Consider the following 72,089-nt stretch of genomic DNA (forward strand, 5'->3'; position numbering starts at 1 on the left):
TGCAAGGCTTTTCTTTAGCTGCTTGTAAGCTGTCTGCATGAGCTGCTTGCAACCTGCCTGTTTAATAAGAAGCTGCTGCAAATCATTTCATTGAGCTGCTTGCAACCTGCTTGCATCAGCTGCTTGTAGATAAATTTCAACAGAGTACTAAATGGATAATCTTCTTCAGGAAGATTATCTATAACGGAGTAATAAATGAACATCCACAATATAATTATTTTCATAACACAGATGATGTTTTGTGTGAATGAACCTTGTGCCTTATACATTTTCTAATATCATCTTCTCTGTTCCTTTAGATATCTCGTTTAATTAATACTTCATTTATTGTAGTAGTATTGGTAAATTTGGAAAAATAATAATTAAATGACTTCTTAATTTCTAAAACGTAAAATATATTGTAACAAATTTAATTTGCCAAAACGACTAATATTGTAACCCTACTTATATTTTGATATTTCCCCTTTAATGAATAAGTTTTGTGAGTCTCCTCTACGTTGGATGGGCAGTCAAAATCAATTTCCGATTAACAAATTTGACATTTTAAGAGCTATTTAAATAGAAAACGGAAACAAATGTTTGAATTATTGCCAACTAGCTTGGTACGTATTGTTAGAATAGCTATTTAAATAGAAGAATATAGCAAAACTTTCTCTATAAAAAAAAGAGCTTATACCATTATATATAAAGGTCCTCATAACAAATAGTATTAAAGTTGGTTCATTTTGTATATTTTTCTCTTTTGAAGAAGATACTAATGTACATGCTTTTTATATAATTCCCCCCATCCGTTATTATTATTAAGAGAAAATTACACGTAAGTACAACTCACGCACTTATATCGTAATCCTTTGTATGATTTTAATTCTTACAATCTCTATTTAAAAGATAATAGGCCCAAGTACAAAATACTTGATTCTCCGGATCTTCTATGGCGAATTTTGTGTGATTTTTAGTTCTTTGTACACATCTATCTTAAATCGATCATATAAATTCCTATCGCAACTACAAAAATGCAAACTGGCATGCAACTCCAGAAAATCTAAATTCTCTTTTTTCCCAAATTCTAAAGAGTACAAGCAAAAATGAAACTATGATAGAATTTGCTGCTAAGGTTCGTGATTTGAATTAGAAATTAACAAAGAAATCGATTTTATCATGATTATTCGAGAAAACGTAAAACTTTCATTTTCAGTTTTAATTGCACATGCGCAGTACATGTATAATGATGTATATCTTTGTATAAACTTATATATGAAATATATTATAATGTATACCAGTATTTCACCAGGAAAAAAAAAAGAAAGAAAGGAAAAACCAATGTTAACAGGAAAGACGGAGGATACGAACTAAAAGCGAAAAGAAAAATCTATACAAAATGTACCCAAAACAAAAGCAAAAGGAAACTGAGCAAAAATTATAAAAACCAAAAACATGCGACAAAACTACAAGCACTATAGTGAAAAAGGAACTTACTTCAAAAGAAGGTCCATTGCATTAAAGTCGAAAAGAATCCGCAATAAAAAAAAAATCAATGTTGTATAACAGTGTTGCACATCCAATATACAATATATTATAACTTATTATCAAGCCCGCCACTCTAGATTAAAGTTACGACAAGCCTTTTCAATTATTATTTTTTTAACCTCACCTAGTCATTTTAGAGTAAGATTTTTCAGATTTGAGAATGGAGTTTAAAGAAGAACGATTTTTTTTTTTTTAAAGTTGCTCAAGTTTGAAAAAAGTTGGCCAAGTCTGTGTCACTTTCTTGCGTCGGGAGAAAGGGAGATCAAACAAGAATGGGGCCGATATGCGAAGGATCAAATCATACAGATAGCATATCTTAAGAGGCGGAAGAAAACGAACCTTGGCGACTCAGAGATCGCGGGGTCCGCACCCGTGCCGAAGGGATTGAGCTTGAAGGCTTTCACGGACAGATAGCAAGACTAGATTCGAAACTAGATTTGGGTAAAGCCAGGTATTCAGTGTCTGGTTCGATAGAACCAGGAAGAAGAAGGTTTGGCAAGTGCAGTTTAAACCATATCATAAAATATTTATATTGTTAAATCATCTCATTAAGGATAAAAATAAAAATAAAAAATAAAAAATTTTAATGTAAAAAAATATCATTGTTGTTTTTAGAACAGATGAAAAAAAAGTAAATAACATAAATTGAGAATTTGAGACCGAGAGAGCGTTTCTCTTGCACGTGCTTTCTCGATTTGTAAGGTCAGCACTAGCTGCCTTAAGATAAAACCAAAGGACCAAACAAGAGGGACCCTTAAAAACAAACAAAATGATAAAACAATTTGCAGTTAATAAGATTATATGAAGATTCAACCATTTAAACAGCTTTTTCATTAAATAAGGACGAAATAATATGACCTTAAATATATTGTCTTACAATGCTACTTTCAATTATGATGTGCAAATCCCTTTCTCAAAAAGTTGAAATATTCATAATATGTTCTTAATTCTTACTATTGGAATTTGTCAATTTTGTGAAGAAATTAATAAACATTTTTAAAATTACACATGCTTCTAAAATCACGAATGGAGTCTTGGAGCAATGATAAAATTATTTTTATGTAGGTCATGAGTCCGAACTGTGTAATCATTCACTGGTACTTGCATCATGATAGACTGTTTACATCATAACTCCTTAGGGCGCAACTCTTTTCAGAAACCTTATTTGTATATTATTCAGAAAAGAAACTTACTCTCCTCCTCTCATGTCTTTTATGTGGCTCCCTTTCAAGACGAAGATTCGTTACACGGACAACTTTATTTCCAATGTCAGTCCCTTATATTCATTTTAAATCTTCCATTTCCTCATTTAATAAACTATTCCCCGAATAATGCCCTTTTTAATTACATTTTAATATTTGAGCTGAAACTTTAAAAAGTATATTTTAAGTTGAAATGCAAAGAAAAAATGAAAGTTAAAGTTATATTAGGGCATAAATTTACTTGAATTTTTTTGCTTTAAAAACTCAAAATTTATTAGGGAAAATCACTATTTTCACTTAAAATACACGTCTAAATCAGTATCTTAACTTCAAGTTTAAATCTTATATTTCAGTATTTTTAAATACTCATAGCCAAATAGCAAATAATAACAGCAAATTTAGTATAATGTCGTAAGTGAAGTCTGAAATGAATAGTAAGTATACAACTTTAATCTTATCTTGTAGAAATAAAGAAACTATTTTCGATAAAATCAAAGCGCAGGAAGCACTAGAAAAAACAACTTGCAGTAGAAAACATAGCCAAACAATTATTTGCAAATAAGAATTTCGGCTTTTTTTTACAAGTGCTGCACTAGAAAAAACAACTTGCTCCTAATATCAGTCCTCTTTACATACAATTTAAATCTTTCATGTCTCCGTTTCGTAATTTATTTTTCAAATAATATCTTTCTCCCCTAACTAAACCCTCAAACGCTTCTTCTCTTTCAATTTCGCCACCCACCCACCCCCTTGACCACCATGAATCTCTCAACCCTTAGGTTGGACCCTACCCCAATCACTTCTACGGCAGCTACTCACCGGAGTGGGGTCCTGGGTTTCAGTGGGACCTACAATTGTAGGCTGCTTCAGGTCCACCAAAGGAAGAGAACTTCTTATTCCTCCTTTGTTGTTTGCTCCGCGAAGCCGGTTGCTCCGCCGTCGGCGGCGGTGGTGGAGTCGAAGGAGTCGGAACTGAGTCGGATTGAGTCGCTGAGTCAGGTGTCGGGCGTGTTGGGTTGCCAGTGGGGCGATGAAGGGAAAGGAAAGCTCGTTGATATTTTGGCCAAGCATTTCGATATTGTTGCTCGCTGTCAGGTATTCACTAATATCCTAAACATTTCCTTTAAACTAATTTCTTGTCGTGTTTTTTTAACAGTAATGGCTTTGGTTTTATTGAATTTCTAGCGAGATATTTAATTTTAGTTAACTCGAAAAATGAGATAGGTAATTCATTTGTCGTCTGAGTAGTGGCGAAATCAGGGATTTCCTGAAAATTGTAAGAGAAATGTACATTCTTAGTTGCTCTAAAAAATGATAGCCTATAAAATGTACTATCTTTTTGTATATATGTGAATTATATACATATAATATACATATATTATACACTTTTTGGCTAGCGAATGCAATTAGTTTTTACCGACCAGCCAATTTTGTATTTTGCCTAAATTTTAAATCAAACTATGGTAATATTTAGCTAAGTCATACAAACACTTGTAATAAAACTAACAATTGTATATATCAAAACTGACATATAGAAGTCAACAAAAGAAGTGGGAGGAGAATCATGGCGGTATAAATCTAGATTGTGATTGCCTAGGGCTCCAAGAACAAAGCTTTCCCTTTTTTTCCCTCATCCGGGAGTGGGGGCAGGCAGTAAAGCACTAATGGTCGATAAATATTTCTCTTCTACTCTCAGCCCTTCAATGTTGATTTCTGGTAGGGTGGAGCCAATGCTGGGCACACTATTTACAATTCAGAGGGAAAGAAGTTTGCTCTGCACCTTGTTCCTTCGGGTATTCTGAATGAGGAAACTCTATGTGTTATTGGTAATGGAGTTGTGGTGCATCTACCAGGATTATTTAAAGAAATTGATGGCCTTGAATCTAATGGAGTTTCTTGTCAAGGAAGGATCTTGGTATCTGATCGTGCTCACTTATTATTTGATTTTCACCAAGAAGTAGATGGGCTTAGAGAAGCTGAACTAGCTAAATCCTTTATTGGCACCACCAAGAGAGGCATTGGGCCTTGCTATTCAAGCAAGGTCATCCGAAATGGCATAAGAGTAAGTGATTTAAGGCATATGGATACTTTCCCCCAGAAGCTTGATCTTTTACTATCCGATGCAGCTTCAAGGTTCAAAGGTTTTAGTTATGGCCCTGACATGCTGAGGGAAGAAGTGGAACGCTATAAGATATTTGCTGAGAGGTTGGAACCCTTCATCACAGATACTGTACACTTCATGAATGATGCTATATCTCAGAAAAAGAAGATTTTGGTTGAAGGCGGTCAGGCAACTATGTTGGATATAGATTTTGGAACGTACCCTTTTGTGACATCCTCCAGTCCATCAGCCGGTGGAATCTGCACAGGTCTTGGCATTGCTCCCCGAGTGGTTGGTGATCTCATCGGTGTGGTAAGGGAACTTGCCCTTTTCTCTATGCTACCAAAGAATGAAAATCCTGATGTTCAGTTTTGCCAGAAAGTCTTGCTAATATTGTGAGATAAAAAGAAATTAAGTTTTCTCCAAAAACGTTATTGAGTGTAGATCTAACATGCGAAGCAAGAGACTAAAATTCTGTGCTTCAGATTTAACCTACAGTGAACTTTGGAACCAGTTCACCATGCTATTGCAATTTGATGATGAAGACAGTTTGTTTTAACTGATATATTGCTTGCAGGTTAAGACATACACTACTAGAGTTGGTTCTGGTCCTTTCCCAACAGAAATCTTGGGTAAAGGTGGTGACCTCCTTCGATTTGCCGGGCAAGAGTTTGGCACGACCACTGGTCGCCCCCGTCGTTGTGGCTGGCTAGACATAGTTGCACTAAGATTTTGCTGTCAGATAAATGGATTTGCTTCTTTAAATCTAACAAAGCTTGACGTGTTGTCAGATCTTTCAGAAATTCAGTTGGGTGTTTCCTACAGACAGCCAGATGGTACACCAGTTGAATCATTTCCTTCTGATCTTCGTCTTCTTGACCAAATCAAGGTGAGATTGTTTTCTTTTATTCTGCACCAGCCTTTTAGCATAAACATGGTATCCAGTTTTTATAAGATGTCAGAGGTCTTAATAATTTATTTTTGGTGTGCTGAAGATTTAAACTACATATAGGCTCATTGGAATATACCAGCTCTTTTGCTCTATTTTGTTGTCTTTTGAAGTCAAGATTATTTATTTAAAGTTTAACCTGAACGTTGTAGGAAAACAGATTGACATATTTATGAATGAGGAAGAAACAAATACCAATGACGGCTTTTTTTGCCCTTTCTATGATGATATAAATTTTGTTTTACTCTTAGGATATATTTCTTACCCAATTAGGCGAAGAAAGTTTCTTTGACTCTACCGAGAAAAAGAAGAACTTAAGGCTTCTAGATTTTTTCTATTTAAGCCCCTTTTGCCTTGTAATCCTCTCCATTTTATCATGATTTGTTGACTATCTTTGCTATTTATATGCATGTAATGGAATCTTCTCTGTTCTGGCATCCTTTACAAGCATAAGCACGGTTTCTTTGCATTTCACTTTCACTCATCCTGTATCTTTTGTTAATATCTTCACTCTAAATCTCATTCAACCAGGTTGAGTACGAAGTCTTGCCTGGGTGGCAGACTGATATTTCTTCCATCAGGAAGTATTCAGAATTACCTAAGGCTGCACGCGAGTATGTAGAAAGGATAGAAGAACTTGTTGGAGTGCCTATCCATTACATTGGTGTTGGGCCTGGTCGTGACGCCCTCATCAACAAGTGATCTCAGGGAATGTGGTCATATTGCCCTGATCCTATTCTTCAAAGTGCTAGTAGAATTAAAGCCCTTTGTGTGGCTAAACTCTTGGTAACACAGTTATCAATTTGATAAAATGACCTCAGTGATGTATTTTTCATCTCCAAAGCCAGATTTCAACCTCCTCCCCCCTGGTGCTCCTGAAGCGATATGCGGCTAAAAATATTCCCTGCTTGCCTTGGGTTCATATCTCCTCTGATAAGAAGCTTTGGCCGCGTCACTATCTTGGCTTCTGTCTCAATTTGGTGAAATAACTAGTGCTTTGGATGATCCTCTGCTATTTAAGTTTTCAGTTTACTCTCCTCTTGTTCCAGCATGTAACTTATCGAAGTGAAATTTACACTTTCCCTACTATTTCTCTTTCATCGTAGTGATTTGGGGACATATTCTCTTGTTCACTTGCCAGAGATTGTAGAAGGGTAAGGGGATGATTGTGATGATATTTTAGCCATATTAAACTGTCTCCATTCTAACTTTTGTTGTCTGATTCTTGTACGTAACATTAATCCTAATTGTTTCAGAGCCAATGACCTCATGTTTTGAAGCAAATTTATGTGCAATACTACCATGACTTAAATAGTAAAAGCAGATAGAAACATGGCAAAATACTAAGTTGGCACCTAGGGTTGTACATTGGTTGGGTTGGTTCGAATTTTTCAATTATCAAACCAAACCAATGGTGTCTGGTTTTTAAATTTATAAACCAAACCAACAAAGTCGGGTTTTTCAATTTCGGGTTTTTGGGTTTTTTTTCCGGTAAAGTCTTCATAGCATAAAATATGTAACTTATGCTCCAAATATTTCTTAAGTCCTAGTAAAATGCAACTATATAATGTATTTTTCAAGAAACTAACACAATAATATGAGATAAGTCATAACATTATTCTAAAATATTCAATAGCAAAGATAAAATAATAAAATTACATAAAACAAATATTGCTAATTAATAAGCCATAATGAAAATTAACAAATCTATAAATATTATATAGATCATACTAAAATAAGTATAGCTAATAAGTACTAATATTAATTACATAACTAAGTACTAAAGAAAAAGATAAACTAAGTTATGCATTTTCATTATAAACCAATGTATAACTAAAATAATTATCCAACACTATCGTCATTCCTAGTATTGAATTGAATTTCGTTTGTTAGCATTGGTATTGATTTGAACTTTATTTGAGTTACTACATTTATGGGCTTTAAAATTTATTTATTATTCAAGAATGTTAAGTCTAAACTTGAAATAATATATTAAAAGATAAAACTGCCAAAAAGTTTAAGAAATATTTATAAATTACATTACAATAAATATTTATATGTATAAAATATTTTTTAAAATTATATAAATGTACTATCGGGTTAGTTTGGTTTCGGTTTGACTTTTTTTAGTTAAAACCAAACTAAACCAATTATGGTCGGGTTTTATTTTCTAATACCAAATTAAATCAAACCAAATCACATCGGGGTTTTTTCCGGTTTAACTCGGATTATCGATTTGGTGCGGTTTATCGGTTTTCTTTGTACACCCCTAATTGGCACCTTAACTATGGACCAAATCCTTGTTATACACTTTCCATGGGCAAAAATAATATTACACACTCAACCTTTCAAAAGTATGTCTAATACGCACCACTTCATTGTTTGACTACTTTTTCTCAACAAGTGTATACTACGTGCCAATAAAATTTCAACACGTCATCAGATAAAGAAAAGAAAAAAAAACAAGAAAAACACCTAAAACGATACTTCATCTTAGATGTCAGCTAGTGGTTAATGTTGTGTTTATACTATGCTTTCGTTTTTCATAGCATCGGACCTTAATTACTGGTTATTATTATTATTTCTATGGTTTATGTTGACGGTACTGATATATTGTCTCTTTTCTTATCGTCTTTTCCGTCTTCATGAGCCGAGGGTCTATCTGAAATAGCCCCTCTGGTTATCGGGGTAGGGGTAAGGTAAGCGTACACACTATCCTTCATAGACCCCACTTGTGTAATTTCATTGGATCGTTATTGTTTTGATAGTTATGGTTATTCCTCCCAACATGTATACTCTCTTCTCAAACACCCCCTCAAAAGTGTGTCTAATACACACCACTTTAGTATTTGATTATTTTTTCTCATCAATTAAAAAAAAGAAAAGAAAAACACCTAAAAATGATACTTCATCTTAGACGTCGGAAAATCTTGTCAAAGCAAAGCCGGAAACCTTGCATTTTCAATGATAAACACCCAAAAAAAACTTCCGTTTTCACCCAAAAACAACAAATTTTCATTCCATTTTCAAAATTCTTGGCTGCTACCAAAAATATTAATAACCATTCACCATTTTTTAGCAAAGGATCTCAGACTCCTCCTGACCCAAATCCACCACCAACATAAACAATATTTTTATATTCAAACAAAAAAGGAGAAGAAAAGAACAAGTATAAGTCCCTCGTAATTTGGATTATATACTCCAAGCTTGTAAATTTTTGCCTAATTTCAAGAATCCATTTGAGTTCCAAATAAATAGCATAAATCCCAGCTAAATAGTTCTAAGTGTAAGGTGGGAGTATCTCTAATCTAAAATATCAGTTGCACTTAAATAAAAAAAAGTAAAATAAAATACTTCAATAGAGGAAAGTGGCGTGTGGTGGTTGTTACGGCCAAACACACTCACGCAAGTATACGTGGTCGTCAAGTAATAAAGTAGTGAATAAAGTATCGTTCCCACGAAGACTTATGATTAACTTTGACTAATTCAAACTCGAATAGCTTATTGATTCAAGATATTTCTAACAAAATATATAATTTTCTAACTTACTACCTACGGACGATCAAATAATGAATCGCTAAGAATTCAACACAACACTTAGTTTTGTTCAACAATCAATAGGATATAATATTCCAGGGTCACGGGTCATCTAACATTCATGTTGCATTCGTATTTTAAAATAGCTAATTGATTTATCTGAATTGTTGATTCACAGGGTTAATTTCACTCGTAAGAATCTGTCGAGTTCTTACTCGCATGCTCAAGTTAACTTAATACCTATATGTCTATGGAATTAAGTTTAACAAGAACTCATTTACAATTCCTGTATTTTAACCGAGTAAGGCAATTAGGTATATGTCTATCCTAATCGCGAATCCTTTCCCCGATGCCCGGGTTTTGAAAACTTACTCTATTTACTTCTATATGCAATCTAGGGTTCCCACTTTCGAGTTCAACTCTAGATTCGTAGATAGTATTTCACTGTTAATTACTCAGCAAAATAATTAGAAACAGAATTAAATAAACAACCCAATATGATAAACCCAACGTCGTCAAATTAAACGCCAAACATCAACATTCATGTATACCCATGACCCTAGAATAATAGGGTTCTTAGCCACTCATATTCATGCAATCATCCCAAATTTCATAAGATTGCATAAAAATCAATAAAAGAAAGAAAGGATAAAACTCCAGACGAATTCCGTGGTCTTTGAACTTGGTTATAGCCTTTTTTCTTCTCTTCCCCCCGTCTCTCCTCTGCAAGAGGCGTTTTAAAGCTTATATATTGCGTCCAAAAGTTGTAATCTAGAGTTATCCTAACTCTAGTCCAAATCGGCTTCAGGGGTTGATGCTAAGACGGATGCGACGCATCCACCTCGTCCTCCATTTCTTAACTTTGCATGTGAGGGTAGACGCGACGCATCCAGCCTTCTCTTCTACTTCCCAGTTTCGCACGCGATGGCGAACGCTATGGCCCAACTTCACTGCTAAGGTTGCACGCAGGATGATGTTTTCCTAGGTTGGATGCGACGCATCCAACCCTTCTTCCTCTGGCTAAACCACCTTTTCTTCATATTTTGCACTCCGAACACCTTAAATCGTCACATATAACTTAATTAGTCATCAAACCAATAATTACACCATGTTGGGAGTTTTAAAGATTAAATAACATCAAGAAGTGGTTAAAACATGGGTAAAGTAACATCAACACATATCGAAATATGCCAAACATCACTACCCCACACTTAAACCTTTGTTCGTCCTCGAACAAACCATCACTATAGTAAACAAAATAAAATTAAGCTCTTATCATTCAAAGCACACTACATCTATGACCATGGTTATTTGCTACAATTAGGCTCTAGACTATGCATCAACACACTTCCCTTTTCTTATGCCCTTCTTTAAACATATTCGAACAAAGACAACATGCTCACAACAATCCTAACCTCAAAAACCGACTCAATGTCACAATGCACTCATGGCTTGAACAACCAACATCATAGAGAAGTCTAATAACGTTACCTATCCCTCGTGAAACCATGTGCCCTCACAACAAAAGCAGAGAGAGTAAAATCAATCCACACATTCGAATCTCATGCTCACAAAGAAAATTGCTCACTCTCACAAAAGAAGTCACATGCATGTAATTGGTACCATAGGCTTGCCCTTAATGTAAATCTCTACTAATGTAAGTTCGCTCGATCTAAAATCAATTAGGACTTTTTCATGGTTGTAATGTGGGCTAAGGGACGGGTAGGATATATTTAAGGAATAGTGACTCACCCTCCTAAGCACTTTAACACATCATCAAATAACTTAAGCGCGAATTCTTCAACACCCTTTCAATTTCACCAATAATATCACTCTAAACAATATTTCCTCTTTCTTTAAGCACTACTTTAATTCATACCCACTAGCAAGAACAAGACAACAATTTATTCATTTATATTTTTCTTTCTTTTTTTTCCAGATTTTTCTTCTCTTTTTTTTTTCTTTCAATTTCGCTAGTGGTGTATTATTTTACAACATAAGTGCACCCTTCTTTCTTTCATTGGTTCCACTCAAAAGTCACCCCACACTTAGTCCCTTCTTACTTCTTTTAGCGCTCATCTAACAATTAAAGTGCTTTAAGAGGTAAAAGGATCAAAACAATGTCAATTAAGAATAAAAAGGGTATAGGCTTGTAATGTGGGTACCAAATAAAAGGTCTACAGGCTCAAAAGGGTTAACTAGGGATAGATTTTATTTGTGATAAGCAATAAGCTCAAAAAGATCAAAGAAAGCCTAAAATCATTTTTCAAACCGAGCATCACCTAAAATTTCGCTTCAACTCACATACCGGGCAAGTTCTAGACACAAGTACACTACATGGACTACACAAAAACCTTACCACACATGGCACATGACTCATTAAGGACGGTCACATTCCGACTCTCAAACAATGCAAGTATTCACGGAGCAACGAGATATTAAGCATTAAGCGCAAAGTGAACACAAGTCAAGAAAATGAGAAATAGGCGCCACAAAACATGCTATCCATTTTAACAAGGCATCATCAATAATTTCAGAGTGAGAAGGGAAGATATTACATATGTAAAAGCCTAAATATGCCATTATCAACCAAGTCAAGGTCACCTAGGTTCATCATTCTTCCTCCTTTTATTCCCTACATTCCTACTCTACTCTAAAAAGAAAACAAAATTACCCGGTTCAAACTACATCCCATGGAAAAGAACCGAGGCACAAAGAAAAACCACAGGGGATTATTACTATCTACAAAGATACTATATATATATATATATATATAATTTTTTTTTTTTTGATAATGATAAACTGATAGTTACTCCATATAGATGAATTTACTGCTATTTTATGCCATTAATCCAGTGAATATTTTAGTACATTCATCCATACATCAAAACATGAATCACCCCCACCCCACACTTAGGACTGTGCGTTGTCCCCAACGCACATAAACAAGGTAAAGTAGGGTGAGAAGAACTCCCTCAAGTCAAGGTGGAGGGCTCATCCGCAGTCTGTGGAGGAGCATCTGCATCCATAGCATTCCTATCATCAACAACTGGTGCTGATTCTGTATCAGGTGTTACAGCGACTTCAGTAGGCCTGTTGAGTGGAGCCTCAGTGACTATGGGAGGAACAGGAGTGGATGGTCCGGCAGTGGATGATGCAATCAGCTGGGAGATGTCTGTACCTGCACATTGAACCAGAGCTCTGAGGAGTAATGATATCTCCTTCATCATCGTGGCCTGCTCGGTCTGAACTCGGCTTAGATCCGCACGAGTCTGTCTCAACTCATCCCTGGTGGCACTCAACTCGACACGAGTCGCTATCAGCTCAGCCCTGTTCTCTTGCATATCTGCTTGCATTTGCTCAAATAATTGTTGAATGGTGAGCTTAAAAGACCTTCCCTTGTTCGGCTCTAGAACATGAGTGACATCATATGGTCCTGGAGCTTTAGCCTCAATGTCGTCATTCTCCTTGTCCCATAGTACTCCCATCTCTGTTAAAAAAGCCGTTAGGGTATTAGCAAAGAACAGCCTCCACTTGTAATTCATCCTGGTTCGCTGCATTTGATCATGCATGATGGCTCCGAAGTTGAGTGGTATCCCCTCTAATAAAGCATATAATACGAGTGCGCGGTAACGAGGGACATCAGTTTTATGTTGGCATGGCATCAGGCGGTTACATATGAAATTTAGAGCCACACGTGCTAACGCACTCATGAATTCCTTGGCTATAGAGTGGTACTCCATACTCCCATGCTTCCATTCTGCATCCTTCCTGGTAGGGCATAGGACAGACTTAATGTGTGCATAATCTGGTGTTTTGCATATGGAGTCAAACCTATCTGTAAGTGTGTGTGGCACCCTTAAGAAGTTATTCAGAGCTTCAGCTGACACATTAATATCTACCCCTCTTACTCGCACAATGTTTCCCCTGGCGTGACGCCAATTGGCGTAGAGCTCTCTAACAATGGTGAGGTTGGCTTTGCCGTGACCTTTCAAGATGGGTCCCCATTTTTGCACCTCTCGAATTGACTTTAGAAACTCTGAGTACTTTGTCTTAAGTGGTCCGATGTTTATCGGCTTTTCCGGAATATACTTCTTTGAAACCAGTATCTTCTTATAGGCTCGGAATGCCTTCTCATTAACAAAGTATTTCTCCCAATCAACTCGGTCTATGGGTTCACCCTCGTCTTCATCACTCATGTTGACATGTAGGTGGTCATTGTCCGAATCGGAATCGGATTCAGATTCTGTAGTAATCTTCTCCTTCCCTTTATCAGTCGGATCACTCATTTTCGAAGCTTTTCTTTGGTATGTCACAGGCTCTCTTATCTCTATTCCTTTGCTTGGTGTAATACCCTTCTTCACTGTCCTCCTGACTAATGTTTCCTCCTCCTCTTGCTCTGAATCATCACTTAACTGCCTAGGCAGCAGTTCCATTTCCTTCTCCGTCCGCTTCCTTTTTTCTGTGGATTTGGACCGCCCGCTGCCCTTCCGGTAGGCTTTTTGGGCGGTTGCTTGTTACCATCTTTGTCTTGTTGCTTGGATGGTTTACTCACTGCTGTCATTTTACGAATCTAAGTACCTGCAATGCAAAGAATTCAACAATTAGCAGATGAAACAGCGAAGTTCAGCTTGAAAGCAATTGCAACAGCTTGCAGACTTCAAATTATTCGTAAAGTCATGCCATTCACTACTTCATGGAATTGTAGCTCATGACTTTCAGCAAGTATGTGATAACTCTCTTCAAAAATTCAATTTCACATAGCCCCTCACTCGACCCCACACTTATTCTCAAGCATACACCAATGTTGCTCGGTTACTCAGACTTCACCGACGCCTAAATTTTCCTCAGGGACAATTCGTCGAACATGTGGTATGCAACAAGTGTGCCTAGTTCATTCTATCAGTTGAGCAATGCAACTACCCTCCCAAAGTTTGACGAGATGAAGGGAATTATAGTTTATCATCTCGCAACCATTACAACGACCAAGAACGACAGCCCTAAAAAATTTTGAAATTGCAAAACCTACTTGTTGCTACCATTGAGGGAGGGAAGAGAGAAGAATTAGGAGAGAAGCCAACGGAAGAACGAAGAGGATGATGCGTACCTGTCGCGTTTGTATGCGTTACAATTTCGATTAAAGAAATCTGTTCTGCGTTCGTAGGCGTCGCAAAAAGAGACGAGTGGATGCGTCGCAAGAAGAGTTTTTAACGAATTCGTTATCTTAAGATGTGTTAAAATATATAGTACTTACCTGTGCGTGCGAGCTTTGACGCGACGCATCCCCTTGTCTTCCTTCAAAAAAAATTTCGGACGCGACACGGACGCGATAGGCAGACTTCACTGCCTTGAGCAATTGGCCCGTCAAAAATTTTTTGCTGAGGGGGATGCGACGCATCCGCCTCGTTTTCTCATATCTGGGGAACTTTTTTTTTTATTTTTTTTTTATTTTTAAGATCTATGTCCTACAAAAAAAAAATAATAATAAAAATAAACTAACTAACTTGGGTGGCCTCCCAAGAAGCGCCTGATTTAACGTCGCGGCACGACGCAACATGTTCTTCATGCCTCCACTAAATCCATTGTGGTCTTGTGACGTGCAATGTCACCACCCCAATAGTGTTTTACTCTTTGGCCATTTACCAAGAATGTCGTATTGGACCCCTTATCACACAATTCTATCGCACCATGAGGTTTCACACTAACCACTTCAAACGGACCCGACCATCGAGATTTAAGCTTTCCTGGAAAAAGCTTTAGCCTTGAATTAAACAGTAGAATTTCTTAACCTGGTTCAAACTCACGATGTTGGATATGCTTATCATGCCATCTTTTGGTCTTCTCTTTATACAATTTGGCATTTTCATACGCATGCAATCGAAACTCATCAAGCTCGTTGAGTTGTAGCAATCTCTTCTCACCGGCCAAGTCCATCTCCATATTTAGCTTTTTAATCGCCCAATATGCTTTGTGTTCAAGCTCGACGGGCAGATGGCAGGCCTTCCCATAAACCAACCTGTACGGAGAAGTGCCTATTGGGGTCTTGTACGCAGTGCGATATGCCCATAATGCATCATCCAGCTTCCCGGCCCAGTCCTTTCTATTCATACTTACTGTCTTTTCCAAAATCTGCTTGACCTCTCTGTTGGAAACTTCTACTTGACCACTCGTTTGGGGATGATAGGCAGTGGAAACTTTGTGCTTGACTCCGTATTTTGCAAGAATATTATTCAGCAGTTTGTTACAAAAGTGAGTTCCCCCGTCGCTTATCAACACTCTTGGAGTCCCAAAACGTGTGAAGATGTGCTTCTTTACAAAGCCTACCACAACCTTTGCGTCGTTAGTAGGAAGAGCAATGGCCTCTACCCACTTAGAAACATAGTCGACCGCCACCAAGATGTATCTGTGCCCGTTAGAATATGGGAATGGTCCCATAAAATCAATCCCCCAAACATCAAAAAGTTCTACCGCCAGAATATTTTGCAAGGGCATCTCGTGCTTCCTCGTGATAGTTCCAGTTCTTTGGCATCTATCACAATTTTTAACGAAGGCATGTGCATCCTTAAACAATTTTGGCCAATAAAAACCTGATTGTAGCACTTTTTGGGCGGTTCTATCCCCGCCGTGATGACCTCCATATGGTGACGCATGGCAGTCATGTAGTATAGCCTTCATCTCTTCCTCAGGAACACACCTTCTCACCAACTGATCTGCACACTGCCTATATAGGAATGGCTCATCCCACACGTAGAACCTTACATCATGTAGGAATCTTGTTCTATTGTCAGCTGTCCATTCTAGTGGCGTCACCCCACTTGCGATAAAATTCACATAATCTGCATACCATGGGGCTTCACCTGAGGTGACTGCTAATATTTGCTCATCCGGAAATGTTTCTTTAATTGACCCTCCTTCAGCAAAGGGGAAGAAATTTTCTAATCTTTAATGAAACGACGATAAAAACCTGCATGACCCAAGAAACTGCGAATGCCTTTGATGGATGTCGGCGGGGGCAATTTTTTAATCGTCTCCACCTTTGCTTTATCCACCTGTAGACCATCTTTTGAAACCTTGTGCCCCAAAACTATACCTTCACGTACCATGAAATGGCACTTTTCCCAGTTTAGCACCAAGTTCGTCTCTTCACACCTAGCTAGCACTTTATCAAGGTTCATCAAACAACTATCAAAAGAACATCCAAACACAGAAAAATCGTCCATGAATACTTCTACAAATCTTTCAACCATGTCAGTGAAAATAGCCATCATACACCTTTGAAAAGTCGCAGGTGCATTACAAAGACCGAAGGGCATTCTCTTGAATGCATACGTGCCATAAGGGCATGTAAATGTAGTTTTCTCTTGGTCTTCTGGGGCTATAGCAATCTGATTATACCCCGAATAACCGTCCAGGAAACAGTAGTATTCCTGACCAGCTAATCTATCAAGCATTTGGTCAATAAAAGGAAGGGGAAAGTGGTCTTTCCGGGTGGCATTGTTCAGTTTTCTGTAATCTATGCAAATTCTCCATCCAGTGACAGTTCTTGTAGGAATTAAGTCATTATTTTCATTAACTACTACGGTTATCCCCCTTTCTTCGGCACACATTGAACGGGGCTTACCCATTTACTATCAGATATTGGAAATACAATACCTGCATCAAGCCACTTAATCACTTCTTTTCTTACCACTTCTTTCATGATTGGATTTAGTCGGCGTTGGTGTTCTACACTTGGCTTGTGTCCGTCCTCCATGAGGATTTTGTGCATGCAGAAAGCTGGACTAATGCCTTTAATGTCAGACATTGTCCACCCAATTGCTCGCTTGTGCTCACGTAGCACCCTTAATAGCTTTTCTTCCTGTAATTTAGACAAGTGAGCAGAAATAATAACAGGTAAAGTGTCAGAACTTCCCAAATAAGCATATTGAAGGTGAGGGGGTAGGGGTTTAAGTTCCAAATTTGGAGCTTTTTCAATTGACGGCTTTGGTGGGGGGCCACTTGGCCTATTCAGGGGCTCAAACGGGATTATTCCTTGCATGTAACCACATGATGTATCTAGGATATGCATCATCTCCTCAACCTCATCATCCATCTCCAAGCTATCAAACATCATGATTCCTTTTTCTAAACAGTCGTCTAGATATACACTCGTGTCAAGAAGTTTCTCATCCACCTCCACCACAGATATCATAGAGAGCTCCTCATAGTGGCGGGGAAGTTGGATTGCTTTGTAGACATTGAAGACTGCTTCCTCGTTGTCCACTCTCATAATCATTTTCCCTTCTCTCACTTTAATTATTGCATCGCCAGTAGCCAAGAGAGGTCGTCCCAATATGATTGGAACTTGTTCATCAGCCTCGAAGTCTAGAATAATGAAGTCAGCTGGGAAGATGAATTTTCCAATTTGCAGCAGCACATCTTCAATCACTCCTTCGGGATAGGCTATGGACCTATCAGCTAATTGCAACATCACGGTGGTTGGTCTCGGAGCTCCCAGACCTAATTGCTTAAACAAGGATAAAGGCATCAGATTTATACTTGTACCCAAATCACACAGAGCACGTCCCACGTCAATATTACCGATTTGTACTGGAATGGTGAAGCTGCCAGGATCCTTAAGCTTTTGGGGAAGCTTGTTTTGGACCCTTGATGTGCACTCCTCAGTAAGTGCAACCGTCTCGAACTCAGTCAATTTCCTCTTATGAGCCACTATGTCTTTTATGTACTTAGCGTACTTTGGAATTTCACGAAGTACATCCACTAATGGAATATTTAATTGAACCTGACTCAACATGGAGAGAAATTTGTTGAACATGCGATCGTCATTCCTTTTCTGCAATCTTTGGGGGAAAGGTGGTGGTGGCCTTGTAACCTCCATTCGCTCTGAACTTGCATCATCTTCCTTTGACTCTTGTGTTGCCTTAGGTGTCAACTCCCCCAGGTATAGGTTTTTCTTTTATCTTCCTTGGCACTTCCTCTAGTTCCCTCCCGTTTCTAAGTGTAACTGCATTAACTTGAGGGTTCTTCTCTGTATCACTGGGAAGTGAGCCTGTAGGTCTAGTATTTTGGTTTGCTGCTAACTGCCCCATTTGCCTCTCAAGATTTCTGAAATCGGTCCTGAGCTGTTGATTGTCTAGCAACAACTTTTTCAGCAAGTCATTCGTACTTTCTTCCATTTGTTGGGGTGGCTTCTGAGGTTGAGTAAAATTCCCTTGAGGCCTATACTGATTCTGTTGACTTCCGCCCCATGAGAAGTTAGGATGATTCCTCCAGTTTGGGTTGTAAGTGTTCCCATATTGCGCATGTTGATTCATAGGACCTCTGTTTTGTTGCCCCACATAGTATATAGATTCAGGATTCGTGGGGCACATGTCAATCATATGACTGTCTCCGCATAGTTCGCAACAAATAGACATCTGTTGTACATGTTGCATTTGTTGTGTTGTCATTCTATTCATCTGATTTGCCAATTTTGCTATATCGGCTCTCATGGCGGAAAAGTCATCAAGCTCAATCAAACCGGCGGCCTTCTGTTTAATTCCCCTTCGTGAATCCCCCTCTCCTTGCCAATTATGGTCATTAGCAGTGAAATTATTTAGCAAGAGTTGTATTTCACTATACGGTCTTGCCATGCAACTACCCCCACAAGCTGAGTCAAGATTCATCTTTGATGCTTCATCTAACCCATCAACAAAAGTGTGACCCAATACCTCATCAGTTTGACAATGATGCGGGCAGTCTCTGAGTAGCTTCTTGTATCTTTCCCAAGCTTGACGAAGTGTCTCGCCATCCCGTTGTTGGAACCCAAGAATTTGGCTCCTCAGCGACTTTGTCTTCTTAGTTGGGAAAAACTTGATCAGGAATTTCCTTGCTAGATCATCCCAAGTGTGGATAGAGTTCGCGGGCTCCTTTTGCAACCATTCTTTAGCTTCCCCCAACAGTGAAAAAGGGAATAGTGTCAGCCTGACATAGTCCTTGGAGACGTTCGGATAATTGTAAGTATCCGTGATTTCCAAGAAGTTCTGAATATGCCTCTGCGGGTCCTCATGAGATAGACCCACATATTGTCCTGTGGACTGAATCAGCTGTACCATGTACTGTTTGAGTTCAAAATGCCCAGTGATATCAGGCTTCACAATAGCCTGAGTCATATTCGCAAGATTGGGCCTTGCGGCTTCAATTACCGGACGCTCTTCATTGCCTGCCATATCTATTGGCTGTGGTTGGACTGCGATGTCCAACTCTCTTTCTATTCTCGTTCTAGCTTCGTGTTCCCTTCTCACTCTATGTAGTGTTCGTTCGATTTCTGGATCAAGAGGAATGAGGTTGTTTGCACTTCTACTCCTCTGCATTCGAGAGAAGACCCTGCGTTGACACAAACCAGGCAAACTGAAAATTAAAACTTGAAAACAAATATCTAATAAAAGCTTAACTTAGTCACGTAGCTAATTTCTAAGTCCCCGGCAATGGCGCCAAAAACTTGTTACGGCCAAACACACTCACGCAAGTATACGTGGTCGTCAAGTAATAAAGTAGTGAATAAAGTATCGTTCCCACGAAGACTTATGATTAACTTTGACTAATTCAAACTCGAATAGCTTATTGATTCAAGATATTTCTAACAAAATATATAATTTTCTAACTTACTACCTACGGACGATCAGATAATGAATCGCTAAGAATTCAACACAACACTTAAATAGTTTTGTTCAACAATCAATAGGATATAATATTCGTATTTTAAAATAGCTAATTGATTTATCTGAATTGTTAATTCACAGGGTTAATTTCACTCGTAAGAATCTGTCGAGTTCTTACTCGCATGCTCAAGTTAACTTAATACCTATATGTCTATGGAATTAAGTTTAACAAGAACTCATTTACAATTCCTGTATTTTAACCGAGTAAGGCAATTAGGTATATGTCTATCCTAATCGCGAATCCTTTCCCCGATGCCCGGGTTTTGAAAACTTACTCTATTTACTTCTATATGCAATCTAGGGTTCCCACTTTCGAGTTCAACTCTAGATTCGTAGATAGTATTTCACTGTTAATTACTCAGCAAAATAATTAGAAACAGAATTAAATAAATAACCCAATATGATAAACCCAACGTCGTCAAATTAAACGTCAAACATCAACATTCATGTATACCCATGACCCTAGAATAATAGGGTTCTTAGCCACTCATATTCAGGCAATCATCCCAAATTTCATAAGATTGCATAAAAATCAATAAAAGAAAGAAAGGATAAAACTCCAGACGAATTCCGTGGTCTTTGAACTTGGTTATAGCCTTTTTTTCTTCTCTTCCCCCCGTCTCTCCTCTGCAAGAGGCGTTTTAAAGCTTATATATTGCGTCCAAAAGTTGTAATCTAGAGTTCTCCTAACTCTAGTCCAAATCGGCTTCAGGGGTTGATGCTAAGGCGGATGCGACGCATCCACCTCGTCCTCCATTTCTTAACTTTGCATGTGAGGGTAGACGCGACGCATCCAGCCTTCTCTTCTACTTCCCAGTTTCGCACGCGATGGCGAACGCTATGGCCCAACTTCACTGCTAAGGTTGCACGCAGGATGATGTTTTCCTAGGTTGGATGCGATGCATCCAACCCTTCTTCCTCTGGCTAAACCACCTTTTCTTCATATTTTGCACTCCGAACACCTTAAATCGTCACACATAACTTAATTAGTCATCAAACCAATAATTACACCATGTTGGGAGTTTTAAAGATTAAATAACATCAAGAAATGGTTAAAACATGGGTAAAGTAACATCAACACATATCGAAATATGCCAAACATCAGTGGTGTTGATGAGGAAGATGATGAAGGTACAGAGTTTTGAACAAATAAAGGTTTGGAAAAAAAAGGAAGAAAAAATAAGTGAAGAGATGGAGGTGGAGGTAGAGGTGGAAAAACAAAGAAAGACGGAGGGAGGGTGGGGAAGACGAGGGATTTCCTGACAAGTGGCATTAAATAAGTATTTAGACAAAACATTTGGCAGACGCACTTCTATCTTGGTGTTTTACACATGCTAGGCCTTGGTCAATCGTCAAAGAAGATGTGTATTAAATACACTTTTAAAAGGTTGAGTGTGTAATTTTATTTCATCTCACAAAAAATGTATCAGGGATTTGGTCCACCATTTTATGTATAGCACATGAATTGCATGCGCTATGCGCTATACCTTAACAACATGTTTGTCCATTAAGGTATAGCGCATGAAATACATGCGCTATACCTGTTAATTGACTGACCCAAATAATTGGTGGGTATAGCGCATAAACAATCTCAAACGCACATTTACGTCCGAGAAATGCCTTTTTTTGGTAATGGTGCAGCCATATATCCGGTGGACATATGTTATACACTCTTTAATCATGTACATTATGGATGATTCAATGTGTGGAATCAAGGCAAGAGAAATCAAGTCAACATTCAAGTCAAAATGATTCTCATTGAATGTGTCCATATCACAAGTGTGGGTGCCAATGTATTTCCCCACAATCCACATATTAATTTTTAACTTTCTCGCATGCAATATCCATCTACAACTTTGAAACCATCTACGACAAATAACCTTATATACTTGCGGAGATGACTCATGAACCTCCAGCTCACGATACTCTTTTATGCTATAAATTCGCACTGCCCTGCTAAGGCGCGCTTTATCAGCAAAAAGCATATTCTTTGACAGCACCGTTGGTCTAGATTCATCTCACATTGCTATCTGAATGCCATCAAGATCCTTGTGATGGCATCCACATCCGGAATACTTGGCAACTGATCCAGGTAGGGAATTTTCTTTGAATAAAATGGCACATGGGACTCGTACACTCTGGTCTAACGGGAGGTGGAGTTTGCATATATGATAGGGGTAGGCGTCAGTCGGTGCGGTGCGGTTTGCAAGAAGTTCGATTCGGTTTGTTCGGTGTTTGGTTATTGATTTGGTGCACCGACAACCGAACAAATATAACTTCGGTTGGTTCGGTGTTTGAAACTATGATTCGGTTGATTTTCGGTTTTTGTTCGGTCGGTTATTGTTCTAGTTTATCAATATTAAGCATAGATTAATTACCATATGTCATGGGCAATCTTCTTTATATTCACCTTTGTAAAAAAATTGGCTCAAGTAACTGCCCACTGCTGCTAATCTTGTATTTTATGACCCAACAAACCTTTTTACAAGTTCATTTTGGATTGAAACTAGCTTAACAAAAAAATATCTAATGTAGTTGCTTCTGAAATTTGAAGCTTCACTGAAGAAAAAACATTAAGGACCGACTGCACTATTTTCTTAAGGACGTGCACCTTCAGTGAACTAAAACATTAAGGACGTGCACCTTCACTCCTTCGGTAGAATTGCAATTTCCAGACAACACTAGTAAGTAGTAAGCAAAAAGCCAAAAAACATCTTACTACAAAGAAAGCAAAAGGCCAAAAAGCAAAAAACAAAACACATACAATATGTTACTACTGTTTCCATCTGTGCACTGGCAGAAATATTTGATCAACGGTAGAGAATAAGAGCGGCGGAGTAACAATGAAGGCCGGCGGATCAGCGACAGTTGGAACTCGGAAGAGAATAAAAGCGGCGGCAGTCAGACTCAGTCACTCAGATGAGCAGCAGTAGTCGCCAGTCGGAACTCAGAAGAGTGAAGTGAAGTGAACCCTAAAATAAAAAATCTGATGAAATTAAGGGTGTTGGACTGTTGATCTTCGATAATATTAAAGAGCAAAGACTAACTAAAGTCAAATAGTCAATTATTATTTACTTATTTACTTTTTATTTTATTTGTTAATGATAATTGATAATAAGGGCCACTGGATCAAAACTCCAAATTGGGCTTTCAAAAGTCCTCCATAGTCTATATGATCCAGCCCATACTAGTAAATATTGTGTTCCATATATAATTGTTCGGTTTTTTGGTTAACCGAACAACCGAGGCACCAAAATCGTAAACCGTACCGAACACCAAAATTTAATAATTTGTAAACTGCATACCGACCGAATAACCGATTAAACCGAAACTGAACAATTGAAATTTACGGTTCGGTCGATTTTTTCGGTTCGGCCGGTATTATGCCCACCCCTAAAATATGGAGCATGCTCATTGGTGGCATCATGCTCTCTCGTCAAATCAGGTTGCTCATCATCGTCGCCCTCATCAAGGAAGGGTGTATCATCTCCAGACTCATCAACATTATTGTCATAATCACTATCATCTTCTTGACTCTGTGGATATGCCAGATCTTGATTAAATATATCATTTTCGGGCAACTGAGTAAGGATAAGACCTTCATGTTGCTCGTTTTCACTGCACAACCAATAAAATAATGAGTTTCTCAAAGTCATTCCAACATTATATATTAACTTTATCTCTTAACTTACAATTCATAATCTGTTGATAGCCCATGATGCACATTATCGAGTTGTTGATGACTCCCGGATGGACCATCATGATCCAAACCACCAAAATTGGGCATATTCCAACTATTGGTTAGCTCATAACTTGTAAAATTCATATCTGGTCGGTACCCCCTTTAGAATATATGAGTGTTAGTACGAATATGATGCATAAAAATCATACTAAGAAAAGGATAATTGAAATTTACCACTCGGCGTGTGAATTATGTAAACGTGGGGAGAAATTATGTCCTCGCTCTTCATTCGCCGGTGGAGATAAGTTTATATCTGGCGAAACTCTTTCAAACGGAACCTATTCAGATAAAACTGCTCCAAAAACATCACCAGATGACTGAGGGTTATCCCTATTTTGCGGAACCTCAATATTGCGGACATATTCAGACTTGGCGTACATTTCCAGCATTTTTATCACAATAAGTTCTCGGTGTTTATCCGGAGTCCTCAAGAAATCTTTCAGAGTTTCATCGTCTTCGATGTTAAACTCAGCATAATAAGCAACGCCTTGCGGAGTAAGAGAGTATGGATATTTTCCGTTACATTAATATTAATCGAACGTTTGCTCACACACATTCTTTTACATATCAACGATACCAATCTATCGTACTCTAATGTAAGTGGCAACTTAACAATACACTGTGGAGAATAACTATAGTGTACTGAGTTATTCTCCACGACAACCTCATCCCCCCCCCCCCAAATATAATGCAACCCTAACTTTTCGCTCTTCAGACATTATGGCAAAATGCTGAAAAAGTTAAATAAACAAATATTTTAGAATGAGTAAGGAAAATAAAAAAGATGTAGAAGATTGAATTTTTCGGAATGGATTTGTGAAGAAAGAATGAAGCTCCTTAAATAAGCAAATAATCTGTTCGAGCATAAAATAATTACGTTATATATATATATATATATATATATATAACATAATTATTTTATGCGCTATACCCACTAATTATTGTGGGTCAGTCAATTAATAAGTATAGCGCATGTATTTCATGCGTTATACCTTAACGGAGAAACGTGCCATTAAGGTATAGCGCATGTAATTCATGCGCTATATATAAAATGGTCACCGGTTATTTTTTCCACCTATTTTTGTGCTTTGAGTCCAAAAAAATAATACTTTAGTTCTGAACTCTAAGTTTGGATAGATAAGGAGAGTTGTGGTAGATTAACGACCAATGTAAAAATAATTAAATCTAGGTGTTACGTCCTAAAATCATATGATAGAGGGCATTTCTAAAATTTGTAGTTTTTCGTCTTAAAAGAGAAAACAAGATAAACAACAAATGAGTTTGGATTGATTTCTTGTCTAGCTATTATCAAGAATTTCTCATTTTCATTGCAAGTTAGATTATTTATTTATTTATTTATTGCGTTATGGACCTGGAGATTAAGAGGAAAAGGAGGAAGAGAGCTAAGTGTGATCAACCTAAGACCAAGTGGGGAGCCTTGACTAAGGACAAAACCAAGGAACTGAGGGAGAAGTTGTTGGCTAAGGGGGTCTGGAGTAGTAGTGGGGATGCTAGTAGTATGTGGACTACGACAGTGTTTTGCATTAGGGAAGATGCTAGAGAAGTGTTAGGGACTACGAAGGGGTATTTGGATGGCCATAAAAGGGATATGCGGTGGAATGAAGAGGTCCAAGAAAAAGTGAAGGTCAAGAAGGCGTCATATTTGAAGCTAGTAAAGAGCACATACAAGGTGGAGAAGAGCAAGAATAAGGAGTGGTATAAGAAGGCTAGGAAGGAGGAAAAGTTTGCAGTTATGGTGGCCAAAACAACAACTTTTGGACTTTTATATGATGAACTTGAGATTAAAGGCGGGGATAAGAAGTTGTACAAGTTAGCCAAAGTGAGAGACAGGAAGACACATTGATTTGGACCAAGTAAAGTGCATAAAAGACGAATAAGGTAAGGTATTGGTGGAGGAGGCATATATTAGACGACAATGACATACCTACTTCCACAAACTCAAATGAAGAGGGAGACATGAATATTATGTTAGGTGAATTGGAGCATTTTGAGAGTCGTTAAAATTTTGGGTATTGTAGGCGCTTTAAGGTTGAAGTGGCTATGCATAAGGTGAGCATGGAAAGAGTGATGGGGCCAGATGATATCCCGGTAGAATTTTGGAAGAATGCGGGTTGAGAAGGCTTGAAATGGCTCACCAAGTTATTTATTATCATTTTTAGGACGAATAAGATGTCCGAGGAGTGGAGGTGAAGTTTGATGGTTCCGTTGTACAAGAACAAAGGAGATGTACAAAATTGCAACAACTATAGGGGTATTAAGCTGCTGAGTCACACTATATAAGTGTGGGAGAGGATAGTGAAGAGGAGGGTGAGGAGGAGTATGTCTATCTTAGAGAATCATTTTGGATTCATGCCGGGACGGTCGTCTACGGAAGCTATTCACCTTGTTAAGGGATTAATGAAATAGTATAGGGAGAGGAAGAATGATTTGCATATGGTGTTTAATGACTTAGAAAAAGCATATGATAATGTCCCGATGGAAGTCCCTTGGAGATATTGGAGGCTAGCAGTGTCCCTGTTGATTATACTAGGATAATTAAAGACATGTATGAGGGAGCTAAGACCCGTATGAGGACTGTGAGAGGGGACTCGGAACACTTCCCAGTTCTAAGGGGGTAGCACCAAGGATCAACTATTAGATCATTTTTATTTGATATGGCAATGGACGTACTTACGCATCACATTCAAGGGGAAGCGCCTTGGTGCATATTATTTGCAGTTGATATTGCCCTAATTGAGGAGATGCGGGGAGGTGTTAATGCGAGGCTAGAAGTTAGAGGCAGATCCTGGAGTCAAAAGGTTTCAAGTTGAGCAGGACCAAAACAGAGTACTTGGAGTGCAAGTTTGGTGACAGGAATCGTGATACATACGTGGTAGTGTCTCTTGACAACCAAGTTCTCCCCGAGAAAAAGAGTTTCAAATACCTAGGATCAGTAATCCAAGGGAATTGGGAGATTGACGAGGATGTCACATTTCGTATTGGAGCGGGGTGGATGAAATTGAGGCTCGCATCTGGCATTTTGTGTGATAAGAATGTGTCGCATAGACTTAAAGGTAAGTTTTACAAAATGGTGGTTAGACCGACTATGTTATACAGGGCAGAGTGTTATCCAGTTAAGAACTCTTATATCCAAAAGATAAAAGTAGACGAGATAAGGATGTTGAGGTGGATGAGCATGCATTCCATGATAGATAAGATTAGGAATGAAGTTATTCGGTACAAGGTAGGAGTGGCCCCCATAGAGGACAAGATGCGTGAAGTGAGGTTAAGATGGTACGGGCATGTGAAGAGGATAGGCGTTGATACCCCTATGAGGAGTTGTGAGAGATTGGTTATGGTAGGAAGGAGGAGAGGTAGAGGTAGGCCTAAGAATTATTGGGGTGAGGTGATTAGGCAGGACATGACGAAGCTTCAGCTTACTGAGGATATGACTCTATGTAGGAGGATGTGGAGGTCGAGGATTAAGGTATAAGGTTAGGGGGTAGCTGGGTGTATTCCTTTGTCACCCTAGTGGCAATAGTAGTAGCCTTGTAGTCTTTTTTTTCTTTCCTTTTCATAGAGTTGTATTCCTACCTGTTATTTCTTTCGCTTCAATTATTTTACTATATCGTTGTTTGTATACCGATATTGATGGTGCTTATTGCTACTACTTCTCCTCCTTTTCATTTTTTCCTTGAGTCGAGGGTCTTCGGAAACAATCTCTCTATCTCCACGAGGTAAGGATAAAGTCTACATATACACCATCCTCCCTAAATCCTACTTGTGAAATTATACTAGATATGTTGTTATTATTGTTGCGTTAAAAAACTTGAGTAGAGCGGAACAGTGATTGGTATGGATGATTCATACCGTCGATTGTGAATGAGTTAGATTTAATACATTATCAATTGATTGATTTAACAACAATTAATAACTAAGTCTAGTTATCAAATATGTGTAGACTATTTGTCATCATTAAAATACTACTCCACTAATGTTTCTCCAAGTTGTTGTTTTCTTTGAACTCAAAAAATTCATTTACACTTTACGATAAAAGGTAGAATATCTCATTACACCCCTAAACTCATGACGATTCATTTACAACATGTTTGAATGGTTATTACCTATTCTATTGTATTGTATTGTATTGTATTGTATTGTATTGTTATATTCAATACAGGATTTATTTTGATTGTTACTTAAATTTTATTGTGTTGTATCGTTAAATTCATCGTTACGTAACGATGAAAAGTGTCATTTTATGTAATAACAAATTTGGTGTGGTAGCGTCGTTACCTTGCTTTTCTCATTTTTTCCTTTCTTATTATTAAATAATTATATTTTATCTTTTACACTACTTTTTTATATAATAATTCTACTTCATGTCCTATTTTTTTAGTATTATTGCAAGTTTATTATTCATATTGTTGGTACGTGACATCATGAAATGATGACAAATGATACAATCTACCCAAATATTGTATTTATCAAATAATATAATACAATGCAATATAATATAATACGATACATTATAAAACGACATGTAACAACCATCTAAACAAGTTGTTAATACTGTTGGGAAGCGTGTCAGGCTAATAGAAGGGGAAAAATATTTAAAAGAGAAAAGCAATAAATTGCACAAGACAAAATTTACGTGGTTTGATAATTTTTACCTACTCCACGATCACACAAATAATATCTTTTTATTAATTGAAGAGAAAGAAGAAGTTGTGAGGATGATCTGCAAATGAAAAGGTAGATACCCATTTTATAGGCATCTGAATGCCCTGCTGGAGTAATCACTTACGTCATAAGAAAAAGATTCAAAGATGAATTCTTCCGCCTAACATTCTGCTTCATACTACTTTTTCTCCTTTGGAGACAAACATATAATTTGATTTTTCTCTTTGTCTGTTTTACTTATTTTGTCTTCTTCTTTGACTTTTTTTTTTATATGTGCATGATTTTCTTTCCCATCAATCTCCCCCTAAAAACCATGTACATAAAAATAACTATTCTCTAATGTGACGCCTTCACATTATTAGTTTTCAAGGCCAACTGAGGCAGTGCACAACCTCAGTTTGTCAACACTGATAACTTTGGTTAACATATCTGACGGATTCTTCGATCCTGGTATCTTCTGTAGGAAAAGAGTACCTTCACTTATTAACTCTCGGATATAATGATACCTTAGCTGGATATGCTTCAATCTTGCATGAAACACTGAATTCTTGGCAAGATGAATCGCACTCTGAGCTATCACTGAAAAGCTCACAATTGTCCTGCTCTTTACCTAGCTTTTTAAGAAAATAATTGAGCCAAATCATCTCTTTTCCAACTTCTGAGATTGCTATGTACTATGCTTCGGTGGTAGATAGAGCAATATTTTTTTGAAGTATGGACATCTAACTAATAGCATTATCACCCAAGGTGAACATGTAGCATGTGGTACTTTTTCGACTATCCAGATCGCTGCCTAAATTTGCATCAGCAAAACCTTGTAAGATAATATTACTCTTTTTAAAACAAAGTTTCATACCTTAAGTGCCTTTTAGATATCGCAATATCTATTTTACACCTTCCCAATGCTTCTTTCCTGGATCTGACATGCATCTACTAACAACTCCAACTACATGAGATATGTCAGGTCTAGTGCAAACTATAACATACATCAAGCTTCCTACTGTTGAAGCATATGGAACTTTGGACATGTACTTCCTTTCTTCATCTGTCTTAGGTGATTGGTCCTTTGACAGATTAAGATGACTTTCGAGTAGAGTGCTTCTGGTCTTTGCATCATGAAGACCGAACATGCTTAGTACCTTCTGTATGTACTTTTCTTGAGACAACTAAAAGGGTTCCTTCAGACCAGTTTCTGCTAATCCTCATCCAAGCATTTACTTAGCTGGTCCTAAGTCTTTTATTTCAAACTCCTCCGCTAGTTGTTGCTTAACCATATTGATCTCATTTATGCTAGATCCTGCAATTAGCATATCATCAACGTACAACAGTAAAATGATATAAGATTTATCAATTTTTTTGATATAACAGCAATGGTCCATCTCACATCGTGTGAAACTATTGTTATGCATGAATCCATCAAATTTCTTTTACCATTGTCGGGAAGCTTGTTTCAAATCATACAAACTCTTATTCAACTTACACACAAGGCTTTCTTTACCGAAAACTTGCAAACCTTCAAGTTGCTTCATGTAGATGTCTATTTCAAGGTCACTATGCAAAAAAGCAGTTTTAACATCTAGCTTCTCCAAATGCAAATTTCCTGCAGCTACAATACTTAGCACCAACCTGATAGTAGTTAATTTGGCTACAGGAGAGAAGATCTCGGTGTAGTCAATTCCTTCATTCTGCTAATAGCATTTTACTACTAATTGTGCTTTGTATCTCTTCTTACCATCATGCTCTTCTTTGACCTTGTACACACACTTGTTCTGCAATATCTTCTTTTCTTTTGGTAACTCTTTAAATATCTATATTTTATTCTTTTGAAGAGAATTCATCTCTTCTTTCATGGCTAGCTTTCACTTATCAGAGTTTATCATATACACCACTTCAACAAACTGCTCTGGTTCTCCAGCATCAGTTAGAAGTAAATAGTGGAGAGAGAGACAGTTAGCCTATCTGGAGCATTTGTGACTCTTTTAGATCTTCTTAATATGGGTTCAAGAGTAACTGATCCCGAATTTGATTCAAGTCTTGGCTCCAGATCTGGTTCTCTATCTTATTTTATATCTGGTTTTGGTTCTGATTCTAATTTTGATCCAAATTCAATTTCTGGTTATGCATCTTCAATTTCAGAATCAGTTCTACTCCCTATAGCTACTTCATTTTCTGAGATTTCTTCCAACTTAACTGTTTCGGATGTCTGTCTACTAGTGCTGGTTGGTTCTACTCTAAGCTTGTCCTTGTACATCACATTTTCATTGAATGTAACGTTCTTGTGTCTTAAGATCTTTCTATTCTGATCATCCCAAAATTGATAACCAAAATTATCATCACCATAGCCAATAAAGAAATATTTTTTGGCTTTAGGATCAAGTATATCTCTATCATTGGAGTTACATGTACATAAGCAACACAACTAAAAAATTTCAGATGTGAGAGAGTTAACTCCTTTGTTGTCCATACCTCCCTAGGAATTTCCAAATTTAGTGGTACAGAGGGTCCCATGTTTATGAAGTAAGCTACCGTGTGAACAGCCTCGGCCCAAAAATACTTGGCAATCCAGAATGTATTCTCGTATTTCTGGCTCATTCATTCAGGGTTCTCTTCATCTTCTCAGTAACTCCATTTTGTTCCGATGTTCTAGGAACTGTCTTGATTATTCTGATCCCATTCTCAAAGCAGAACGCTTTGAACTCTTGACTATCATTCTCTCCTCCATTGTCAGACTTCAAACATTTTAACTTTAGGCTTGTCTAATTTTCAACTTCATCTTTCCATCTTTTATAAGTAACAAATACATCAGATTTATTTTTCAGAAAATAAACCCATACCTTTCTCGTGGAATCATCAATGAAGGTGACATAATAACGTGAGCCTCCTAGAGAAGTTACAGGAGTTGTTCCCCACACATCTGTATACACTAGTTCTTGCTTCTCTTTATTTAGCATCCTTCACGCCTTTGAGAAACTAACTCTCTTATATTTCCCGTAAATGCAATCTTCTCATAAACCTAATTCAACATGCTTGAGGTTTGGAAACTTTTCTTTGGATGCCAACAACTTCATTTCCCTTTCACTAATATGACCGAGCCTCTGGTGCCATAATGTTGTGTCACAACCATGGCTAACTAGTTCTATAGTATCTCTCTGTATTGCGGTTGCATATAGTGTTCCTTTCATGAAGCCTCATGCCACAACTAAATTTTATTTGATTATCTTCCATGATCTGTTACCGAATACTGTTGTGTAATCTTTACTGTCAATCTGATCCATGGATATCAGATTTTTCTTGTGGCCAGGAACATGTCAGAGATTTTGCAATTTTCATAACGTATCTTAAGTCTTTATATGGACTTCACCTTTCCCGACAATATCCAAGGGTTCGCCGTCTGCTAGATAAACCTTCCCAAATTTTCCAGCAACATATTTATGCAATAATTATTTACATGAGGTAGAGTGAAAGGATGCTCCGAGTCCAAAATCCAAGATTCGACTGGACTGTCTGCGCAACAAAGTAGTGCATTACCGACTTGTTCAGCAATTGCATTTGCTGAATTATCATCCTTGTATTGATCGTTCTTCTTTTTTGACTCCCTACACTAATGTTACGACCTAAACCGATGGGCCGCGATGGGCCCCGGTACCTTACTCAATCGAGAACCAATATAACGTATCTTTTCGTATCATACTATCATAGATAACTGAGTCGGAGAGGCTTCCGTGAGATAAGTAGAATATAACATGTAATACCAACTTATACATAAGATATTAAGACCAAAATAACCACTCGTACACTAAACATAGGCCGACAAGTCCATACAATCTTTTACGTATGTGACATCTGTCTACAAGCATCTAAGAATACATAATTGTCATAAAGGTCGGGACAGAGCCCCGCCATACCAAACAATACACGTTTAAATCATATGGACCAAACAAGCAACTCCGGAGCAAATGGAGCGCACCAACACCTTCCGCTGAGCTGATAGCCTACTTGGAGGACTCTTGACCTGTCTATCGGGACCTGCGGGCATGAAACGCAGCATCCTAGGCAAAAGGGACGTCAGTACAAATAATGTACTGGGTATGTAAGGAATAAAAATTAGTAAATAATAGACATGAGAGAAGCATGGAGTAAAAGACTCGACATGTAAGTCTGAATAACTCTATGAATCATTAATATTTACAATGCCATGTATATGCATATAAATGTCATACCATGCATAGGTATATGCGTACATAACATCATCAAGCCTCTGAGGGCATCCCATCATATCATCTCGGCCACTGTGGACAAATCATCAACGTATACCAGTTGATCAGGTGATGGTGCATATATAACGCCGTAATCTTTTCCCATATCTCATATACATATAATATACGCATATATAACGCCATCTGGTCATGGGTCAATGTACATGTATAAATGAATGAAATGCATATGAAATACGTCAATAAAATCTCTCGGAACTTCATAGGACCATTATGCCTTTGATTAATGTCATAAAATAAAATTATCAACTTACGTATTTTCTGAGACCCATGAACAGATGATAGAATAATAAGATACACGGGGAATTAAGAATATAGACACCCCTAGTATTTCTATGAATAGAGTCATTTATGAAAGTTGCGTATTTTGCTCGTTTCATTTGTATCATTTGGGTCATGCCAAAAGGAAAGAAGGGATAGCCTTAACATACTTGAGCCTATTCTCTTGACAATCCCTCTAACACCCGTCAATTACGAAAAAGACATGTAACGGCAAATCGAAGTAGAAAAAAAATCCGTATGATGTTCTTGAGAAAGATTATATCGGGCTCCGTTAGAATTGCAAATCCCGTTGCTATTACGTAGTATAACTTCGTATGAGTTTCTTGGCTGGAGATCCGTCACTTTGTAGATTAGATTAAGCACCTCTCTTTTGTGACGTAACTCACGTTACTAACAATTTTGTTTTGCTGAAGCAATGTACATTGCTATGGAGATCGTTACTTGGAGATGGGAGGAGGTGAACATCTCTATTTTGTGAATTTTTTATCATAATCTTACATATCTTTTGTTGGATTTAAGAAGCCTTTTATGGCTTAGCCAAGAGGCCCTCTAAAGGTACCACCTAGTAATTCAATTCAAGAGTCACTAATTTGAATAGTGGGCTGCCACGTTGGGCCTTTTAGGCCTTATCCCATAACCATAATTATTTATTAATCTTCTTGATTATCTTGTTAATCTCCCACTGACCGATAATTACCCAATTATCCACATAATTAAGAATTATCTCAAATTACTTAAAATACTACTCGCTTTTAACACACTTTATACACTTACTATCATGGTCATGTGGTACCTTGTAAGGCACTAGTCCATAAATACGGGGTATTATAGCTTGGACCGTATTTTATCTCAAAATGTCAAACTTTGACGAAATTCATTTTCTTCGATTTGCTTACCCTCTCACCTTCACGAATTTATTCATCACTTGTTTGAAATAGCATAATGCTTATAATCTCAAAATAATCTCATTCCCGAACTTACGTCGATTAACTTACGACGAAACTTTAACATACGAAAATGCGGGATGTAACATCTCATTTCCGAGCTTTCATTAATTTACTTATGGCGTACTTTCACGTTCGAAAATATGGGGTGTAACATCTAACTATTGTAGTGACCCTTTTTATCGCAATTCCAATAAGTAATGTCTTTGCGATTCTTGAATTTTCCTCTTCTCCCTGACTTTGATCTGCCACGATCATGACTTTGTCCTCTTTGGCTGCTTCTCCCCTGCTTTCGGTATTAAAAGTAGATCCTATGAAATTACTTGATTCTCTCTGGCAAATATCTTTGCTTAGAACCAAGTCTCTGGTATCATCCAATTTGAGTTTGGTACTTCCCGATGAACTACTAACTGCAGTTACTATTGCAGACCAACTCTCCGGCAGAGATGGTAGTAGAATCAACGCCCTAACTTCGTCATCAAATTTTATATTAATAGAACTTAACTGAGTTAATATTACATTTAAATTCATTGATATATTCCATAAAAGATCCACATTCTGTCATCTTCAAGTTGAGCAATCGATGCATCAAATAGACTTTATTTGAATCAGATGGCGTTTTGTACATATTTGATAACGCATTCATCAAGCCTGCAATAATCTTCTCGTTAATGATGTTGAATGTCACATTTCGTGTCAACGTCAAATGAATCACACCAAGAACTTGACAATCTAATATATCCCAATCCGCTTTGGCCATATTCTCTGGTTTTACCCCGATAAGAGGTAAGTGTAATTTTTTCTGGTATAAATAATCCTCTTTGCATTTTTTAGAATCCAAAATCTTTGCCATTGAACTTCTCAATCTTAACTTTCCCTTCTTCCGACACCATTTCTTCACATTTTTTTTATAATAACCGCGAATAGTACTTTGTGTAGGAAAAATGTCCCAACCGTATAAGGTAGACAACACTCATTATTGGTGAACAATACTATCACTATTAATGAATAATGCTTCCATATTATGAATAGTGTTAGTATTGATGATCAATAGTATCGCACTATTTTTGTGAATAGGACCTATACCAATATCGTACTTTTCTACAAAATTACATTGTTTGTGCTATGTTGGAAAGTGTGACAAGCTAATAGAAGGGGAAAATATTTAAAAGAGAAAATCAATAATTGCATAAGTCAGGATTTACGTGATTCGATAATTTTTGCCTACTCCACGGCCACACAAATAATATCTTTTTATTAATTGAAGAGAAAGAAGAAGTTGTGGGGATGATCTGCAAATGAAAAGGGAGATACCCCTTTTATAGTGAATGCCCTTACGTCGTAAGAAAAGAATTCTTTCGCCTAACATTCTGTTTCGTACTACTTTTTTTCCTTTGCAGCCAAACATATAATTTGTTTTTTCTCTTTGTCTATTTTATACTTCTTTTGTCTTCTTTCTTTGACTTTTATATTTGCGGTGTTTTCTTTCCCATTAAATACATATTTAAACTTTCATATAGCTAACCAACTGAGCTACTAAGTAGGCATTTGGACATAAGAATTGTGAAATTCTCGAAAAAAGTGAAATTATTTTGAAAATTATAATTGTGTTTGGACATGAATACAACTTGGAGTTATTTTTGAATTTTTGTAGTGATTTGAAGTGAAAAAAATTGAAAAACAGCTTATTGGAGTTTTTAAAATTTTCGAAAAAAATTCTAAAATTTAATTTTAAGTGAAATTTAAAATTTTTATAGTCAAACATTGATTATGTAGAAAAGTAAAAAAAATTCGAAAAAAGTAAATTTTTTTTGAGGGCCAAACGGGCCCTAAAATTTCCAAAAACTTTTTACTGCTACTAAGTACAGTAATAGTTTTCCCCTCCAAACTAAAAGAAAAAGAAAAAGTTACAAAAAGTACAAACGTAAGAAAAAGGAAAGGAAATTTCGTAACCCTTTGTAAAACCGGGTGAAAGTAATTGTTTCCCAACGTTCTTCATCATCATCGCAGAGTTAGTCAGTTAGTAGCAAATGGAGAAAGGGAAAAGCAACAACAAGAAAAACAAATCATCATCTTCAACTGCCATGACTGTCGACCAGTTCGTTTCCACCATGGCCCCTTTACTAGATTTGGAAAAGGTACTCACCTGCACCCTTTTTTCTCCAATTCCCCACGTTTTGGCCATTTTTGGGATTACAGTTTGATTTTTAATTAGAAATGTATATGAAAGAGGTGAATAATGTGTCTGTAGGAATTAGGATAATCTTTGTCATATTATCTATGCTTTAAGACCTTTTTGGGTGTCAAAAGGTCTGAATTTTGTCTATCAATGTATTTTGTTAATATACTTCAGTAAGCGCAAACACCTAAATTGGAGAGTTAATGTGGAATTTCATCTAAAATGTGGACCCCTAAAGTGGGAAATTTTTCCTATATGAGCTTTGGAAGCATAGCCCGTCCCTACTCGGTATGAAAGATAAGGGTTGTGTTAGGTTGACAGTCATCTTAAAAACAGTCAGATTAATCTTCTCAATACTTAAATAAGTTGGGACGTCATTGACGGGCTTGAATTGAGAGGAATGCGTACAAAGTATTCATATAGCAGACCCCAACTTATTTAGAATTGGGATGTGGTTGTTTAGTTGGTTGGACACCTAAAGTCGGACAGAGGAAGTAGTTGTTATAGCTAGAAATGTTGTTCTTTATTTTTTCCACAAATATGCTGATATTGTGATGTGTTACCTGAATGATCTGTTAAGGAAGCTGAAATATCACTTTCCATGAGCTCAGCTGAGACGAGGAGTTTGGATTCTGCTCAGAAGAAGGGTTCCACTATTCTGAATTTGAAGTGTGCTGATATCCAGGTAGTATTTTTTCCCCTGCTTCTTGATTATGCTATTTTGGATACATTAAGTTGGATTAAGCACGGTCTTTTCACTAGTTTTGCATTTTATGGACAGACAGGGTTAATGGGCAAGACGCTGATGGAGCTTCAATCAAACAAAGGGGATATTCTTCCGCCTCACAAGGTGAATTGCGATGTGATTAAGAGGATTTCTCTATAATGCTTTCAAGATCTAGGCATTTTATTGCAAGTATAAAAGATATGTTCTTTGTCAGAGATCAATGCTGTCAAAAGGCGAAAAGCGTAAAAATGTAGTAACTGTCTGCTGGGCATCAAGTGCAAAGCAAAATTAAAGCACTCGTTTCAGTGAAGAAAAAGCAGATGAAAAAAATATAAAAATATTTATTTGTAACAAAGATTAGTAAATTATTATTTTCTTTTGAAAAGGTGAAGGTAATTATAATCACATAGAACAATTGCAGGACCAACGAATGAAATATATGAAGTAAAAACCTTTTCAATCAAATTCAAAACCATTTTTAAAATTGCAAATGAATGAAATATATGAAGTTAAAACCATTTTAAATATTTAACTCAAATGCATAGATGTATTTTTTAATTTCTAATTCAGTTGCGAGTTTTTCAAACTAACTTTTCGTTTTCTATTCATAATTTATAATGTTTTATTAACAGTAAATATATCGCTTTTCCAGCTATATTATCATTTAGTGCTGCCATCGTTAACACAAAGTCTGTGGCTGTTGAGTTGCATGTCTTGAAATCTTGGTGCCTGCACTAAAATGCCGCCTAAAAGAACCGAAGCGTACAGCCTGCACTAAACTTAGCTTCAGAAGCTTGCCTCTACCGGTCTACCAGAGATTGATGAGACCAAATATTCAGAACCCTTCGTAACAGTTACTAATTGATCCTTGTCGTAACTAGGCCACTTACTGTGTTTGAGTTTTGATGATATCAGATTTTACTCTTTTGAACTAAAGCTTTAAGCTCCCCTTTCCCCTTCAGTTTCTTTTAATCTGCAGTCACTATTTTTTCTGAAGATACTTCCTTCTCTTGCAGTTTGGCACTCATGACGTTGTTGTTCTGAAACCAAACAAAGCTGATTTAGGCTCCCCTGCACTTGGACAGGGGGTTGTCTACAGGCTAAAGGTAATATAGCTGTAAAGCATTTACTTGATATACAAAGTGGAGAGAGAACCATCCAGTGTTTTTAAGAGCGAGAAGCGCAAAAAAGCGACAAGGGCTCGCCTCGCTTCAAAAGCGAAGTGCACGTTTTATTAAAGTGAAGCGCAATTCTTAAAAAATATAATGTAAACCTTGCAAAGACACAATATAAAATTATAAATAATCAAAAAGTTCAATTTAAAAACTTAAAAGTAGGTACTAGGTACCACCAAATCCTCCACAAACCATAGGACAAGCAAAATCAAAGCTACTAAATTACTAGAATCAACATCTTATTCTTCTATTCTTCTTGTTCTTCTTCAAGATTGTCAAAATCTTGAATTCCTCTATTATCTTCATATTGCTCGTCGTCATCTTCTTCCCCCTCCTCTTCCTCTTCATGATCACTTTCATCTTCATCAATTAGGGATAGGGATCGACTTGTAGTAGTCACACTTTTTCCCTTCCTATCGAGCTTGAACTTGAAGTATTCCCCCTTAAACCATAAGGATTCTCTCCAACTCCACTAGCAATCGCAACATCACCCCAAGTGAAATTAGAGTCGCCTTCAAATACTTCTTCATCTTCACAATTTTCGGGGACTCCGGTTAGCCACTCATTAGCCTCATCAATATTGTCCAAAAGAATTGGATCAATTAGATTGCGGTGGTTGTAGCGACGCCTCAATGCTCTATTGTATTTTATGAACACTAGATTATGGAGGCGCTTCAAGGTTAGTCGATTCCTCTTCTTTGTATGAATCTGCAAACAAGATGTGTCAACTAATTAGTAGGAGTTGGGAGAATTGAGATATAATTTACTTTATCTCTTTTTTTTTGATAAGGTAAATTGTATAATTTACTTTATCTCAAAACACGAAATAATTCTTTTTATTTCTCACGTGTTCAAAAACGCTCCAATTCCTTTCACATCCGGATGAGCTACAAGTTAAATTTAGAACTCTGATGGCGAAAGTCTGTAAATCCGGAGTCTCTACACCATATTGGTCCCACCACTCAACTATAGAAGTGAAAAAGAATATTCAAGAGTTAATAAGTATAAAAAATACATTAAAGTTAGAGCTATAAAATATAGAAGCACTTGGTCACCTGGCGACTTCGTCTTTCTTTGTTTAATAGCAAGTCAGAGCTTAAAAAGTCCCTCAGCTGCCTTGTAAATAGCAAGCTGATCTACTATCTTTTCTTGCAAGTTTTCATCTGGGGTCAACTTGATAACAACCTCATGGAATCCTGTCCACACTTCTAACCAATGAATTATTCTCATGCTGATCATAAAAGAGTGACGGGTTCAGAATAAGTCCAGCTGCATGCAACGGTCTATGAAGTTGCTCGCTCCATCTTGCATCAATGATCTGAAAGACCTTTGCATATTTCTGCTCATCAGTGAATGATGCTTGAATAGCCTCATTGGCCCTATCCATAACTTCATAGAGGTAGCCCATTGGTGGTTTTTGCTCTCCATCCACCAAACTGAGTACTTTAACCAAAGGGCCACCAATTTTAAGAGCATGAAGGACATTATTCCAAAAAGAATAAGAAAGAATAATGTGTGCAACATCTTTCCCCGCACTTTCCTTTGCAAATTTACTCTTGCTCCATTCCTCTGAAGTGAACAACTTTCTCAAATTGGCTTTTTGTAAGTGGATACTATGCAAAGTCAAGAAAGCAGTGGCGAACCTTGTCTTGCCCGGTTTCACCAAATTTTTTTGTCTGGTGAATCTTCTCATCATATTCAATAACAAGGGCCGCTGAGAAATATAAGAATGTACCCTAACGCCCTGGCCAAAAACTGTAGAGAAGAGTTTTTCCTTGAAAATGTCCCCGAATATTAAGTTGATACAATGAGCTGCACATGGAGTCCAATAGACATTCTTGTACGCTCCTTCCACCATGCCACCCGCTTTCATATTTTCACTCGCATTATCAGTGACCACTTGAACAATTTTTCTTGGGCCAATCTTTTCAATGGTGTTCTGAAATAAGGTGAACATTTTGATGTGGTCAGTGGATGAGTCGCTAGCATCAATGGACTCAAGAAACAAACTTCCCTTGGGAGAATTCACTAACACATTAATAATCATTTTCCCAGTTCTTGCCGTCCACTTATCCATCATAATGGAGCAGCCGTACTTGTTCCACGCAACTTTATGTTCCTTCACAATTTTATTAGTCTCCTCCACTTCATTATTTAGATAAGGACCTCTGATTTCATGATAAGTGGGAGGCTTCATTCCAGGTCCGTATTGACCAACGGCCTCAATAAAGTCTCCAAAAGTGTCAGTATAGTTGACACAATTGAAGGGGAGCCCAACATCATAGACCCATCGTGCAAAAGCTCTAACTGCATGATCCCTCAAAATGTCCTTAGCATTTTTTTGTACATCTTTTTCACCGCTCTTTCCTTCCGGCTTCTTTGGGAAATAGCAATCTATAGGACCTTTAGTCCTACTCGTACCCGTCGATCCATGGCTTGAAGAGATTGCATCTCTTCCCCGTTTTGTTGGAAGTGACAATTCTTCAATATCATCATCATCATCATCATCATCATCAAGATTGGTCACCAATGGTTGATGACTCATTTGATTTTTTTGCTCCTTCTTCTTCTCAACAAAATTCTTTATTTCATCCCTCACCTCCGGTGGGCATTTCGGACAACTTGTGACGTTTCTATCGCCACCAATAAGATAGAATTTAAAGCGATAAATTCCACCCGTTGTAATCTTGTTACAAAACTTGCATACAACATTTGTATTCTTCTCATTAACTCTATCGCCATATCGCCAAGTCGGGTCTTTCTCTTTCGATCTTTGAGACATTTTGAAATCCCTATTAAGATATAAGAAAATACATAATCAAATAAACTGAAAATACATATCATATATATAATAATTAATTTTATAAACCGAAATACACATTAAAAAAATCAAATAAACTAAAATATAACATATATATATATATATAATAATTAATTTTCTAAAATGAAATACATATAAAATTAATCAAATAAACTGAAAATATAACATATATATAATAATTAATTTTATATACTGAAATATACATTAAAAAAATCAAATAAACTGAAAAATATAACATATATAAATAATAATTAATTTTATAAACTAAAATACATATTAAAATTAATAAATAAAAAGAATAAAAGGGGAAAAAAACAGAATCTGGACGGGTTAGAGATAAAAGGAAGAAGAAGAAGACGCTGAAGTCTGAACAGTGTGCAAACTGGACTGTTCAGAGATAAACGAAGAAGAAAGAAGGAAAAAGAAAGAAAGAAAAGCAGAATCTGGACGGGAACAAGAAGAAGAAAGAAAGAAAGAAAGAAAAAACAGTGAAGAAGAAAGGAGAAGAAGAAAATTACCTGGACTGGTCAGCAATGTCGATGAAGTTGAACCCTAGGCTTTGGTCGACGTCGATCGAAGAAGAGAGAAGAAGAAATGGTCAATTTTTGTCGATTTAGGGGTATGTTTTGTATAATAAAAAAACAGACCCAAAGTTTTTTTTTTATTTAAAAAAGGTCTCTCTGCGCTTTTTTAATAGACTTCATCGCTTCATCGCTTTCCTCGCTTCGTCGATTCCTCCATTGAAGCGTGCGCTTCCCTTGGTCGAGTCGCCTCAGGCAGCTAGAAGCGACACTGGGTCGCTTCGCGCTTAAAGCGACGAAGCGATCGCTTTTCTAAACACTGGAACCAACAATTGAAAAAGAAACGATGTGAAGTGAATATTATGTTGATTGAAATGGTCATAAAAAAAATGTTTTGTCGATTGAGACCAAAATGCAGTTCTTTTTTTTAATTTTCTATTATTTAATATTTGTATGGAGTGTAGGTTATTAATAATGTTTTTAGGTTGGATCTTTAAAAGTTTGTTTTCTCATGGAGCAGGACTCATCTATTACTGTTGCTTTTGATGATGTCCCAGAAGAGGGTCTGAATAATCCTTTACGCCTTGAGAAGTTGGCAAATGAGGTACATGATTCTTGATCTGGAAAAGGTGATGTTTTTTGCCTACATCTAATTGAGATGAATGAGTACCAACACGGTCTTGATGTAACAAATAAAAGCATATAAGCCCTGTTTCCCATGTAGTTGATTGATACATAGGATACAATTTTATCTGACTTGAGGTTTTAAGGATCGCCTATTTATTAAGCAATAATGTTTGACTTGAATACTTTTAAGGTAGTTCCTTCCCTAAGTCACAAGGCGGATTTTTGCTATACCTTTCCGAAGGTATCAAAGTTAGTAGTTCTATGCATGCTATGTTGTAATTTTGATTGTTTGAAGTTCAGGAAAATTCGCGCTCTAGAAATTCTCTAAGTTGTACTAGTGGAGAAAAATTATGTATGAACTTCTGAAGTTTGAAGAGTCTTTCTATTGGAGTTGCTTTTGTAGGTGACCTACCGTCGGATGAAGGACACATTGATACAACTGAGTAAAGGTGTGCTGAAGGGCCCTGCCTCTGACTTAGTTCCTGTTCTTTTCGGGGAGAGACCACCAACAATGTCTAAGAAGGATGTCAATTTCACTCCTTTTAATCGCAACCTTGATCACTCTCAGGTTGTGGAGGCATCAATCGTTTTAATTATTTTTTCTTAAACATGCCCCTGTTCCTACTTCATCATTTTCTCTCCTTCTGTCTTTTACGTGTTCTACTGGTGCATTCCTAAAAACTAGTATTTGGATTAGTCCCTTTTTTTTTGGCAGAGAGGCATAAAGAACCTTGCTTGGTATATTTGACCATGTGTATACCATCTTGACTTGTACCAGTCTTTAGAGAAGCCTCGACAAAATTGCAAGTATAAATAATTAATGCATAAAGTTTAATTATAGATACCAAAGATTTGTTGTTACTATCCTAAATCTGTACCATAGAGATGATTTAAGTTGAAAGAAATTGTAATACTTGCGCTTTGAGAAATCTGTAGGAGCAGGCAGGGATGTCCATGTTAAATGCCTAACCTTTGCTTACTGAAAGCTACATAGTGTTAGCTTCTAGCTTCTGGCAAATGGATGTCCAAATGGCTTGTTTTTCTGCAATTTTCCATTTGTTCTATGACTGCTTGTCAAATGTTTGCCAGCCTCTTAAATCAGTTCCACTCTTGGCACCTGGATGTTAAAACTATTGAGTTGCACATATTTTCAGCCATCAACACCATTAATACACGTTTAGCCTATGTTGCGAGGACTCTCTAAAATGCTACCGCACCTGTGTCAGGTCCTCCAAAAATACACTACTTTTGCAGGATCCGACACGCATCCGGCGACATTTTCGGAGAGTCCGAGCAACATAGCTTGTAGCAATTGCGTTCTCATAAAATGATCCATATTGGAGAAGAATTTTCATCTTAAAAATTTGACGATAGGGCTACAAGGATGAAAAAGTACATTTCATATAAAAAAAAGAAAAGAAATGAAAAAGTGAATGATTTGAGTGAATCACTCCAATTGGCTCATCTTTATTTTCAGGTTTCATCTTATATTACAAAACTTTGGGAAATCCGCTTCTAGTATTTCCCTTTTTATGTCTGATTTCAGAATACAACGGAAACAAAGGATCCATATAGGAAATATCAACTAACTAGCTTTAATACTTAGTTGTTTTTTATCAACCTCAACTAGTTTTGGATTGAGGGTAGTTGATTGGTTGATTGACTTTAAACAAAGCAGATACTTAGGGTACATTGCCTTGCATATTACCTTGGTGTTCTTGTATTTAATATGGAGTAATGGGCACTAAGCAGTATCGATGATTGCTGATCTGTATGCTGGCTGCTATAAACTGATACCTTGTCCTTAATCTTTGAAGAAAGATGCCATCTCAAAGGCGCTTTCATCCAAGAACGTATTTTTGCTGCATGGGCCTCCTGGAACTGGGAAGACAACTACTGTTGTTGAGATTATTTTGCAGGAAGCGAAACGTGGTTCAAAGATCCTTGCTTGTGCTGCTTCAAATATTGCTGTTGATAACATTGTTGAGAGACTTGTTCCACACAGGTAAAGATATGTCTTGGCCTCTTGGGTGATTGACTTCTAGTTGATACCTTTCTCCTCAGGGTGAAACTTTGATGTCTGTATTGAAATGAGCTTTTTCAGTGTAATTTTTTCTATCTTTTTTTCGATAACCGCCTAAAGTTCCAATAAGACAGGTGAAAATAATTTCCACTATCTCAAATACTACAACTTAAAATGGTCAGAAGTGTGGTTTACCTTTCAGAACTTAGGTTTAATTTAAATGGTGCCACTATTATGTCCCTCTGACCGGAACATTTGGTCTGCTCTTGGATGAGTTTGTAATTTAGGTGTTGGTCTGACTTGCAGTCTGTTTTCCTGCCCACCTGTATTATTTGCTTCTATTTAAGATAATGTGTAAACTGTAAGTTTGATGATGCAACTCGTACTAGTAGACACATGATTATATCATCTTTTCTGCAGGGACTTCATGCCCTAGCTCTGAGCTACACAAAATGATTATTTTTAGTTATCAGATTTTGTGATGTTATTTGAATTGTTAATGGGTTTATTCTGTCCATGTTTTGCAGAGTGAAGTTGGTGAGATTGGGACATCCGGCACGTATGCTCCCACAAGTATTGGATAGCGCTCTTGATGCCCAGGTGATATTCCTTTTCATTTGGCAAGAATCTCGAATCATAGAATGTTATTGGGTCGCGCTGTTTTCTTGTATGGTGTCTGTTTCTTTTAGTACATAGGAGCATAATTACACCTTCTTGCTTTCTAAGTGCACTCTACTTAAAAATAGACTAGAGCACACTAGTTTCTTATAACCTTTGTTTGTTGTGAAGGATTCCTGGGGATAGGGCGGGCCAGCATTCATACTCTGCTTTCCCCGCCTTTCTTACTCGATTTTTTGATCTGGGTTGAACTATATTGATTCGCAATAAGTTGCCTTTTTTTCCCATGCACTTTTTGTTGATTAAAGTTCTTTTTTAATGGCCGAGGGCTACATTTTGTAATTTCTTCTTTCTCTATAGGTTCTCCGTGGTGATAATAGTGCTCTTGCAAATGACATCCGCAAGGAGATGAAGGTATGATATACTCAATTGTTGTCAATTATTCTTTAGCTTGTCCAGGATTCAGAGGAAGTTAACTCTCAGTATAAGGATTTCTTTTTGGAAGTTTGAATTATCAAGATAGGTCTAAGATATTCTTTTTCCTATTCTGCAGTTCATTAAGGCCTGACATTTTTGTGTACACTTTGATAATTCTCTGTTCAACTATTGCCTTGTCCCATTTGTTTCATGATGGATTCTGCAGACATTGAATGGAAAGTTATTAAAAGCTAAAGATAGAAATGCAAAGAGGGATATCAGGAGGGAGCTCAAGTCTCTTTCCAAAGAAGAGCGTAAAAGGCAGCAGCTAGCAGTAACAGATGTTCTTAAGAATGCAGATGTAGTCCTGACAACATTGACTGGGGCATTGTCAAAGAAGTTGGACGGCATGTCATTTGATTTGGTTATTATTGATGAAGCTGCTCAGGCATTGGAAATAGCATGCTGGATTGCTTTATTGAAGGTGAAAATGCTATCAATGATGCCTAAATATCCGTTCTATGGATCAGTTTTTGCTAGATTCTTTTTGATGTTAAGAAACTGTCAATCAGTTCTTTAGGTAACTCCTGCTAGACTACTGATTAATATAACATCAACTTTCTCTATATGAATGGATGTAGGAGAGTGAGAACTGGGTTGTAAGTTCTCTTACACAATATAAGTAGTCAATTCATGTAATTAGCTGAGTTAGCAGACTGGCGTCTGAGTTTTGGATGACAAATTTGCTGGTTTTCCCAAAGGAAAAAAATGAAAACTGAAAGATCTTCTGCTAAGTTTTTGAACCTACCTGTCCATTTTCTGGAATGTGACATACGAGAGCTATACATTCCAACTCAGCCTGCATAACTGGAAGGACCTTTTGTGTTGCCAGAGGTATTTAAAAAAATCTCATAGTAATGAAGTGGGGTTTTCCTGGTGGGGCCAGACCTTGCCTCTTGCCATGGACGAGTAATTGGGTCATCTGTGTTGTGCTCAAGACTCATTACTTTAAGATATTAAATTAATTGGACAAACCTTATGTGAGATAGTCATTAACATCCTTGTGGAATGAAGTTTCAAGTCAAAGATGAATCTTTACTTCAGCCTTGTATATCGAGTGCCAGCACTTTTGCAGTGGTTTGCTTCCTTCGTCACGGTGTAATTAGCTATGTCTTGTGAATTAAGATTTTTTCTTGTAGAAACAGCTTTATTGGTTGGAAGTCACTTTTAAACTTTTTATGTTATGGTCTTCCTGTCCCATTCACTTCTCTCTATTTTTTGGAGGAGGAGGTTTAGGTGCGTGGATTCTTTAACAAATCAAGAGAAAATGATAAAGAAGCTAATCAGAAGTAGCTTAACTGGCTAGTCTAAAGCCCTTATGGGTTAACTTCTCCTGATAATATTGTTATTCAATATTTTGCGTTTCTCCCATATGTTGGTGGCTGGGTTATTGTGATTCAAGTTTCTAATCAACGTAGCAGTTACTTGTGCTTTTACTATTCCATATTTCTGAAAACTCTGTGCAAAAGCGACAAGATTCATGGGGCTTGAAGCGAAAGTGAAAAGTGAAGCACACTCTTCTTTGAAATGAAACGAAGAATGTACGTGAAATAAAAAATATCAAACTTATATGAATTTAGTTCTATAATACTATAGTTGCAATTAAAATAATTAATTGCAACATCAGATATAATAATTCCGATATTAATCCAACTGCTCAAAGCTGAGACTGAAAGAACTTTCCGTTTTTTCGTTTGATCACCTCGCGCGTCATTGTTTGAAGTGCACATTTCTGAAGCACGTGGCTTCATCCATGAAGCAACCGCTTGCTTTGCATAGCTTCATCACTTTAAGCAATAAAGCAACGGCTTTTAATAACACTGAAAACGAAATAGAAGAAGTGAAAAACAGATGAAAAAGGGATCATATTTAGTTATCAATTCTTGTAAGCTAATGATGTGGTTCCTTGCTTACAGGGATCAAGGTGTATATTGGCTGGAGATCATCTCCAGCTTCCGCCAACCATTCAAAGTGTAGAAGCTGAGAAGAAAGGACTGGGAAAGACACTTTTTGAACGTTTAGCAGATTTGTACGGAGATGAAATCACATCTATGCTCACTGTTCAGTACCGCATGCATAAACTGATTATGAACTGGTCATCTGGAGAGCTGTATGATAATAAGGTGCTCGGTCATTTTTAACTGTTGGTTGAATATAAAAATGTTTTCCGTCATTATTAATTTTCTACAACACTCTAATATAACAATATCAATGAAACGTATTGACATCTATTTTATCCAAACTTTTCTGCTGCATTTATGATTGTAGATTGAAGCCCATTCAAGTGTTGCCAGTCATATGTTATATCACCTTGAGGATGTGAAGAAAACACCTTCCACAGAATCAACCCTTCTGCTCATAGACATAGCTGGGTACTGGCTCTTCTCTCATTTCTTGGGGTTATTCTTCTCTCCCATTTCAAATAGGGAAGTTCTAAAGTTGAAAGTCGAGGTGGTCTGGTACCAGAACGAGAACCTGTGTACATGTAGAAAATCTACCTGTAACTTCTATGCTCAGGTCTTCACACTATATATTTCAGGTGTGACATGGAAGAAAAAAAGGATGAGGAAGATAGCACATTGAATGAAGGTGAAGCTGAGGTTGCCATTGCCCATGCAAAGAGACTAGTCGAAAGCGGAGTCCGAGCTTCTGATATTGGACTAATCACTCCTTATGCAGCACAGGTAAGTGTGATTAATAATAAAAAGACCAAGCTGGTTTCAAGTTTGAGTTATACTAAAAATGTGTGCAGGTCGTTTTCTTGAAAAAGCTCAAAAGCAATGAAGAAAAATTAAAAGAAATGGAGATCTCGACTGTTGATGGTTTCCAGGGTCGAGAAAAAGAAGCCATTATCATTTCTATGGTCTGATCAAACTCAAAGAAAGAGGTACTCTTCACAATTGTAGGAACTCTCATGTATAGCTAAACTGCTCATTTTGAGTAACAACATGGTGAATCTAATATGAAAACATTTCCTGACTAGGTGGGATTTCTTAGTGACAGAAGGAGAATGAATGTTGCTGTGACACGAGCAAGGAGACAGTGCTGTCTTGTATGTGATACTGAGACAGTCAGTGGTGATAAATTCTTGAAGAGGTTGATTGAGTACTTTGAGGAGCATGGTGAATATTTGAGTGCTTCGGAGTATGGAAATGAATAGTGTTCTGTAGTTAGAATCATTATTATTAGTTGCCTCTTTTCAGTGCTGCAAACAGTCAAAAGAGAGCTCCAGAAACCTTGCTGCTTATAATTTGTAGTTGTAGGTTATAATCCGGGAGCAGGCAATGGGACATGAAATGTCTAAATCACCTTTCTTGTATGCTCTGTTGGCTATGTAGGTTGAATGCAGTATCATGGTTGAAATCTCATTTTTTATGTGAGTCAAATATTGACTTGATATTGTACATTCACTGATATAACTTTATTGTCGGAGAAAAGTGATGAGCAGTTTTGAGTGTTATAATCTTTGGAAATAATAAGGGGCATGTCAATGCATTCGTGAAGAAGCTAACTTGAAAATCTGAAGCTCTTTGATTTAGGTTCTCTGTTTTGACGTTTGCATATTGGCACATTGTGAGACTGCTAAAATACAGCTGTCATCAGACGTCTCAGAACACACGAGAATAGTGTCAAGTATTACTCAGCTTGTTAAAGTCAGGAAGTATGACAGAGTTTCAGGATCTCTGTAAGGTATCTTGTTGGATTGTGTTAAGTAGTTTTCCGCGATGATGTTATTAGTTACTCGCTAATATTACACTTTTGCTGTTGCAGATGACAACCTTAGAGATTGCTCGCCACAAAGGAAATAAGGTAACATCTGCTTCAGAAAAAGTGGAGCTAGTTTTCATGTTTTCGCCAACGACCAATCTCCATTATGAGAATGCTTGTTTACTGCCACACAGAGCACTCTCCTGTCGATACCACAGCTGAATGCTTGTTTAGGAAAATATCATGAGAATGTGCTCCACTTTTCTTAAGAAGTACAGGTACCTCTGATATTATTTGGTTTTATCTTTGGTTCCATAAGTGAAATACTTTTAATTAAATTCTGTTAGGTAATTTTATCTGGAGTGACTTCTTTCACATAGGTCATCCGCAGCTAGTAATTTTGCAGCTTCTCAATCACTTGAACTTTCAAATTACTTATATTCAGATAGTGATGAGGAGTTCCTACTGGAATATTATAATGACAAAGAAGTCACACTTCGGATTAGACTGTTTAAGAACAGCACCTCACTTCATCTTTATCTGATGCACCTCACCACACCTCTTTTGTTCTGTGGATGCATGAATAAAGAGACTGCGTTTCGATATATAAAATTTTCAACTATATATATAGTTGAATCTGAAAGCAATGAACGCGCTTGCACACAAGTTCGCGTGTATACATGCATACATAGTTTGTTTCACGATTCTTATTGATCTTCTAAAAGTTAAATGTAGATGAATAAAAATAGATGTCCTATCTAACCAAAAAATTGGCAATTTTGGTTTGATGCTTGATTTATACTGTCTATAGCAGGGAAAATGTTGGAAAGTTAGTTGTATATCAGTTCTTGAATGCAGAAAATGTTTTAAGACATCCGCAAAGTGGAATGTGGACAAGAGTAATAGGATGAAAAAGTGTAGCGTGGTTTGAACTTTGGGCGACTGGTGGAGACTTTCTAAAGTAATGACCGCTTTTTCTTGAATTTTTTAAGAGCGCAAAGTTATTCAAATATTGCTGAAAAGGTGTAATTATTAATAAAATTAAAGTGGTGATCTCGGGTGCACAGTTTTTCCGGATTTATTTTGGGAGAAATAGTTTTGAGAAAAATCGTGCAAAGTAATAAACCTTGTTAGAGTAGTTGTAATTTTCTTAGAGGTTAGCCTTTTGTAAGAGCTCCCAATTTTCTTCGAAACAATAGTATCTCTATGAAAGAAAAAATTATAAATACACATATTCCTTTTAAAAAAATATATAGATAATTTCAGAGATTTTCCTCCATTTTTGGCTTCATAAAACCTATCTCTCACGTGGTTTGTGATGTTACATCACAACAACAACAATAACAACACCTCAATCCCAAACAAGTTGGGGTTGACGATATGAATCCTCATTCCTTTCATTTAGTTCAACTCATATCATATCATTATCAAAATTAAACAAAAAAAGTGCAAGTAACAAAATAATAATAATAATAATAATAATAATAATAATAATGCGATGTTATTATTATTATTACATCAACCTTTCCTCATTTTAAATTCTTTGTAACATTTATTTAACTTAATTATTATTAATTCAAAATAATTACAGTATGATCAATTTACCCTTTCTCATATTATACCTTTTAAATTAATTAAAAACACTAGGTTTTAACCTGTTATAGAATCGAATTCCAAACATCAATGTTTCTTATGTCAGCTTCATATGATATTCAATAAAACTCAATACCTCAGTTGCCTCTTTTGATACTACAAAAACCAAGCAAGTTGGTCTCTCTTTCTGCAGGGAGATAAAATAACGAAGAAGCAAAAACTAAGGGGTCATTAGGTACATTGGATAAGAATAATAACTAATCACAAGTAACTTTTACACTAAAATGGTAAAATTAGCTATTCTATATAGAATGTGGGGTAATTAATCCCATGGAATATCCCAAGCTAACAGTACTACATAAAGGATCCGGGAGTTTGTTTAGATCGTTAAGGAGATTTTTTCTCTGTCTATCTCCTCCTCGCCGTCCATTTTCTTACCATTGGTCATGATTTCATTTTTAAAGATCAAATTCCGCAGTCTAGAGAATTGGTTGACCATGGTGGGTCTAAGAAGAGGTAAGGGTAGGCATAAGAAGTATTGGGGAGAGGTGATTAGACATGATATGACGTTGCTTCAGCTTACTGAGGACATGACCCTAAATAGGAGGATATGAATGTCGAGAATTAGGATAGAAGGTTAGTAGGTAGTCATGAGTTTCCCTTTTCCTTACCAATAACGCTAGACTAAATTGCGAGGCGAGAACAACATTAGCGTATCTGTCAATAATGAAACAGAAGAATTATTGAACTCACCACCAAAATAATAGCGCCAAGTCGTACTTTGAATCTCTAGGAAATATAGTTCTTGTTCACAAACTAGATGCGTTAACTTTATCGTGTTCTATCTTTTTGTGTGAGCGAGAATCTCTGCATTTTTTAAAATCTCTACTGAAGATAAATATATAAAGAAGAGGAGAAGGGGAGAATTGCTGATCGCTTCAACTGTACGTGCGACACTTCTCGTATTCTTTTGGAAGTTAATAAACTTCCATGGTAATTAACTTCCATCAGGCCTATCTATTCTAAGTGGGTCAGGTCAGTCCACATGAGCGACCCGTAACTCAAACCCAATATCCAACATCTCCCACTTCGCACATGGTGGACTAGATCCAAGCTAGTACCGTGACAATAACACACGTAATTCATATTGGCAAATAGTTCGTGCGATGTGCGACCTACAAGCATTAAGAGCTATAATATGTTTAAGCCCTTTAAGGTTGTTTAACATCTCTATTTAGATATCCAATCACATGCGTAAAGGATTTACTTCTAACATGAAGATCTCATTACTCGCAATACCCCAAACATCATTGGCTACTCCCATAGCTTGTTATCCGATCCCTCATCCTCGAAAAAAGGTGAACTTGAGTTCATGTATAACTTTATCCACAATTACACTTGCTACTCCTATGGTAAGTATAATGGACGACCTGTGAATACAAGTTATATTATCTATTTTAGTTGTCTTCCCTTTCTGCTCGAAACTATCCATCCCAGATCAACTGCTTTCCTAGACATACACTGTATTACCGAATCACTCGGAGCTATTAATGACATGCTAAAGTAGCAATATTGATTGGTAATTCAAGATACAGTAAAAAGGTCAAAGGGCATTCTAATGGAAAGTCAATTTTAACTTTCTGGGTATCACACAATGAAGAAGCATGGATCTATTCTTTTATTAACCCATTGGTTGCTAAGCATACATGGTATGAAACACGTGCATGGTGTTCTCACCATATATTAGTGCATGTGTCTTATTCTTTTACTCATTCAACACCGTACAAATATTGGTCTAGACACCTATAAATGTCTAACTCGAATTTCCCACTTTAATAATCCTCAATCCATCTTCTTAGAGAAACTCGCATCTGGCTTACAAAATAAGTCATAATTGAATGGTGGAATTCGTAAGTCTGACTAGTTGTCAAGACCAACCTTTACAAGTGAAATATGACCTCCCACTATTCAAGATTCTATAAGGTCTCATCTCTTCATGATTCTCAACGTAAGAGGCGATTGCTCGTGTGAGAGAGTCAATCTTGCGACTTGTTCGGCACGCTTTATCAACAAATATCATCACATGCATACTAGATATGAACATAAATTCAAGAGTCAAATATTGATGAGCATATTATAAATAATCAAGTCACTTTACAATACATAAACATGGTCATATCATTCGCAAACCTAGAACCATAACATGTTTCTCAAACAAGTCTCTAGATATTGCCTTTGTAAAAAGATCGGCTATCATACTTCGGGTAGGAATGTACTGTAAATTTATCTCTCCACTTGCTACCATGTCTCTCACAAAGTTATACTTGATGTCAATGTGTTTGGTCTTCCTATAATACTTAGGATCTTTTGTATATGCAATAGCCGCTTGACTATCACAATATAGAGTCATGTGACCCTAAAGGTTCTTTGTAATATCCAAATGCTCACATAATATCTTCAATCAAACAACTTCTTGTACTGCAGACACACAAGCCAGGAACTCAGCTTCCATCGGTAAAAGGGTTGTACATGTTTGTTTCTTACTTTTTCATGAAATAACACCACCATTAAGTAAGAAAGCATAATCGAATGTTGATTTTCTATCATTTTGGTCATCAGCCCAATCAACATCCGTATATCCTCTCAAGTATAAATCATTTCCACTATAACATAGTGAATAATCTACAGTTCCCTTCAGGTATTTAAAAATTCTCTTCATAGCTTTCCACTGATCTCTTCCAGGATTGGATTGATACCTGCTAACTACACCTACATTATAATAAATGTCTGGACCAGTAAACATCGTAGCGTACATCAGTCTCCTGACATCACTTCAATATGGAACTCAAGACATGTCTTCCTTTTTATTTTCAGTTTTGGGACATATTTCAAGGCTTAAAATTTCACCCCTCTCTATAGGAGTATCCATAGATTTGCAACTATTCATGCAAAAACGCTCCAAATTTTCTTTATATAAGTTTCTTGAGATAGACTTAGTAATTTTTTGCAACGGCCTCTTTGGATCTTAACTCTAAGTATATAGTCTACCTCACCCATGCCTTTCAAGTCAAATAACTTTGAAAGCCATGACTTGATATTTTTTAAATACTCCAAATTATTTCTGGCTAATAAAATATCGTCCACGTAAAGAGAAAGAATTACAAATATTCCATTGGACTTCTTCACATAAATGCAATGGTCTTTATTAATTATGGTGAAATCATACGAGATCACCTCCTTGTGAAATCTCAAATACCATCGCCTTGAAGATTGCTTCAGGTTATAAATAGATCTTTTTAATTTACAGACCTTCTTTTCTTGGCTTTTGACGATAAAGCCTACATGTTGTTCCATGTAGATTTCTTCATTTAGTTCTCCATTGAGAAAAGTTGTCTTCACGTTCATTTGGTATAATTTCAAATCTAAACATGCAACAATAGCCAAAGGTAAAAGAATTGAGATAAACTTCACAACTGGTAAAAATATTTCCTCATAATCTATTCCAACTTCTTGAGCAAAGCCTTTTGCCACCAATCGTGCCTTGTATCTTCTATTGACTCATCCACTTTACGTTTAACTATGAGAACCCAGTTGTTCGCAATGGCTCTACGCCCTATCGGAAGGTCAACTAGAAACATGAATTTGTTAGTTTTCATGGACTCTAATTCTTCTTTCATTGCTTTCATCAACTCATCTTTTCCAGGACTCGATAAAGCCTCAGTCACAAACTTTGGCTCATTTCTGTGAGAGATACCAAGAAAACATAATATTCAATCTCATAAGTACGTTTCGGTATATTTTTTCTAGTACTCTTTCGTAGTTGAAATTCAGGTTCGTTAGAAGGATTTTAGGATTGAGAAGTCCCACTCCCACTGTGATCAAGAACAAGATGCTGATCAATCTGATTATCAACCGTGTCAGAAAACACCTGCTGACTATCTGAGTTCAACATTTTATAAAGAGGCTCTCCATTCTTTACCTCGCCCTTCTTTGGAAAATTATTTTCCATAAATGTGATATTTTGTGATTCAATATCAATAACACTTCCATCCTCTAATTCGCCAATGAGCACATACCATTTGGAGTGTCCTGAATATCTTACAAAGATATATTTCTTGCCTTTTGGACCTTATTTACCAAGCTTGTTAAAAGAATCTTTTACATATGCAACACAACCCCAAGGTCGTAAATTATTTAAGTTTAGTTTATGACCAGTCAAAAGCTCATAAGGAGTGGAAGAAACTGATTTAGAAGGTACTTTATTCAATAAGTAGGCTACAGTCAATAACGCATCTCCCCAAAAGGAGATAGGTAAATTTTCTTGCGCCATCATGGATCTTATCATGTCTAATAATATTCTATTCCTCCTTTGTGCTACACCATTTTATTGAGGTGTGTAAGGAATAGTTAACTGTCTGGTGATGCCTTTTTCATTACATAATTCTTCAAATTATTTTGACAAATATTCACGCCCCCTATTGGTTCTTAAGGTCTATTTTGTCTAATTGATTCTCAACTTCATTCAAACATTTCGTAATCCATTCAAGTAATTCAGATTTATGAGAAATCAAATAGACATAACGAAAGCGCGTAAAATCATCAATAAACATAATGAAATATAAAGCACCAGGCCTAGCCCTCACATTCATTGGACCACAAATATCATAATGGATTAATTGCAATGGAAAATCAACTCTCTTTGCCTTTCCAAATGGTTTACGTGTAATCTTTCCGACAAGATAATTTTCATAAGTTGGCATTTCAGTTTTAGAGAAAGAACCTAAATGTCCTTCCTTAGCTAATCTATTCATTTGATCATGCCCTATGTGACCTAATCTTGCATGCCATATAATAACATCAACACCATTATTACTAGAATAACATGCCATAACACAACTGTCAACACAATAGTTATACGTAGAAGGATTACGATTTAACACAATAAAACCATCATAATGATGTACAAAAGCATTAAAAACTTGTCTAGAGTAATTCTAAGACCATTGCGACTAAAGTTCAAATCGAAATCTAAATCTAGAAGAACAGACACAAAGACTAAGTTTAGTCGAATCTCTGGAACATATAGGACGTCATGCAACATCAAAGATCATCCACTACGCATGTCCATTCTGCAGGTGCTTATCCTTTTAATTTTAAGTTTTGCATTATTTCCCCCATATATATGCCTTGATACAGGAAAAACTCGACAAAACTCTATAAACGTTTCTCTATCATGGGTCATATGGTCGGTGGCCTCTGAGTCTAAAATACACACATGATAAGATTTAATTAGTAAAACAGTGCTAGAAACATATATAACACTTAGAGATGCGTTTTGAAATGCTACCTTTTTCGGCTCAGTGCACTCACGAGCAAAATACCCTGAAACTTGCATTTCATCTTACTCTTGTCTTTCTTCTTGTAGAACCGTTTTCCTTACTTGTAATTGGCTAGTTTCTTTTCTTGAGGATCCTTCTCCGGTATCCTTACCCTTTCCATCATTTTTTTAGTTTCTCTTGTGCTTGAAACTTGATCTCTTTATACCACTTGATTTTGCCACAAAGGCACTAGGTACAACTTTAGCAGCACCAAGTCGCTCATCTTTAAGATCTACATGACGGGCAACATCAACAAAAGTTTTGATATTGTTATTGTGGCAAGTTAACCTTCAAATGTTCCCAATTATTGGGAAGAGACCAGATCACTGCCTGAACCGGCTGCTCATGGGAGAGAACATGACCAGCACCTTTGAGTGAGCAATCATATTTGACATCACCTTTAAGTATTGGCTGACACTGTGATCATGACGCTTCTTGTAGGTATCAAACTTGATTGTCAGTTGTCTAAGGCAAGTAACAATTGTACCGCCATATGTCTCTCTTAAATGTTCCCACATAGCTTGAGTAGTAGGATATTGCTCACATTCGTGGATGAGATCATCAACAACTGAACTTACAATAATTTCACATGCAATGAAATCTTTTTTTCCCCAAATATTGTAAGTTTCCAGATCCCTCATGTGTTGGGCAGTGTTACCCTCTTCTGGGTGACTCATAACACGGTTAATACTTTCAAGAACATCTTGCTCTTAAAGCGCATACCACATCTTACGACTCCGGATGTCGTAATTTTCACCATTCAGTTTGTGACCCTTGTTCAAGTCAACAATGATACTTTTCGATGCCATATCGTTATTAGAGACAATATTACAAGTTTAACTCATCAATATATTCTTCAGTCAATTTATGCATATGATTACACATCCAAGCAAATTAATTATAATATTAATTATATATTAAGTGTAGAATCGAAAGGTCACTATGTTTCCATTCATCATCTATATCTAAATGTTTTAATTAATATTAAAATCAATTCTTAGTGTATGCTTCATTTCAAGTCTCAATCCATTACAAAACAAAATAATAAATAATACATGTAACTGGCGAGACTAACAACAACAAATTCAAATTTCATTAAAATAAAATATATAATAACAATTTACATGTTTACTAGGACATACATATACCAACTGAATACGAACTCTTACATATATACGCTAAAAGGTGCACAAGGCCAAATATCATGATAAATATCAGTTAAAACTTTACCCCAAGGTTTTCGAAGAGAGTCCGCTAAAATAGCTAACACTTTCTATCAGTAATCTCTATGTAATTAGACAATTCAGCTCTTTTTAACTGAAAAAGGTATACATGTTCAGGACTAGAAGCATCAGAGCCCATTTTAAATTCCTTAAACTCCCTAAGTTTCTTTTCTCCTTCCGTTCGCTCGGCCCTCCGATCCCTTAACTTATTTTGCATCTCTCTCGAGACATTCCTGATGACTTCAGTCTCCAAGTCTTAATCATTATAGAAATAAGTTCTCGACGATGCATCCATCTACGTTGCTCCCTTTCTCGACTTCGAGAACTCCCACTTGGTATAATTCGAACTTGTCCATGTTCGGCCATATCTGAAATAGGACTAAGGAAACATTAAGAATGGCTACAATCATTCAATGTGACAACATATGTCACAATCACTCGTAGAAGTATATCTACGTAAGGAATTAGGGCTAAACTAATTTTCTATATTAAGGAGATCAAGAGTTATCCACTAGCCAAAACAAATAATGCAATACTCAGTGAGGTAACAACTATGTGTTGAATCACTGAAACATGACCAAGAGATGAAGAACCTTTCATGTTACTAATATTGACTTGGCATATTCTGAAATATATTTATATTAATTATGAAAAGACAATAGGCGGTTATATAAGTCAAAAACTTCCCAAAGAAAGATACCACCGATTACATGTCTGAAAAAGAAACAATCATTCAGTTAAATGGTTTCCACTGAAATCCATGTACATCTTACAGGTTCCATAACATTTTTGTAGGCTTTTCATATTAAATACAGAGATCCAAATAGATTACTTCAAGACTTTGTTTTTGTCCATTTTATCTATTATAGGGATTCTTGTATATACCCATCTAAACATCAAGACAATAAATCATTGGCACTAATAATAGAACAACAGTTATGACGCAAATCGCCCTATTTTAATAGCGAATCAGGGTTTACCAAACACATTTTTAAGGCATGACAAACTTTGTTAATCAATCAAAGTTTAGGACTCATATACATGAATTGTCTTTTTCTAGATAATATTACCGGAGAGATCATGGAGTGCAGATTACCGTTAATAAACCAATTTCTTTGACGCAAACGGCACCAAAATCATGCGGCACCGTCAAAAGAAAATCTACAAATCTATCTAACTTATTCCATTTTTAAAGAAACAAAACCATCAGTAAAAGAAAAACGGTTTGTTTCACTTCCATAACTAAGCCATAACGCCCAGTCACTGCTATTGCAGAATTCAATATATAGTAAAATAGGACTCTCCAAGAGTAGTATCGCTCGTCGAGGCAATCCAAAACAGGAAAGAAACAATGCATACCAATGTTAGATTAACTGGCTGGGCGAGGAACAACATTAGCGTATTGTCACGACCCAAAATCCTAACCTGTCGTGATGGCGCCTATCGATGGTACTAGGCAAGCCGATTCTCAAAAATACTTCCAATGTTTCACAAAAGATAAGTCAAAAGCTTTTACATGACAGAATTTTCGTAAAAACAAGAGTTAAACTCAAAATACAGTGCGGAAAAATAGCCCAAACATCGGGTTTCACCAAGTCATGAGCATATAAACAACCAGTCTAAGAAACAGTGTCTACAAGAGTCTGTGTCAAAATACCAATACAGAAAAGAAAAGATAACAAGGAAGGAGAGACAAGGACTGCGAACGCCGATAGCTACCTCGTGAATCTCCGATACTCAACCACGCACGAGATCAACGTCCTCCGTGACCGGGGTAGCGTGAGTACAACCAACTCAGTAAGTAACAATAATAATTAAGAAACTGAAAGGTAGTGATGAGCTATACAAATACAGTTCATTTTAGTAATTTCAGCAATGAAAGTAAACATATTTTAATTCCGGCAATTTAAGTCAAGTCAGTTAAACATTACCAAGTTCAGGTAAAATCGGATACAATTTTTTTTCCAGAAGTTTCAGAACAATGACATAAATCATCTAAGTGCAGCAACAAATGAAACAAGTGCAACCTCTCAGGGCAACAGTCCTTCAAGCTCTCTCAATAGCTCAACACTCGACTCTCAGCCCTCAATACTCACACTCAATAGGTACCTGCGCTCACTGTTGGTGTACAGACTTCGGAGGGGCTCCTATAACCCAAGCGCTATAATCCGAATGGACAACTCACGTTCTATAGTATCATATCAAGATCCACACGGATAACTCATGTGCTGCACGGACAACTCACGTGCTATAGTATCATATCAAGATCCGCACGGACAACTCACGCGCTATAGTATCATATCAAGATCCGCACTGACAACTCACGTGCTACAGTATCATATCAGAATCCGCACGGACAACTCATGTGCTATAGTATAAATACCTCACAAACAGGCCCTCGGCCTCACTCAGTCATCAACCTCTCTAGTCTCACGGCCCTCAGTAATAAAGGGGAATCGGCCCAAAACAGAATGATATAATGTATCAACAAGGAATAACAGAGACTGAGCTATAATATGCAAGTAATACTACGACTGAGTACAAGTAACAATAAGTAGGAAGGTTCAACAGGTATCACGACCACTGGGGGTCTTTACAGCAACAACACATCACCTAAGCATGATTTCTAACATGATTCACTATCAAATTTCAATAGCATAGAAAGGGCACATAGCTAACAACAAGCTTATTACACTTTCCAGTTTCACGGAATGGACCAAGTCCCAATTTTCACGATGCACGCCCACACGCCCGTTACCTAGCATGTGCGTCACCTCCAAAATACTCACATAATATAATAATCCGGGGTTTCATACCCTCAGGACCAGATTTAAAACTGTTACTTACCTCAAACCGCGCAAAACTCTACTCTAAAGTGCATTTGCCTCTCGAATCGGTCTCCAAACGCCCCGAATCTAGCCACAAGCAGTATAATACAATTAATATAGACTAAAGGAATCAATTCCATAAGCAAAAACACAAAATTATAAGCCAAAATCTAAAATTGGCTCAAACCGGCCCCTAGGCCCACGTCTTGAAATCCGACAAAAGTCACAAAACCTGAAAGCCCATTCACTCATGAGTCTAACCATACCAAGTTTATCAACATCCGACACCATTTGGTCATCCAAATTCCCAAATTTCACTCTCCAATTTTCTAGCCCTAAACACCCAAATTTCACCTCAAAAACTCATCAACTAGGTGTAAAATCAGTGGGGAAACATTATTATTGAAGATAAGTGGGTACAAGGAGCTTACCTCAGTAATCACTCCAAAATCCCTTTAAACATCCTCCAAAATCCGAGCTCAAAGTGGTGAAAAATCTCGAAGTCCCGCATTTATATGTTTTGCCAGGCCTTTCGCACCTGCAGCCTCTCATCCACTCCTGTGGAACCGCTTCTGCGGTTAAACCTCCGCTTCTACGAAAACCACTTAAGCCACTGGGCTCGCACCTGCGCTCCAGGTCTCGCACCTGCGGAGGCGCTTCTGCGACCCTTCATCTGCTTCTACGGAAATGCCCAAGCCTTCAAACTTCGCATCTGCGGAGCCATTCACGCATCTGCGGGCTCGCAAATGCGCATTCTCCTAAGTCCCTAAGTCCAAAATCACCTAACGGATCTAACGGAACCATCAAAATTCAAATACGAGGTTGTTTACACATAAGTCGACATCCGGTCGACTTTTCCAACATAAGCTTCTAATTAAGAGACTAAGTGTCTCAATTCACTCTGAAATCACTCCGGACCCGAACCAACTAACCCGGTAAGTCATATAACAGCTGTAGAACACAAAATAAGCAGAAAATGGGGAAACGGGGCTACAACTCTCGAAATGACCGGTCGGGTCATTACATGCTCCCCCTCTTAAACAAACGTTCATCTTCGAACGAGTATAGAGACATACCTGAAGTGGTGAAAAGATGAGGATAATTGCTGCACATATTTTGCTTAGTCTCCCAAGTCGCCTCCTCGACCGACTAACCCCTCCACTGAACCTTCACAGAAGTAATATTCTTCGACCTCAGCTTTCGAACCTGCCTATCCAAGATCGCCACCGGCTCCTCAACATAAGATAAATCCTTATCCAACTGGACTGAGCTGAAATCCAACATATGAGACGGATCGCCATGATACTTCCAGAGCATAGAAACATGGAATACTGGATGAACTCCTGCTAGACTGGGAGGCAAGGCAAGCTCATAAGCAACCTCCCCAACACGTCGCAACACCTCAAATGGGCCGATAAACCTCAGGATCAACTTGCCCTTCTTTTCAAACCTCATAACACCTTTCATGGGTGACACCCGGAGCAGGACTCGCTCTCCAATCATGAATGCAATACCGCGAACCTTCCGATCTGCATAGCTCTTCTGTCTGGACTGGGCTGTGCGTAGTCTATCCTGAATCACCTTAACCTTCTCTAGAGCATCCTGAACCAAACCTGTACCTAGTAATCTAGCCTTGCCCGACTCGAACCAACCCACTGGAGACCTACACCGCCTACCATACAGATCCTCATACGGTGCCATCTGGATGCTCGGCTGATAACTGTTGTTGTAGGCAAACTCCGCTAGTGGCAAGAACTGATCCCACGAACCCCCAAACTCCATTATGCACGCACGAAGCATATCCTCTAATATCTGAATAGTGCGCTCGGACTGTGCGTCTGTCTGAGGGTGAAATGCTGTGCTCAACTCCACTCGAGTACCCAACTCATGTTGCGCGGCCCTCCATAACCGTGATGTAAACTGCGTGCCTCGATCAGAGATGATAGATACCGGTACGCCATGAAGCCTGACGATCTCGCAGATATACACTCGAGCCTGCTGCTCGGAAGAATAGGTAGTCATCACATGAATGAAATAAGCTGATTTGGTCAGCCTGTCCACAATCACCCAAACTGCATCAAACTTTCGCTGAGTCTATGGAAGACCAACAACGAAATCCATAGTGGTCCACTCCCACTTCCACTCCGGAATCTCTAACTTCTGAAGCAACCTACCTGGTCACTGATGCTCATACTTCACCTGTTGGCAATTTAGACACCGAGCTACATACTCCACTATGTCCTTCTTTATTCTCCTCCACCAGTAATTCTGTATCAAGTCCTGATACATTCTCGCGGCACCCGGATGAATAGAATATCGTGAACTGTAAGCCTCCTGGAGAATCAACTCACGCAAACCATCTACATTGGGCACACATAGCCTACCCTGCATCCTCAATGAACCATCATCCCCAATAGTGACCTCCTTAGCATCATCGTGCTGAACCGTTTCCTTAAGGACAAACATGTATGGATCATCATACTGACGCTCCCTGATACGATCATAAAGAGAAGACCGAGAGACCACACAAGCCAATACTCGACTTGGCTCAGAAACATCCAATCTAACAAACTGGCTGGCTAAGGCCTGAACATCCCATGCCAATGGCCTCTCTGCTGCTGGAAGATATGCTAAGCTCCCCAAACTCTCCTCCCGGTGACTCAAGGCATCGGCCACCACATTGGCCTTCCCGGGATGATACAAAATGGTGATATCATAGTCCTTAAGAAGCTCCAACCACCTCCGCTGACGCAAGTTAAGATCCTTCTATTTGAACAGATGCTGTAAGCTCCGGTGATCGGTGTAAATCTCATAATGGACACCGTACAAATAGTGCCGCCAGATCTTCAAGGCATGAACAATAGCTGCTAACTCAAGGTCGTGGACATGATAGTTCTTTTCATGAGGCTTCAACTGGCGCGAAGCATAAGCAATCACTCTGCCCTCCTGCATCATAACACACCCAATACCGATCTGAGAAGCATCACAATACACTGTGTAAGAACCAGAAGCTGATGGTAGAACTAGAACTGGAGCCGTGGTCAAAGCAGTCTTGAGCTTCTGAAAGCTCTCCTCACACTCATCCGACCACCTGAAAGGAGCACCCTTTTGGGTCAATTTGGTCAAGGGCGATGCGATAGATGAGAAACCCTCTACAAAACGACGGTAATAACCAGCCAAACCAAGAAAACTCCGAATCTTCGTGGCCGAGGACGGTCTGGGCCAACTCCGAACCGCCTCTATCTTCTTCGAATCCACCTGAATACCCTCACTGGACACCACGTGCTCCAAGAATGCCACTGAACTGAGCCAAAACTCACACTTAGAGAACTTTGCATAAAGCTTCTCCTCCTTCAACCGCTGCAACATGATCCTTAGATGTTGGTTATGCTCCTCCTGGCAATGAGAGTACACATGATATCATTAATGAATACAATAACAAAGAAGTCAAGATAAGGCTGAAACACACTGTTCATCATATGCATGAACGCTACTGGGGCGTTGGTCAGCCCAAAAGACATCACAAGGAACTCATAATGGCCATATAGGGTCGTGAAAGCTGTCTTAAGAATATCTGAGTCCCGAATCTTCAACTGGTGATATCCTGACCGCAAATCAATCTTGGAGAACACCCTCGCCCCCTGAAGCTGGTCAAATAGATCATCAATACGCGGCAAAGGATACTTGTTCTTGATCGTGACCTTGTTCAACTGTCTGTAATCAATGCACATTCTCATAGTACCATCCTTCTTCTTCACAAATAGAACTGGTGCACTCCAAAGTGACACGCTAGGCCGAATAAATCCCTTATCAAGGAGTTCCTAAAGTTGCTCCTTCAAGTATGAAATCACTCTACTGGGAACATAGTCTATAGAGCCGCTCCACTTAACCCTCGGCAACTCCGGCATCGCCAACGTCACGGTCTTAGCGTGACAATCTAGAACCGCATGACATGGAGACAACCAGTCCATACCCAAAATCACGTCAAAATCGACCATACTAAGCAACAAGAGATCTACTCTGGTCTCCAGACTCCCAATAGTCACCACATATGACCGATATACTCGGTCCACAATAATAGTATCGCCCACCGGAGCAGATACATGAACAGATGAAACTAGAGACTCGCGAGGCATATCCAGATAATGAGCGAAATACGAGGACACATATGAATAAGTAAAACCAGGGTCAAATAATACAGAGGCATCTCTGTGGCAAACTGAGACAACACATGTGATCACAACATCCGAAGCAATGACATCTGGTCTAGCAGGGAGAGCATAGAAACGGGCCTAGCCGTCCCCTGATCAGCCTCCCCCTCTAGGGCGACCCTTAGCTGACTGAGCCCTAACCCGAGCTGGGTGGGTGGGTGGTGGAGTTGCTCGTGTTGGTTCCATCGGCTGAGAACTCTGCTGTGGAGTCCCACTCAACAACCTAGAGCAATCTCTCTTAATGTGACCAAAATTTCCGCACTCGAAACAACCCCTCCTCTGACGGAACTGTTGCTCCTACTACCCCGAGGAACTACCCGTAGACACATGAGATGACGAGGCAAGGTGAGAACTCTGCGCTGGTAGTGCACTGAATGAAGACTGACCATACTGATAACTGTGTGAACCATGGCCAGATGATGCACCACGGTGAACTGGGTGAGCCGTTTGAGCATGTCTGAAAGGACCACCCCTACCGTGGTGGAACTGACCCCCAGAAGGAACACCGTTGAATCCACCCTGTCCACGAGGCCTCTTGGCCTCTCTCTCAACCCGCTCCTGGCTGCGAACCGTCTCAATCTGACGAGCAATGTCGACAACCTCATCAAAAGTAGCACCAGACACACTCTCTCTCTAGTCATAAGCAATCGCAGTTGAAAAGTGAGGCCATCTACGAACTTCCTGATCCTCTCCCTGTCGGTGGGAACCAACCAGACAGCATGACGGGCCAACTCAGAAAATCTCATCTCATACTGCGTCACGCATATATCACCCTTACGAAGCTGCTCGAACTGTCTGCGCAACTCCTCTCTGCGGGATTGAGGCACGAACTTCTCGAGGAAGAGAACGGAGAACTGCTGCCAGGTAAGGGGTGCTGCGCCGACCGACCTACGCCTCTCGTAAGCCTCCCACCAATTGAAGGCAGCCCCAGAGAACTGAAAAGTAGTGAATGAGACCCCACTAGTCTCTGGAATACCTGCTGTACGGAGTATCCTTTGGCACTTATCCAAGAAGCCCTGTGCATCCTCTCCCTCTGTACCACTGAAAGGCTCAAGTCTTCCAAATCTCTCCAATCTACGCTGCTCATCATCGGGCATGACAGGAACCACATAGTCCTGAGCAGCTGCAACCGGCTGGGCTGGTGGTACCCCCAACGTCTGGAGTCCCTGTACCACCTGCTCTGGTGTGCGGGCGGCGGGAGTCTGAGCACCTCCCCCGACCTGAGAAGTGGCTACTGTGGCCGGAACAGAGACCACCCGAGCAAGACTGGTGCACACGGTCAGAATTTGAGCTAAGGCCTCCTGAAGGCCTGGAATCACAATGGGCACAGGTGGTGCCTGAGCTGGTCACACAGGCTCATCCACAACTGGAGCCTGCTCCTGAACTGGGGCAACTGGTGGTTCTACAGGTGCTGCCCTAGCTATTGTGCGGGCTGCACCTCTGCCCCCTACCGCGGCCTCTACCGCGGCCTCGGCCTATCGCGGCCCCGACTGGTGGTACAGGTGGCTGCCCATCCTGCCCCGTAGTATGCGTCCTCACCATCTGTGAGAGAATTAGAACAACAGAAATTTAGTTACCAGAATCAAAAGATTCGCACGACAAGAATTCAAGAATGTGGAATTTTCTAAGGGTTCGACAGCCTCTCGAAGATAAGTACATACGTGTCCGTACCGATCCGCAAGACTCTACTAAACCTGCTCATGACTCGTGAGACCTATGTAACCTAGGCTCGGTTACCAACTTGTCACGACCAAAAATCCTAACCTGTTGTGATGACGCCTATCAATGGTACTAGGCAAGCCGATTCTCAAAAATACTTCTAATGTTTCACAAAAGATAAGTTAAAAGCTTTTACATGACAGAGTTTTCGTAAAAACAGTAGTTAAACACAAAATACAGTGCGAAAAAATAGCCCCAAATATCGGGTGTCACCAAGTCATGAGCATATAAACAACCAATCTAAGAAACAGTGTCTACAAGAGTCAGCGTCAAAATACCAATACAGAAAAGAAAAGATAACAAGGAAGGAGAGACAAGGACTACGAACGCCGGCAGCTACCTTGTGAATCTCCGATACTCAACCACGCACGAGATCAACGTCCTTCGTGACCGGAAACACCTGGATCTGCACATGAAGTGCAGGGTGTAGCGTGAGTACAACCAACTCAGTAAGTAACAATAATAATTAAGGAATTGAAAGGTAGTGACGAGCTATACAAATATAGTTCATTTCAGTAATTTTAGTAATGAAAGTAGACATGTTTCAATTCTGGCAATTTAAGTCAAGTCTGTTACACATTACCAAGTTAAGGTAAAACAAGATACAATATTTTCTAGAAGTTTCAGAATAATGACATAAATCATCTAAGTGCAGCAACAAATGAAACAAGTGCAACCTCTTAGGGCAACAGTCCCTCAAGCTCTCTCAATAGCTCAACACTCGGCTCTCAGCCCTCAATACTCACACTCAATAGGTACCTGCGCTCACTGGGGGTGTACAGACTCCGGAGGGGCTCCTATAGCCCAAGCGCTATAATCTGCACGGACAACTCACGTGCTATAGTATCATATCAAGATCCGTACAGATAACTCACGTGCTGCACGGATAACTCATGTGTATAGTATCATATCAAGATCCGCACGGACAACTCACGTGCTGCATGGACAACTCACGTGCTATAGTATCATATCAAGATCCGTACAGACAAATCACGTGCTACAGTATCATATCAAAATCCGCACGGACAACTCACGGACTATAGTATACCTCACATACAGGCCCTCAGCCTCACTCAGTCATCAACCTCTCTAGTCTCACGGCCCTCAGTAATAAAGGGGAATCACCCCAAAACACAATGATATAATGTATCAATAGGGAATAACATAGACTGAGGTATAATATGCAAGTAATACTACGACTGAGTACAAGTAAGAACAAGCAGGAAGGTTTAACAGGTATCACGACCACAGGGGGTCTTTACAGCACCAACACATAGCCTAAGCATGATTTCTAACATGATTCACTGTCAAATTTCTATAGCACAGAAAGGGCACATAGCTAACAACAAGCTTATTTAACTTTTCAGTTTCACGGAATTGACCAAGTCCCACGGTGTACGCCCACACGCCCGTCACCTAGCATGTGCGTCACCTCCAAATTACTCACATAATATAATAATCCGAGGGTTCATACCCTCAGGACCTGATTTAAAACTGTTACTTACCTCAAACCGTGCAAAACTCTACTCCAAAGTGCCTTTGCCTCTCGAATCGGTCTCCCAACGCCCCGAATCTAGCCACAAGCAGTACAATACATTTAAAATAGGCTAAAAGACTCAATTCCATAAGAAAAACACAAAATAAGCCAAAATCCGAAATTGGCTCAAACCGGCCCCCAGACCCACATCTCGAAATTCGACAAAAGTCACAAAACCTGAAAGCTCATTCACTCACGAGTATAACCATACCAAATTTATCAAAATCTGACACCATTTGGTCATCCAAATCCCCAAAATTCACTCTCCAATTCTCTAGCCCTAAACCCCCAAATTGCACCTCAAAAACTCACCAACTAGGTGTAAAATCAGTTGGGAAACATCATTATTGAAGATAAATGGGAACAAGGAACTTACCTCAATAATCACTTCAAAATCCCTCTAAACATCCTCCAAAATCCGAGCTCAAAGTGGTGAAAATGGTGAAAAATCTCGAAGTCCCGTATTTATATGTTCTGCCCAGGCCTTTCGCACCTGCGACCTCTCATCCGCACCTGCGGAACCGCTTCTGCGGAAACCACTTAAGCCACTTGGCTCGCACCTGCGCTCCAGGTCTCGCACCTGTGGAGGCGCTTCTGCGGCCCTTCGTCCGCTTCTGCAGAAATGCCCAAGTCTTCAAACTTTGCATCTGCGGAGCCATTCACGCATTTGCGGGCTCGCAGATGCGCATTCTCCTACGCACATGCGTCCCTTGCCCTTCCTGGCCTTGCCCGCTTCTGCGGCCTCCCTCTTCGCTTCTGTGGGCTCGCACGTACGATTAAACTTCCGTAGGTGCGATTACACCAGCTGAGTCCAAACTTCAGCACTCTTCCAACTTCAAAACTTGGTCCGTTAACCACCCGAAATCAACCCGAGGCCCCCGGGACCTCAACCAAACATACCAACAAGTCTTATAACCCAATACGAACTTAGTCGAATCCTCAAATCACCTCAAACAACCTCAACACGAATTACACACGGATTCAAGCCTAATGAACTTCGAAATTTTCAAATTCTACAAACGATGCCGAAACCTATCAAATCACGTCCGACCGGATGTCGACTTAAGCTTCTAATTAAGAGACTAAGTGTCTCAATTCACTCTGAAATCACTCCGGACCCGAACCAACTAACTCGGTAAGTCATATAACAGCTGTAGAACACAAAAGAAGCAGAAAATAGGGAAACGAGGCTACAACTCTCGAAACGACCGGGCGGGTCATTACACGTACCTGTCAACAACTTAGCAGAAGAATTGTTGAACTCACCATCAAAATAATAGCCCCAAGTCGTACTCTGAATCTCTAGAAAACAGAGTTCTTGTTTACAAACTAGATGTCTTAACTTTACTGTGTTCTATCTTTTTGTGTGTGGGGGAATCTCTGTGTTATTTTAATCTCTATTGAAAAAAAATATATAAAGAAGAGATGGGCAGAACTACCGATCGTTTCAACTGTTTGCACGCTCCCCCTATTCTTTTAACGTGCGACACTTCTCCTATTTTTTTAGGAGTTGATAAACTTCTCTAGTAATTAACTTTCGCCATTTCTTCTAAATGGGCTGAGTTAGTACATATGGGTGACCCGTAACTCAAAACCCAATATCCAACAAATAGTATTAGTACTACTTTATTTTAATATTCTTAGAGCTTTATTTACACCCTAATTGTTTCATTCGCACGAGCTATCATATTTTCCTGTTTTTACTATTTGATGCTACTTCTTTTTCATCTTTTCTTTTTCTTTTTCTTTTTCTTGTTTTCCTTCTTTTTCTTCTTCCCTTCCTCTTTCTTTCTCTTCTTTTAAGTCACGGATCTACCAAAAGTAGCCTCTTTACTTTACCAGGTAGGGTTAAGGCCTGCGTATATACTACCCTTCACAGACCCTACTTGTGAGATTAGATTGAGTTTATTGTTGTAGTAGAGAATTGGAAGGAATAAAAATTAGTACTGCATTACTACACACCATGCATGCAGCCATGTTAAAAGAAATGCTATTATAAATCTGCTCCCATGGATTTGGACGAACTTTTCCTAAAAGTTTCACAAACAAACATCACCATCTTTGCCTACAATTAATTAAAAGAGTATATACTGGGAAGGACAAATTGGTCATAGTGGAATCATTTTGAATTAATAATAATTAAGGTAAATATATCTTACAAAGAAGTCAAAATAAGGGAGGTAAATGTAATATCACAAACCAAAGTATGTTTTTCAATTTTCCTTCTCTTATTTTAAAGTTTTGAATCGTCATCAGCACTATTGGTCCATGTCCACATTTGTGCTTCACAGGTGGGAACTTTTTTATAATCTTGAAATCATAGTAGGAATGTAGGATCATACTAGTACTACTTACTAAGAACATTACTATCTTATGATACACAGGACAAAAAACTAAAAGCACTACGTAATTCTTCGCTTATTCACTAGCTTCATTGCTCATAATTCACATATCACTAAACCTGGTAAAGGAGCATAGTAAACTATTTAAGCCATTCTATACCCACCTAGGGTCCAAAAATTTACAAAAACAATGTGCAATTATTGGCTAGCATACCACTAAACTTGGTAAAGGGGTATAGTACACTATTTTTAAGCCTTTTCTATACCCACCAAGGACAAAATTACCAGAACAATGTACAATGTGTTTGGCTAGCCTCATTGCTCACATGCCACTAAACCTGGTAAAGGACTCGGTCTGAGCCTCCATAAGATTCAGAAACCCAGTTTGGGGGTCAGTCCTAGCCGGTAAAATCTTAAAAGGGGACCGTCTGAGACCTATCAGTTCCAGATTCCAAAATCTTCTTTCATCTATCCGAAAAACTTTGAAAATATATACACTCCCTCCTGCAGTAGTAGCAGAAAACACTAATAAGAAACAATAGGTACAGAGTGCTAACTACTTAAAACTTTCTGTTATTAGGTGTAAAGGCATGCAGATATCATGCGGAGTCCCCTATTAATCCTTAAAAATAAATAAAAGCAGAAGCAAATTGTAACTCTCACGTAAAACAAAAAAATTTAAACCATTGACCTTAAAATTTATGAATGAAATAAAGTATAGCATAACTTCTCTTTTACTAGAGCAATTGGGTGCTTTGCAACGACAGTACAAAGGACAGAACTAGCATAGGAAAACAGAAAAAAGAATAAAAACAAAACTTTTAGATAAAAAGAAGATGCAAGTACCTTTAGTGCTTCTTCCTCTACTTTTTCGATGGAGGTGATTCTGCCTCACTTGAGGAATTGCAAGATAGGTACTGCAAATCTAAAGAAACTACATACCATATTATCACAATGCTCTAGCAAATGATTAATGCTTCTCCATGATCAAGGTGCAGAGGGGAGAATAAGAAGAAAAATAACAAATGAAACATCACATATTCCAACGGCGATAACGACCATAACACTGTTTCAGTTAAGCGTAAAGAGATTCTTATGAAAAAATATCTGCATGGTGTTCATTTAAACACTGCAGATCCTGAAAAGCTGAAGAAGATGATGAATCTTTTGGAAGAATAAACACACTAACCAGATGATTTTGCAAACTTGAGCAGTTTTCAAGTGAAAGACTTACTAGTTCTTGTCTGCATTCCTGAATCGCACACAATATTTGGAAGCAGTCGCATCTTCATCTTCAGAACTTTCTTCCACAAAAGAAGTCTGTCCACCCACAAGTTCAGGAGGTGCAAAGGTCTCTGTTTGAGGTGAGCCAGTCTGTGCAACCTCAGCATTCGGAGAACTTTTACAGACTGGAGCATTTCCTGGTTCTTGGACCTCATTCAAAGAGTTCTTATTGCTGTTCTCATTGTGACACAATTCTTCTTGTTCTCTGGACAGCTTCTGCTTTAATCTATGCGATCTGGGTGGCGATTTCTTGGATTTTTGTCCAGCTGCCACAGGTTCATGAGGCACAGACGCCCCTGGTTGAGGTGAAGGCATCTCCATAACTTCACCGTCCAAGGAACTTCTACTGACTGGAGCACTCCTGGGTCCCCTGACTTTATTCAAAGAATCCTTAATGTTATTATCATGGCACAATTCTTCATCCTCTCTAGACTGATTCTTCTTTATTCTATGTGAGCTACGTGAGGATTTCTTTGATCGTCGCCTAGCTCCAACACCAAGGAATGAAGCCAAATCTTTCCTAGCAAGCGAGGCCATCTTTTTGCCTTCCAGGTACTCAGAAATTGCTTGAGAATATGCACAAAAGGGGCAATAGAAGTTTCCTTCATTATCGAAGCTGGGGACAGAACCCAAACAGCTATGATGAACCACCAAAGGGCAGCTGCCTGAACTACAAACCAACAGTTGCCCACCTTCATTACACTTCACACAGAGATTGAGCTCTCTACCCTTTTGAGTTGCTAAGGAATCTTGACCCTGAGTGCATTGAGAGTAGTTAACGAAATCATCTCTCTTTGCTAAAAGGCCAGTCTTCTCATTGTGATATCCATCACTGTCACTAGAGACCTCAGGTTTATCATCTTCCATAGCATTCTTTTTGGCTCCTTTAGAAGGTTCATCTTTGAATAAATCTCCCCGAATGCACTCCCGATGTTCTTCAGTTCCATGAATGCGAGAATCTTGATGAACTACCTGCTGTGATGAGCCACTTGATGTTCTCAATTGAGCAGAAGGTTTGCTGCTACTTCCAACATTTTGAATCTTTTCCTCAGAAATCACTTTTTGAGGCAAGAGCTCATCATGACCAATGCTCTGTCTAACCATATTTGATGCAGCACGCTCACAACTACCATCCAAGCCTCCAACAAGAGCTCTAT

The 72,089-nt window shown here is 38.2% G+C and overlaps 4 protein-coding genes and 1 long non-coding RNA gene across 15 annotated transcripts in view; 4 read left to right on the plus strand and 1 right to left on the minus strand.

Annotated features, from left to right (window-relative positions):
• Positions 1-3,276: 3,276 nt before the first annotated feature.
• On the plus strand, positions 3,277-6,989 carry LOC107788158 (adenylosuccinate synthetase, chloroplastic). Of its 2 annotated transcripts, none has more exons than XM_016609810.2 (4): positions 3,277-3,824; positions 4,450-5,142; positions 5,408-5,719; positions 6,311-6,989. In XM_016609810.2, exons 1-4 carry the CDS (start codon positions 3,489-3,491, stop codon positions 6,479-6,481), a joined length of 1,512 nt encoding a protein of 503 aa, XP_016465296.2. In that variant the 5' UTR covers positions 3,277-3,488; the 3' UTR covers positions 6,482-6,989. The 2 variants fall into 2 exon arrangements, with proteins under 2 accessions (XP_016465296.2, XP_016465297.2); XM_016609811.2 differs by having other exon boundaries at positions 3,359-3,824; positions 5,622-5,719.
• An 18,135-nt stretch (positions 6,990-25,124) lies between these two features.
• On the plus strand, positions 25,125-25,622 carry LOC142180138 (uncharacterized). The gene has a single exon (XM_075251066.1). The coding sequence runs from the start codon at positions 25,125-25,127 to the stop codon at positions 25,620-25,622; it is 498 nt and encodes a 165-aa protein (XP_075107167.1).
• A 10,236-nt stretch (positions 25,623-35,858) lies between these two features.
• On the plus strand, positions 35,859-48,569 carry LOC107792306 (uncharacterized). Of its 2 annotated transcripts, none has more exons than XM_075252477.1 (15): positions 35,859-36,079; positions 36,701-36,805; positions 36,902-36,970; positions 37,864-37,953; positions 41,885-41,968; positions 42,395-42,559; positions 43,809-43,996; positions 44,542-44,614; positions 44,993-45,046; positions 45,276-45,533; positions 47,026-47,232; positions 47,378-47,481; positions 47,649-47,793; positions 47,862-47,996; positions 48,093-48,569. In XM_075252477.1, the coding sequence occupies exons 1-14, from the start codon at positions 35,972-35,974 to the stop codon at positions 47,976-47,978; spliced, it is 1,767 nt and encodes a 588-aa protein (XP_075108578.1). In that variant the 5' UTR covers positions 35,859-35,971; the 3' UTR covers positions 47,979-47,996; positions 48,093-48,569. The 2 variants fall into 2 exon arrangements, with proteins under 2 accessions (XP_075108578.1, XP_075108579.1); XM_075252478.1 differs by having other exon boundaries at positions 35,911-36,079; positions 36,906-36,970.
• A 93-nt stretch (positions 48,570-48,662) lies between these two features.
• On the plus strand, positions 48,663-49,155 carry LOC142180369 (uncharacterized). Its single transcript, XR_012708965.1, has 3 exons — positions 48,663-48,799; positions 48,881-48,919; positions 49,012-49,155. It is a non-coding gene; the product is annotated as an uncharacterized LOC142180369 (long non-coding RNA).
• Positions 49,156-65,954: 16,799 nt separating this feature from the next.
• Positions 65,955-72,089, minus strand: part of LOC107792307 (uncharacterized) — a 9,853-nt gene continuing 3,718 nt past the window's right edge. For 5 of the 9 annotated variants that reach the window (XM_075252482.1, XM_075252480.1, XM_075252481.1 and 2 more), the window contains exons 5-7: positions 70,883-72,089; positions 70,495-70,582; positions 69,697-70,152 (exon numbers count right to left, since the gene is read on the minus strand). The exon at positions 70,883-72,089 is cut by the window's right edge. In XM_075252482.1, coding sequence (XP_075108583.1) covers positions 70,540-70,582; positions 70,883-72,089 — 1,250 coding nt within the window. In that variant the 3' untranslated portion in view covers positions 69,697-70,152; positions 70,495-70,539. Of the gene's footprint in view, positions 66,176-69,696; positions 70,153-70,494; positions 70,583-70,882 lie in introns of those variants that run through there. The other 4 variants (XM_016614515.2, XR_012708966.1, XM_016614517.2 and 1 more) reach the window with 4 other exon arrangements.

Source organism: Nicotiana tabacum, chromosome 4 (assembly GCF_000715075.1).
Source record: "Nicotiana tabacum cultivar K326 chromosome 4, ASM71507v2, whole genome shotgun sequence".
In the NCBI taxonomy this organism is placed as follows: domain Eukaryota; kingdom Viridiplantae; phylum Streptophyta; class Magnoliopsida; order Solanales; family Solanaceae; genus Nicotiana; species Nicotiana tabacum.

Coding starts and splice junctions, on each gene's coding strand:
- LOC107788158 (XM_016609810.2), top strand. CDS start 3,489: ATGAATCTCTCAACCCTTAGGTTGGACCCTACCCCAATCACTTCTACG. Junction 3,825..4,449: donor ATATTGTTGCTCGCTGTCAG/GTATTCACTAAT, acceptor GATTTCTGGTAG/GGTGGAGCCAATGCTGGGCA. Junction 5,143..5,407: donor TTGGTGATCTCATCGGTGTG/GTAAGGGAACTT, acceptor TATTGCTTGCAG/GTTAAGACATACACTACTAG.
- LOC142180138 (XM_075251066.1), top strand. CDS start 25,125: ATGGACCTGGAGATTAAGAGGAAAAGGAGGAAGAGAGCTAAGTGTGAT.
- LOC107792306 (XM_075252477.1), top strand. CDS start 35,972: ATGGAGAAAGGGAAAAGCAACAACAAGAAAAACAAATCATCATCTTCA. Junction 45,047..45,275: donor ACATCCGCAAGGAGATGAAG/GTATGATATACT, acceptor TGGATTCTGCAG/ACATTGAATGGAAAGTTATT. Junction 45,534..47,025: donor GCTGGATTGCTTTATTGAAG/GTGAAAATGCTA, acceptor CCTTGCTTACAG/GGATCAAGGTGTATATTGGC.